At 43.3% G+C, this 61,875-nt stretch overlaps 4 protein-coding genes across 10 annotated transcripts in view; 1 reads left to right on the top strand and 3 right to left on the bottom strand.

The window, feature by feature from the left end:
* LOC110536036 (uncharacterized) overlaps positions 1 to 29 on the bottom strand; it is a 141,207-nt gene extending 141,178 nt beyond the window's left edge. For all 3 annotated transcript variants that reach the window (XM_021621582.3, XM_090182609.1, XM_090182581.1), the window contains exon 1: positions 1 to 29. This exon is cut by the window's left edge and continues 318 nt beyond it. The gene's annotated coding sequence lies outside the window, so the exon portion shown is untranslated.
* Positions 30 to 12,316: 12,287 nt separating this feature from the next.
* On the bottom strand, positions 12,317 to 37,843 carry LOC110536225 (single-stranded DNA-binding protein 3). 4 transcript variants are annotated; one of them, XM_021622000.3, is made up of 17 exons: positions 36,336 to 36,524; positions 35,333 to 35,405; positions 35,117 to 35,178; positions 34,774 to 34,858; positions 26,247 to 26,336; positions 23,083 to 23,157; positions 21,500 to 21,562; positions 21,220 to 21,357; positions 20,800 to 20,867; positions 20,662 to 20,710; positions 16,707 to 16,742; positions 16,491 to 16,545; positions 16,245 to 16,309; positions 15,505 to 15,583; positions 15,013 to 15,041; positions 14,206 to 14,307; positions 12,317 to 13,702 (listed from the first exon to the last, which is right to left on the bottom strand). In XM_021622000.3, exons 1-17 carry the CDS (start codon positions 36,389 to 36,391, stop codon positions 13,673 to 13,675), a joined length of 1,155 nt encoding a protein of 384 aa, XP_021477675.3. In that variant the 5' UTR covers positions 36,392 to 36,524; the 3' UTR covers positions 12,317 to 13,672. The 4 variants fall into 4 exon arrangements, with proteins under 4 accessions (XP_021477675.3, XP_021477591.3, XP_090038969.1 ...); XM_021621916.3 differs by having other exon boundaries at positions 12,317 to 13,705; XM_090182843.1 differs by lacking the exon at positions 23,083 to 23,157 and having other exon boundaries at positions 12,317 to 13,705; positions 36,336 to 37,843.
* Positions 37,844 to 41,730: 3,887 nt separating this feature from the next.
* acot11b (acyl-CoA thioesterase 11b) lies at positions 41,731 to 54,775 on the top strand. 2 transcript variants are annotated; one of them, XM_021622393.3, is made up of 16 exons: positions 41,731 to 41,908; positions 43,078 to 43,276; positions 43,519 to 43,588; positions 43,747 to 43,807; positions 44,141 to 44,242; positions 44,373 to 44,508; positions 47,712 to 47,865; positions 48,961 to 49,080; positions 49,365 to 49,503; positions 49,732 to 49,787; positions 50,055 to 50,121; positions 50,295 to 50,378; positions 50,747 to 50,880; positions 51,057 to 51,188; positions 51,446 to 51,572; positions 53,322 to 54,775. In XM_021622393.3, exons 2-16 carry the CDS (start codon positions 43,087 to 43,089, stop codon positions 53,478 to 53,480), a joined length of 1,731 nt encoding a protein of 576 aa, XP_021478068.2. In that variant the 5' UTR covers positions 41,731 to 41,908; positions 43,078 to 43,086; the 3' UTR covers positions 53,481 to 54,775. The 2 variants fall into 2 exon arrangements, with proteins under 2 accessions (XP_021478068.2, XP_021478057.2); XM_021622382.3 differs by having other exon boundaries at positions 41,748 to 41,908; positions 44,328 to 44,508.
* On the bottom strand, positions 54,526 to 60,630 carry lrriq3 (leucine-rich repeats and IQ motif containing 3). Its single transcript, XM_021622307.3, has 8 exons — positions 60,098 to 60,630; positions 59,390 to 59,713; positions 59,148 to 59,278; positions 58,500 to 58,638; positions 58,017 to 58,094; positions 57,767 to 57,902; positions 56,842 to 57,571; positions 54,526 to 55,110 (listed from the first exon to the last, which is right to left on the bottom strand). The coding sequence occupies exons 1-8, from the start codon at positions 60,374 to 60,376 to the stop codon at positions 54,939 to 54,941; spliced, it is 1,989 nt and encodes a 662-aa protein (XP_021477982.2). The 5' UTR covers positions 60,377 to 60,630; the 3' UTR covers positions 54,526 to 54,938.
* Between the last annotated feature and the right edge of the window lie 1,245 nt (positions 60,631 to 61,875).

Consider the following 61,875-nt stretch of genomic DNA (forward strand, 5'->3'; position numbering starts at 1 on the left):
AAACTGATGTGCTTAGAAGTTAACGTAACAGCAGATGATGGGCAGGACCCAAGGAAAAGGCCCATGCGTATTGTTCCTTCTATAGGCATAGGCCAACATTAAATGTCATTGAAATGTAGGCTACCTCGTGTCTACATTCTGATGTATGTATAATTACATTCTTTTTAAGCAAAGCATAAAAAGGAAATATAACAAGAGTTGATTATTTCATAAAGATGAATAAAAAAGACAGCCTGTGTGAGCAAAGCATTACAAGCCCTATTCACCTCCATTCAAATTGTCAATAATTACCTCAATAAAAGCATGCATGTGATTAGTAAAATGAATTAATGTAACTGTATAGGCCTATGCCTATTGGATTGGCCTAAGCATGATCGCACATGCTGCTTAAAATAAAATAATAATTGGATATATAATAATCTTGATGTGAATAGACCTTATTGGAGCATACAATATATATACAGAGAGAGATATATATACACAGAGAGATATATATATATATATATATATATATATATATATATATATATATCTCTCTGTGTTGATCAGATACTGAATCCTCCACTAGATGTCACATATATATATATATACAGTTTATAGAAATGGCGGTAGACCTAAATGACTAACATATATGGCTATTAGTTGACGACAATAAGAGAAACTGTATGAATAGCAGTACAGTGTGGCTAAGTAGTGACATCTAGTGGAGGATTCAGTATCTGATCAACACAGAGAGAGAGAGAGAGAGAGAGAGAGAGACAGAGAGAGAGAAAGACAGAGAGAGAGAGAGATGACATTTGAATTGTCTTTATTCTTTTGGAACTTCTGTGAGTGTGATGTTTACTGTTCATTTTTATAGTTTATTTAACTTTTGTTTATTATCTACTTCACTTTTTTATTTCACCTTTATTTAACCAGGTAGGCTAGTTGAGAACAAGTTCTCATTTACAACTGCGACCTGGCCAAGATAAAGCATAGCAGCATAACTTGCTTTGGCAATGTTAGCATATGTTTCCCATGCCAATAAAGCCCCTTACATTGAATTGAATTGAGATGCCCTGGAGCTGTTGTCAGAGGACAGACTAGGGTGCCCAAGCCTCATCATAATTCACTGGTGCACAAACGACTTGAGGGCTCAGCAGGAAAGGGTGGCCACAGCACTCAAGGAAGTGATTGAAATAGCTTCTTCCACTTTCCCCAATGCACAAGTGGTTACCCTGCTACCACGAAAATACATTCACCTTGCCACCATACAGCGGGTGAATGTAAGCATTTCCCGGGACTGGCCCACCAATCCACCCTGGACTTGAACAGCCTTTATAACCAGGTTCACCTCCACAATTCAGCAATCCCAACTTTTGCCAGGACCCTGAATGTCACCCTCAACCACAGGAGCAACAGAGTAACGGAACAACAGAGCAACGGAACAACAGAGCAACAGAGCAACAGAACAACAGAACAACAGAGCAATAGAGCAACAGAACAACGGAGCCACAGAGCAACAGAACAACAGAGCCACAGAGCCACAGAGCCACAGAACAACAGAACAACAGAATAACAGAACAACAGAGCAACAGAGCAACAGAGCAACAAAACAACACAGCAACACAGCAACAGAACAACAGAGCAACAGAACAACACAGTAACAGAGCAACAAAACAACACAGCAACACAGCAACAGAGTAACAGAGCAACAGAACAACAGAGCAACAGAGCAACAGACACCCCGTGAGCAGAACAACAAGACCTGCACTGAGAGAACCCACGCCAAGAGGATCTACACCCAGACCACAGCTTTACCAGCCACACCCCAACCTGCTGAGACTCCCCCAATCAAACCCTCGCCACACCCTATATAGGCCCCCCCAGATCAGACCTATGCCCACCCCCGCACCCCTATGCCGAGACCGTGATCAGAACAACAAGGCCCAAGCCCCACTAATACACCCACCCAAGCCTGCGACCTAAGAGTGGGGCAAAAAAGTATTTAGTCAGCCACCAATTGTGCAAGTTCTCCAACTTAAAAGATGAGACAGGCCTGTAATTTTCATCATAGGTACACTTCAACTATGACAGACAAAATGAGAAAAAAATCCAGAAAATCACATTGTAGGATTTTGAATGAATTTATTTGCAAATTATGGTGGAAAATAAGTATTTGGTCACCTACAAACAAGCAATAATTCTGGCTCTCACAGACCTGTAACTTCTTCTTTAAGAGGCTCCTCTGTCCTCCACTCGTTACCTGTATTAATGGCACCTGTTTGAACTTGTTATCAGTATAAAAGACACCTGTCCACAACCTCAAACAGTCACACTCCAAACTCCACTATGGCCAAGACCAAAGAGCTGTCAAAGGACACCAGAAACAAAATTGTAGACCTGCACCAGGCTGGGAAGACTGATTCTGCAATAGGTAAGCAGCTGGTTTGAAGAAATCAACTGTGGGAGCAATTATTAGGAAATGGAAGACATACAAGACCACTGATAATCTCCCTCGATCTGGGGCTCCACGCAAGATCTCACCCCGTGGGGTCAAAATGATCACAAGAACGGTGAGCAAAAATCCCAGAACCACACGGGGGGACCTAGTGAATGACCTGCAGAGAGCTGGGACCAAAGTTACAAAGTCTACCATCAGTAACACACTACGCCGCCAGGGACTCAAATCCTGCCGTGCCAGATGTGTCCTCCTGCTTAAGCCAGTACATGTCCAGGCCCGTCTGAAGTTTGCTAGAGAGCATTTGGATGATCTAGAAGAAGATTGGGAGAATGTCATATGGTCAGATGAAACCAAAATATAACTTTTTGGTAAAAACTCAACTCGTCGTGTTTGGAGGACAAAGAATGCTGAGTTGCATCCAAAGAACACCAAACCTACTGTGAAGCATGGGGGTGGAAACATCATGCTTTGGGGCTGTTTTTCTGCAAAGGGACCAGGACGACTGATCCGTGTAAAGGAAAGAATGAATGGGGCCATGTATCGTGAGATTTTGAGTGAAAACCTCCTTCTATCAGCAAGGGCATTGAAGATGAAACGTGGCTGGGTCTTTCAGCATGACAATGATCCCAAACACACGCAACGAAGGAGTGGCTTTGTAAGAAGCATTTCAAGGTCCTGGAGTGGCCTAGCCAGTCTCCAGATCTCAACCCCATAGAAAATCTTTGGAGGGAGTTGAAAGTCCGTGTTGCCCAGCAACAGCCCCAAAACATCACTGCTCTAGAGGAGATCAGCATGGAGAAATGGGCCAAAATACCAGCAACAGTGTGTGAAAACCTTGTGAAGACTTACAGAAAACGTTTGACCTCTGTCATTGCCAACAAAGGGTATATAACAAAGTATTGAGATAAACTTTTGTTATTGACCAAATACTTATTTTCCACCATAATTTGCAAATAAATTCATTAAATGTTTGGATAACGTTATTTACTATTATGTATAGAATCGTTTTTATGGGGGGGGGGGTTCACCCTTTATGCAAAGAGCACCGGGAGAATAATTCTCATTTAATTACCACAGTGAATTATTGTAATGTTTGTTCATGTGTCAATTTGGATTGCCAACTGGCGATTTGACACGAAAATATAATTTCATTCATTAATCTTCACTTATTCTTCCATTTAAGAATGATGGAGGCTACTGTGTTCTTGGGGACCTTCAATGCTGCAGACATTTGTTGGTACCCTTCCCCTGATCTGTGCCTCGACACAATGCTGTCTCTGAACTCTACGGACAATTCCTTCAACCTCATGGCTTGGTTTTTGCTCTGACATGCACTGTCAACTGTGGGACCTTATATAGACAGGTCAGTGCCTTTCCAAATAATATCCAATCAATTTAATTTACCACAGGTGGACTCTAATCAAGTTGTATGACATCTCAAGGATGATCAATGGAAACAGGATGCACCTGAACTCAATTTTGAGTCTCATAGCAAAGTGTCTGAATACTTATGTAAATAAGGTATTACAGTTTGTTTTATACATTTGAAAACAATTCTAAAAACCTGTTTTCACTTTGTCATTATTGGGTATTGTGTGTAGTTTGATGAGGAAAACAATTAATTTAATACATTTTAGAATAAGTCTGTAACGTAACAAAATGTGTAAAAAGTCAAGGGGTCTGAATACTTTCTTAATGCACTGTATATACACCAATCGGACCACTACAGTTAGCAATTTTGCTTCTCTGTTTTAGATGGTTGGGTCTTTGCCAACAATGTTGACATTAATAAACACCAAAACCTGGAGGAGCGCCTGGCTGCAGCACAGTTCCTAGTCAAAGAGGGCTGAAGACAGGAAAGGTCATTTATAAGGTAAGGAGAGGCATAAGAAATAAGGAGATAGTAAAGAACTAGACAATGCAAATGTAATGTTTGCTACACACTCAAAACTGGTGGCGTGCAGAGAGAAGATAAAGAAAAATCTAGTTGCACCTCTCTTTGGAATCCTGCCAAAGCATTCTTTGCTTTTACCCTCACACACACACACACACACATCTTGACTCAGTAGTTTTCCAGAATTAGGGGAAATTATATTTGGACCACAGCCAAGAGTGTTGACATGTTACACAGGTATAACCATAGAGAGACAGTCTTATGAGACTTGTGGTCTCTTTTGCCTTATTAGAGAGAGGAAAGTCTGCTGCTTTTGAGAGATACAGTTCAGAGTTCACCAGTAAATACACCTGTTACACCTGTCCAATCACCAGTCTTCTTCCTCTGTTGCCAGGGAAAGATGGGCTCTTGGGGCGACAGTCCTGAGGAGATGCGCTCCTTCCTTGAGAAGATGAAGCAGGAAGAGTTGAGATAAAACTCAGTGGCTGAACCTACTTTGTTTTATCTACACGTCTACAAAAGATTGTTCTGTGTCTTTTATTTTTGTTTCTAAACTTTTTTTTATCTAAACGTTTTTTTATTGCCCGCATTGTTTGTGTGATTCAGCTTTCTGGGATCCTAATTGTCCACCTTTTGAGTTTGGAAACTTTCTCTGCATCTATTAGTGACAGATATCTATGGCCTATGTAACCAGATGAAGATAAACATGGAGAGACCCTCCAATCAGGATGGGTGTGTTGGTCAAACCAGGAAGTGTTCATAGGAAGTATAGGAGGATGTTCATTCGTGTACCATTTTAACCAGGTTCAGGTAAGATTTTAATATCACAATATCACACCTTTTGAATGGCTGAATGTGAAACAAGCCCTGTGGTATATTATCTATATATATTTGTAATGGACTTGTATTTTGCATAACATGAAGTATTTCTCAAGTGTAGGCCTATTGAATGTGTGAAAGCCATACAGCGATTGCACTGGCATATCTATAACCATTCCCATGGTCTATTAGGCAATGTGAAAGGAAGGCCTGGAAAATCGTTAAAGACTCCAGCCACCCAAGCAATAAACTGTTCTCTCTGCTTCCACATGGCAAGCGGTACCGGTGCAAGTCTGACACCAACAGGTTCCTGAACACTTTCTATCCCCAAGCATTAAGACTCCTAAATAGCTAACAAAATGGCTAAATGGACTATCTTGATTTGGCCCTTGTATTTATTTTTATACTGTCTTTATGCACACTCACACTACACACTCGCTGACATTCCAACACACATAACATGCACACACATTTATACTGACTCTACACACACGAAAGCACACACACACAAAATCTTAATTTACACTGTTGCTACTCTGTTAATCATATATCCTGATGCCTAGTCACCTTACCCCTATACATATCTGCCTCTATCACTCCAGTATCCCTGCACATTGTTAATATGGTACTGGAACTGACCCTGTATATAATCACCTTACCCCTATACACATCTACAGTACCTCTACCACTCCAGTATCCCTTCACATTGTTAATATGGTACTGGACCTGACCCTGTATATAGTCACCTTACCCCTATATACATCTACCTCTATTACTCCAGTATCCCTGCACATTGTTAATATGGTACTGGACCTGACCCTGTATATAGTCACCTTACCCCTATATACATCTACCTCTATCACTCCAGTATCCCTGCACATTGTTAATATGGTACTGGAACTGACCCTGTATATCGTGCAGCTTCTTACATTCTGGTGTTCTTGGTTTTTGTTCAACCTTATGTTATATGTAATAATACATTAATATTGATTACTGCGTTGGGTTAAGCGCCTGCAAGAAATGCATTCCACTGTACTTGTGCAGGTGACATTGAAACTCGAATGTTCATATTTACTTTGGCAACTGCTTTTTATGAGGATAATTACAGACCACTGTAACTTGATGAATTGAAAGCAGGTTTTTTTTTGCTAAATAATTTAGGAGCATTAAGAGCATGTTCTGATGATATTCCTGTTTATTAACAACTCTTCATTAATAAATATTGCTCTTGGGATTGTTGTTAATCTATCTTAATTGTTTCTGTGCATGTTTTCATCATATGATTGATTGTTTAGAAGGCTCACCAGTAGCCCAAATAGAGATGATTTGACTTCCTGCTGTAGCAGAAGCTGAGATGTAAAATAGGGAAGTTGTTTTTCTTCTCAATCTATCTGCACATCATCACATGTCTTGTATTATTGTGTTTCACCTTGAACCTGTCCCATAAGGCACCCTATTCTCTATGTAGTGCACTACATGGGATGCACACGTGCCTCACCTTGTTGTTATTGAACAGGTCACCACCCCAGTAGTGAAAAAGAAGAGAACGGGGGCGTTTCTGGCCGACTACATTGCAGACGTCTGCAAGATCTATTTAAACCTGGATAGGTATTTAACCTATTAGTAACTGGCATTTGGGACGCACTTTAACAAGATGTGTGACAACAACAACTGGATTCACTGGAACAGTTCAGGCCTAGTTCCTATTGTCAGGTAGGAGCCAACATGCTAGATGTCTGTTAGACCTCTCCCCTATAAAACTGGGCGGGGGGGGGCTCCAATCGTGGGAAAAGCATTCCCTTCCGTCCACACTGTTTCCCCTTTAGCTAATCTGAAAGAATGTAATAGGAGAGAGTTATATAGAACTCTACATAGACCACCAGATGGCAATGTGAAGCTATTGACACATTATCCCCTAATCCCTACAGCTGATACATTATCCCCTAAACCCTACAGCTAATGACACATTATCCCCTAAACTCTACAGCTAATGACACATTATCCCCTAATCCCTACAGCTAATTATACATTATCCCCTAAACACTACAGCTAATGACACATTATCCCCTGAACCCTACAGCTATTGATACATGATCCCCTAAACCCTACAGCTAATGACACATTATCCCTAATCCCTACAGCTATTGACACATTATCCCTAATCCCTACAGCGAATGACACATTATCCCTAATCCCTACAGTGAATGACACATTATCCCCACTCCCTACAGCTAACGACACATTATCCCCTCATCCCTACACATTATCCCCTAATCCCTACAGCTAATGATACATTATCCCCTAAACCCTACAGTTAATGACATATTATCCCCTAATCCCTAAAGCTATTGACACATTATCCCTCAATCTGTACAGCTAATGACACATTAACCCCCAATCTCTACAGCTATCCAGTCATTTCACAATAGGAGAGAGGGAGAGAAGTGGATAAGTGGATGACATTGGATGACATTTTGAATTGAAAAGTGGATGACATTTTGAATTGAATTCCAGCCCTGAGCGTAGTAGAGCGATAGGTTTGCCCAGTGTGCAGAATGCATACAGATGCTTAGGTTGGTTTACCTGTAAATCCTGTGCAGGGACAGGGGCTTGGCAGTGCTACAAGGTAAGGTGGGCTGAGTAGCAAAGGCAATGCAAAGACAGCACATGAGAAGGAGGGAATGAATATGAGTGGAATGATTTCTCCTGTCCATACACCACCATCACAGCAGAGCCAATTTTACTCAGCTAAGAGCAAAACCTGTCACCAGAATCATCAATTCAACTGTAGTGAGTGGCTGAGCTCTCCATTGGGTAAGAACATTTTGGATGGAGCACTAGCTGGATGAGAGATATTTTGCATTGTAAATCAAGACATTTTGCATAGTGCCCCTACTGTTTAGCAATGGACAAATGAAGAGACGAAAAGCACACCAGAGGCAGCAAGGTTCCAGCCAGTGCCTCAGTGAGAGAGAGCCAAGAGAAGAGCAGCAAAGCAGTGGAGGTGGTACAGGGCCCCAAACAAACATATAAATATTGTGAAAGAGAACAGAAGTGTTAGACACCTTCTATGATATTGATACATTAGAATTGTTCTCTTTCGGCTTGAAAGAGAAAGTACATAATGAATGTCTAGTGTTTCTACTGGTATTCAAATAGTATTATTCAATATTCAAATGTGGTATTCAAATAGTTACCACCAAATGGTGTGTCCGCTGATCTTTTGTGTGATCTATGTGTTGATCACAGTCGGCACTGGGGGCCCCTGTGTTACTCCACAGACTGTCCTCCTGGCCAGGTCAGAGCCAGGCTACTGCCCACACTAATCCTCAGGCATTGGGGGTCAACAGTCTGAAGGGGAATTCGGAATGTATTCAGACCCCTTCACTTTTCCCACATGTTTTTACGTTACAGCCTTGTTTGATTTAATGAAATGTTTTCCTCATCAATCTACAGTACACACAATACCCCATAATGACAAAGCGAAAACAGATTTATTTTTATTAAAAATAAAAAACATACCTAATTTACATAAATATTCAGACCCTTTGCTATGAGACTTAAAATTGAGCTCAGGTCCACCCTGTTTCCATTGACCATCCTTGAGATGTTTCTACAACTTTATTGGAGTCCACCTGTAGTAAATTCAATTGATTGGACAGGATTTGGAAAGGCACACACCTGTCTATATAAGGTCCCACAGTTGACAGTGCATGTCAGAGCAAAAACCAATCCATGAGGTCGATGGAATTGTCCATAGAGCTCCGAGACAGAAATGTGTCGAGGCACAGATCTAGGGAAGGGTACCAAAAAAATGTCTTCAGAATTGAAGGTCCCCAAGAATATAGTGGCCTCCACCATTCTTAAATGAAAGAAATTTGGAACCACCAAGACTCTTCCTACAACTGGCTTCCCAGCCAAACTGAGCAATCTGGGGAGAAGGGCCTTGGTCAGGGAGGTGACCAGAACCCAATGGTCACTCTGACAGAGCTCCAGAGTTCCGTTGTAAAGATGGGAGAAACTTCCAGAAGGACAACCATCTCTGCAGCACTCCACCAATCAGACCTTTATGGTAGAGTGGCCAGACGGAAGCCACTCCTCAGTAAAAGGCACATGACAGCCCGCTTGGAGTTTGCCAAAAGGCACCTAAAGGACTCTCAGAGAAACAAGATTCTATAGTCTGATGAAACCAAGATTGAACTCTTTGGCCTGAATGCCAAGCGTCACGTCTGGAGGAAACCTGGCACCGCTCATCACCTGGCCAATACCATCACTAGGTGAAGCATGGTGGTGGCAGCATCATGCTGTGGGGATGTTTGTCAGCAGCAGGGACTGGGAGAATAGTCAGGATTGAGAGATGAGTGGCGCAAGTAGAGAGATCCTTGATGAAAACCTGCTCCAGAGCGCTCAGGACCTCAGACTGGAGCGAAAGATCACCTTCCAACAGGACAACGACCCTAAGCACACAGCCAAGACAACGCAGGAGTGTCTTTGGGACAAGTCTCCAATGTCCTTGAGTGGCCCAGCCAGAGCCCGGACTTGAACCCGATCGATCATCTCTGGAGAGACCTGAACATTTCTAAAAACCTGTTTTTGCTTTGTCATTATGGGGTATTACGTGTAGATTGAAGAGGGACATTTAAAAATAAAATGCTTTGGAATAAGGCTGTAACGTAACAAAATGTGGAAAAACATTCCGAATGCACTATAGCTTTACCTGAGCAATAAGGCCTGGGGGGGGTGTATGGCCATTATACCACGGCTGTCCTTATGCATGATGCAAAGTGCCTGGTTGCAGCACTTAGCTGTGCTATATTGGCCATATATCACAAACCCCAGAGGTGCCTTACTGCTATTATAAACTAGTTACCAACGTAATTAGAACAGTAAAAATATTTTGGGGGTCATACCTGTGGTATAACGTCTGATATACAACGGCTTTCAGCCAATCAGCATTTAGGGTTCAAACCACCCGGTTTATAAACAAAAGTAACTGTCACGGTTTAACAGCCCATATCTTTAACATTAGTCTAGCTGCTACGCCATTACCCCTCTCCCTGGGCACGTATTATAATTTTTTTTTTGTCTTTGTCTCATTTCATTCACTGATATGAACTGATGTAGAAGAAACTGGACAGGCAAAAGCAAATTCCTTGTGGACAACGGTGTTGTTGCATTTACCTACCCAGTGTTTTCATATCCCTGTGTATACGAACCAGACAAGAAAGATTAACCTATTTCACACTATTGAGACACCACCATGTCCTCCTCTGTAGGTCTCAGCGGGTTTGGCCCAGCCCGGCAGAGTGGTTCCCCTGCGGCCTGTTCCATCAGATGATGCAGGACTTCCTGTCGTCTCGGCTGGAAGCGATAGGCTATAGTGCCCTCTGCCGTGGTGGTCTGGTCAAGGCGCCGAGCGAGGAGGTGAGGATGGTGGGTCCTGCCTGCTTCAGGCTGGTGTGTACTGTGACCCTGGGGCAGCAGGGAGATGGAGGAGCGCTGGTACTGGATAGTCTTGGATCTCGAGACTTACACCTGTGTTTCCCCACACTTACCGGAGCAGAGAGATGTTCTGTACCACCAATCTGCTTGTTGTGTGCTGTAAAGTAGATGAAAGGCCCTAATCCAATGGATGAAAGTGGTCAGACAAAAAGCTATGGCATACAGGATCTGCTTTCCAGATGGCACCCTATTCCTTACATCAGGGGTGCTCAAACTACATAGGGCCCCATGGGTCCTTGTCGAAAGTAGTGCACTAAATAAGGATAAGGGTCCCATTTGGGATGCAACCCCTGGACCAGAGGTCATCAGCACTAGTCACTTTCTGTCTGTCCAGTTTGTATGCAAGACTCCTCTTCCCTTGTCATATTTGATGTGTACTTGAATTCAAAAATATATATTTTATATGCACACAAATTGTTAGTTTATATATTTGTTGTGTTACTGGTTCTTCTTTTGAACACTTCTCCACTTTGTGACAGTCAGGGGTGGTAGTAGATGAGAGTATTTGCGAGTTCAGCGAGTGCGAGATCTATGTGTGAGGAGTGTGAGAGATTGTCTAGGTGGCTGATGATCCTCAAAACTAGAGAATGACCCTGCTTTAGGTAGTATCCAAATGACCCTGCTTTAGGTAGTATCCAAATGACCCTGCTTTTGGTAGTATCCAAATGACCCTGCTTTTGGTAGTATCCAAATGACCCTGCTTTAGGTAGTATCCAAATGACCCTGCTTTAGGTAGTATCCAAATGACCCTGCTTTTGGTAGTATCCAAATGACCCTGCTTTTGGTAGTATCCAAATGACCCTGCTTTTGGTAGTATCCAAATGACCCTGCTTTAGGTAGTATCCAAATGACCCTGCTTTTGGTAGTATCCAAATGACCCTGCTTTTGGTAGTATCCAAATGACCCTGCTTTAGGTAGTATCCAAATGACCCTGCTTTAGGTAGTATCCAAATGACCCTGCTTTTGGTAGTATCCAAATGACCCTGCTTTTGGTAGTATCCAAATGACCCTGCTTTTGGTAGTATCCAAATGACCCTGCTTTTGGTAGTATCCAAATGACCCTGCTTTAGGTAGTATCCAAATGACCCTGCTTTAGGTAGTATCCAAATGACCCTGCTTTAGGTAGTATCCAAATGACCCTGCTTTAGGTAGTATCCAAATGACCCTGCTTTAGGTAGTATCCAAATGACCCTGCTTTAGGTAGTATCCAAATGACCCTGCTTTTGGTAGTATCCAAATGACCCTGCTTTTGGTAGTATCCAAATGACCCTGCTTTAGGTAGTATCCAAATGACCCTGCTTTAGGTAGTATCCAAATGACCCTGCTTTAGGTAGTATCCAAATGACCCTGCTTTTGGTAGTATCCAAATGACCCTGCTTTAGGTAGTATCCAAATGACCCTGCTTTTGGTAGTATCCAAATTACCCTGCTTTAGGTAGTATCCAAATGACCCTGCTTTAGGTAGTATCCAAATGACCCTGCTTTAGGTAGTATCCAAATGACCCTGCTTTTGGTAGTATCCAAATGACCCTGCTTGCGGTATATCCAAATGACCCTGCTTGCGGTATATCCAAATGACCCTGCTTGCGGTATATCCAAATGACCCTGCTTGCTTTGTAGAGTGGGAAAACAGGAAGAAATGAAAGAACAGACAAGAAGTTGAGTCATTGTAAAATGATATTAACAAGCATTCTTTCCTCAGTTTGAAATAAAGAAAACAGCAGTAAATCAAGGCAACCTGGGACAGAGGTGTATAACGCTTAATATTCACAGAAAATGAAATAAACCTTTTATCACATTTACAAGACTGCCTCTAAGTTTATGGTTTAGAAAGCGTTGGACTAATTTCAAAATAACTGGGTCAATATACAGTCAAATTGGTATCAAAATATTTTAAAAACGCAATAAGGAGACAAAAAATAAACAAAAAATACCCGGAGAAAAAGAAACTATCATCTACCAATATGCATCTCAAGTTACAATGGGTTTAACTCTTCCACCGTCACATCATCCAGATGGAACAGTAGGAAACCACGGCTACAACGATGTTGAGAAAAAGGACAGAGTGTTAAGCACAGGCAGGGAAGAGGTTAAACACACATCACATGTGGACTGGAGCAGCGCTAGGTAGTATGTTGTTCACAGATCTCAGCGTTCCTGCACCTCTGTTGTTTCCAAACCCACAGTTTAGCCCAAGTTTGCTTTCCCCCTTGACAGAGAACAAGAACATCAGTGAGACTGTTTAAATAAAAAGCTGAATAAACCAGTGCAGAATTAGATTGCTCTCCTCATCGACAAAACCATAACCCACAAAACATTCCTTATCGATGAGATTTTGTCGACACATTGAATGGGATCCAATTTCACTTTTTAAAAACCCACTGAGCACTTAAACTGTTAAAAAGGCCCAGTTCGATCACATCACTTCCCCTTAAAATATGGATAAATAGTACATAGGGACAAAGTCATTTAAAGGAGTTGTCACAGAGTTAAAGGCAGATTCAGACGCCTGTTTTCAGACTCATTTTGTGACACATACTGCGTGGCTGAATGCAGGACCTGAAATATGAAAAAAAAGAAAAAAAAATATTGAGAGTTTTTCCTAGTTTACAATGCTTAATGCACATCAGTGTTTTAGGTGGCTATAAGTTGAAACCTGGACAGAACATCTTGCATCACAAACCAATAATAAAATCATAAGAGGTCAACTTTGACCATTTTCTTTGCTGGGCAGGGGGGGAATAATCATTTCTGCAAATAATTTAAAAAAAATAGTCATGTATGCAGTAGTTTCAGTAGCTGGTTGTGTCACACTTGGGGTGGTGATGAATGAAGAACTGTCCTTCATTTGGAACGAAGAGGAGCAAGAAGTCGCCATTTTGAAAATTCGCATATCAGCATTCTGGAATTGCGTGGAACCAAAATGGCGCCTGTCCCTGGTTCTGTGCTGATACGTTTTGGCCATGTCCTGTTATGAGCTCAGATCCTCTGAGTGATGGCAGATTGAGGGGGAGTTCACACACTCATCGTCATGGTAGGGGAGTACTGCTGAGGGGCACAGACAAAGAGTTAAAATCAGGAGAGCTTACGCTAATGGCATGACACACACACACAACAAACAATAGAACACATACTGTAACTGTAGAAAGGAAATGCACTTCCTCACTCTAGCCCCCAAAAACCTTATTTGGCAACTGCCCAGTGCCCCCACAGTACACTGCCACTGTAGAGTCAATGTTGCTGTCACAATGATGCTGTCACTGTAGCTTCCTTTGGGTGTCAAAGTGCCATGACCGTAGCTTTACTGTGGAGTCAATACTGCCATATAGGCACTACTTATAGTTACTGGCAACACAGTGGCCTCAGCTGGGTTGTTTCTCACTAGGCACTAATTGGAAGAAAACTGACTGAAACATGGAGTGACTACCTGATCTTGTTCAACAGGAAACAATTTAAAAAAACATTTTCTTCAACACTTATAATTTTATCCTCTCCTACACTAAAACACATTAAAACGTTTTATATTGCATGGTGAGAAGGGGACTTACATTCTCACTCTGAAAGGAGTGCAGGAAGTTCCCACCCAACTCGTCACCGTCCCTCGGGGTTCCAGGAGGGTTACTAATGCCACTTAGATGGTTTGGAGAGTTCTGCGAGGAGGCAGGAAAGAGACTAAGTAAATAGGCAACAACAAGTAGTCTAAGTGTCGTCATTGTCCCTCTTGACATTGACAGCGCTGGAGTTGGCAAGAGCAGAAAAAGGTCTGGGCCCAGGCTATAGGAGGAGACAACAGATCTGGGCCCAGGCTATAGGAGGGGACAACAGATCTGGGCCCAGGCTATAGGAGGAGACAACAGATCTGGGCCCAGGCTATAGGAGGAGACAACAGGTCTGGGCCCAGGCTATAGGAGGAGACAACAGGTCTGGGCCCAGGCTATAGGAGGAGACAACAGGTCTGGGCCCAGGCTATAGGAGGAGACAACAGATCTGGGCCCAGGCTATAGGAGGAGACAGCAGATCTGGGCCCAGGCTATAGGAGGAGACAATAGATCTGGGCCCAGGCTATAGGAGGAGACAACAGATCTGGGCCCAGGCTATAGGAGGAGACAACAGATCTGGGCCCAGGCTATAGGAGGAGACAATAGATCTGGGCCCAGGCTATAGGAGGAGACAACAGATCTGGGCCCAGGCTATAGGAGGAGACAACAGATCTGGGCCCAGGCTATAGGAGGAGACAACAGATCTGGGCCCAGGCTAAACAAGAAGTTCAATAGAAACGTATTGCACAAATTAGTCCAAATGATTTGTCATGTTTTGCTAGTAATCTATATGTATAGCCATGTTATAGTATTCACCTTGTTGAGTCCGTCCAGATCACCAGAGCCTAAAAAAAATAAAAGTTTATAGTTCATGAACACTGAAATTAAAACGTTACGATCCTTTACTGAACTAATAATGCAACAGGTCATATGTATGCTGAAGATATATGTATGCTAAAGCCTGGCACTATTGCTGAGAATATATGTCTCCTTGCGTCACATTACTGGTTGGTCTACTACACTGTACCTTGAGTCCCAAATGGCACCCCATTCCCGATATGGTGCACTACTTTTCACCAGAACCCTATGGGCCCTGGTCAAAAGTAGTGCACTATATAGGGATTAGGGTGTCATTTGAGACACCACCATTGAGGGAGCCTACGTTCAGATTGTCTGAATGAACAACTACTCCCAACTAGTCATGCACTGGTTAGTCAATACTGTTCTAAACTGAACACAACCCCAATTGGCACTTGAGGACTATATGTTGTATGGTAACCACTGGCAGAATAGAGTGCAGTGCTTTACCTAGCGATCCATTCATGTGGTGTGGTTCCATGCCTGCCATGGCCCCCAGGGGTCCGTCAGAGCCAGGGCCCATAGGGAACTGTAGCGGGAGACAAGCACTGCCTTACTATACATGTCAACAGGACAGGCACCACTATCACAACAGACTAGGCCAGGAAGAAGCAGGGCATGTCCCAACAGGGTAGGCCAGGAAGAAACAGGGCATGTCCCAACAGAGTATGTCACAACAGACTAGGCCAGGAAGAAACAGGGTATGTCCCAACAGACTAGGCCAGGTAGAAACAGGGTATGTCCCAACAGAGTAACCCAGGTAGAAACAGGGTATGTCCCAACAGAGTAAGCCAGGTAGAAACAGGGTATGTCCCAACAGAGTAAGCCAGGTAGAAACAGGGTATGTCCCAATAGAGTAAGCCAGGTAGAAACAGGGTATGTCCCAATAGAGTAAGCCAGGTAGAAACAGGGTATGTCCCAATAGAGTAAGCCAGGTAGAAACAGGGTATGTCCCAATAGAGTTATATAGGGTCCCAAAAGGCACCCTTTATAACAACAGTTATTTTGTCCAGGGCCCATAGTGCACTATATAGGGAATAGGGTGCCATTTGGGATGAACAGTTTCATTATGTAGGACTAGTTAATGTTTCTTATAATCGTATCTTAAAAGTTATCTGGCGATGAAGAAACATGAAACAAAGTGACTACTACAACAGATTTGAGAGGGCTGGTATGAGAAGCAAACTCACATTTGATCGGTTGCCAGGTCCAGTGTTGATCATAGTGTAGAGGTTGTCCCCAGAGTTGTTAGAGTCTGAAAAGTGGTTGATAAGCAATCAATCTCAATTATTATTATTATGATAATCAATAGACAAGTGTACTTCGGGCAATGAGAACAGCCAAGGTGGCAAACACACTCATTGAAGATGACGGTTATTTGTCAAAACATTTTTACATTAATTCCTATTCCCCAAGGTGGACTATGGAGTACCTACCCGCAGGGCTGGGCATAACGGGTGTTCCAGTGGGTCCCCCTCCACCAGAACCCCCCTTTAGAGTGTCAGAAGAACACAACACATTTATAATTAAACAGTGAATCACAAAACCAGCAATGTATCTGTACCAGGGTCAAATCTACAAACACGAAAACAATAATATACTGGTATCTGACTGAAGTGTGTGTGTGAGAGAGGTCGTCAGAGAGCACTTACCCCATATGCTCCAGGAGAAGGTGATGAGTAAGGCATCTGAAACAACCACAACATTACAGGAACAGGGAATCTAAATCGGTGTTCACCTCTCGAAACGGTATCATTCATCATTTTAGCATCGCAGCCATATCATTATCTAGCTTACATGGAAGCTGGGGGTGTCCCGCACCCTATATAGTGCACTTCTTTGAACAGGGGCCTTGTGGGTTGTGTAAGGCGCTATAAAGGGAATAGGGTGCCATTTAGGATGTAGCCTATATAATACTACAATTACATCCAGGACTGGGGAACTTGGTAATGCATTAGATCTCCAGAGCTCTTACTGAGAGAGGTCAGACACAGACTGCTGCAATCTGAACAGGCAACATCATGGTGTGTATAATATATACATACAGTGCCTTGCGAAAGTATTCGGCCCCCTTGAACTTTGCGACCTTTTGCCACATTTCAGGCTTCAAACATAAAGATATAAAACTGTATTTTTTTGTGAAGAATCAACAACGAGTGGGACACAATCATGAAGTGGAACGACATTTGTTGGATATTTCAAACTTTAACAAATCAAAAACTGAAAAATTGGGCGTGCAAAATTATTCAGCCCCCTTAAGTTAATACTTTGTAGCGCCACCTTTTGCTGCGATTACAGCTGTAAGTTGCTTGGGGTATGTCTCTATCAGTTTTGCACATCGAGAGACTGACATTTTTTCCCATTCCTCCTTGCAAAACAGCTCGAGCTCAGTGAGGTTGGATGGAGAGCATTTGTGAACAGCAGTTTTCAGTTCTTTCCACAGATTCTCAATTGGATTCAGGTCTGGACTTTGACTTGGCCATTCTAACACCTGGATAGGTTTATTCTTGAACCATTCCATTGTAGATTTTGCTTTATGTTTTGGATCATTGTCTTGTTGGAAGACAAATCTCCATCCCAGTCGCAGGTCTTTTGCAGACTCCATCAGGTTTTCTTCCAGAATGGTCCTGTATTTTGCTCCATCCATCTTCCCATCAATTTTAACCATCTTCCCTGTCCCTGCTGAAGAAAAGCAGGCCCAAACCATGATGCTGCCACCACCATGTTTGACAGTGGGGATGGTGTGTTCAGCTGTGTTGCTTTTACGCCAAACATAACGTTGTTGCCAAAAAGTTCAATTTTGGTTTCATCTGACCAGAGCACCTTCTGCCACATGTTTGGTGTGTCTCCCAGGTGGCTTGTGGCATACTTTAAACAACACTTTTTATGGATATCTTTAAGAATTGGCTTTCTTCTTGCCACTCTTCCATAAAGGCCAGATTTGTGCAATATACGACTGATTGTTGTCCTATGGACAGAGTCTCCCACCTCAGCTGTAGATCTCTGCAGTTCATCCAGAGTGATCAGGGGCCTCTTGGCTGCATCTCTGATCAGTCTTCTCCTTGTATGAGCTGAAAGTTTAGAGGGATGGCCAGGTCTTGGTAGATTTGCAGTGGTCTGATACTCCTTCCATTTCAATATTATCGCTTGCACAGTGCTCCTTGGGATGTTTAAAGCTTGGGAAATCTTTTTGTATCCAAATCCGGCTTTACACTTCTTCACAACAGTATCTCGGACCTGCCTGGGTGTGTTCCTTGTTCTTCATGATGCTCTCTGCGCTTTTAACGGACCTCTGAGACTATCACAGTGCAGGTGCATTTATAAGGAGACTTGATTACACACAGGTGGATTGTATTTATCATCATTAGTCATTTAGGTCAACATTGGATCATTCGGAGATCCTCACTGAACTTCTGGAGAAAGTTTGCTGCACTGAAAGTAAAGGGGCTGAATAATTTTGCACGCCCAATTTTTCAGTTTTTGATTTGTTAAAAAAGTTAGAAATATCCAATAAATGTCGTTCCACTTCATGATTGTGTCCCACTTGTTGTTGATTCTTCACAAAAAAATACAGTTTTACATCTTTATGTTTGAAGCCTGAAATGTGGCAAAAGGTCGCAAAGTTCAAGGGGGCTGAATACTTTCGCAAGGCACTGTGTGTATGTATATGTATGTGTATATATATATATATATATGTGTGTATGTGTATGTGTATGTGTATGTGTATGTATATATATATATATATATATATATATATATATATATATATATATATATATATATATACACATACACATACACACATATATATATATATATATATATATCATGATCTCTTATTGCTGTCACTTGTTACATCCACTTCAAATCAGTGTACAGTTGTGGCCAAAAGTTGAGAACGACACAAACATTAATTTCCACAAAGTTTGCTGCTTCAGTGTCTTGAGATATTTTAGTCAGATGTTACTATGGAATACTGAAGTATAATTACAAGCATTTCATAAGTATCAAAGGCTTTTATTGACAATTACATAAAGTTGATGCAAAGAGTCAATATTTGCAGTGTTGACACTTCTTTTTCAAGACCTCTGCAATCTGCCCTGTCATGCTGTCAATTAACTTCTGGGCCACATCCTGACTGATGGCAGCCCATTCTTGCATAATCAATGCTTGGAGTTTGTCAGAATTTGTGTGGTTTTGTTTGTCCATCCGCCTCTTGAGGATTGACCACAAGTTCTCAATGGGATTAAGGTCTGGGGAGTTTCCTGGCCATGGAACCAAAATATCTATGTTTTTTCCCCCCCCGAGTCACTTAGTTATCACTTTTGCCTTACGGCAAGGTGCTCCATCATGCTGGAAAAGGCATTGTATGTCACCAAATTGTAGTCCAGTCTCTGCTCTAGATGGTTGGGAGAAGTTGCTCTCGGAGGATGTGTTGGTACCATTCTTTATTCATGGCTGTGTTCTTAGGCAAAATTGTGAGTGAGCCCACTCCCTTGGCTGAGAAGCAACCCCACACATGAATGGTCTCAGGATGCTTTACTGTTGGCATGACACAGGACTGATGATAGCGCTCACCTTGTCTTCCCCGGACAAGCTTTTTTCCAGATGCCCCAAACAATCGGAAAGGGGATTCATCAGAGAAAATGACTTTACCCCAGTCCTCAGCATTCCAATCCCTGTACCTTTTGCAGACTATCAGTCTGTCCCTGATGTTTTTCCTGGAGAGAAGTGACTTCTTTGCTGCCCTTCTTGACACCAGGTCATCCTCCAAAAGTATTTTCCTCACTGTGTGTGCAGATGAGGTGCACTCACACCTGCCTGCTGCCATTCCTGAGCAAGCTCTGTACGTACTGGTGGTGCCCCGATCCCGCTGTTTAATCAACTTTAGGAGACGGTCCTGGCGCTTGCCAGACTTTCTTGGGCGCCCTCCTTGAAGTTCTTGATGATCCGATAAATGGTTGATTTAGGTGCAATCCTACTGGCAGCAATATCCTTGCCTGTGAAGCCCTTTTTGTGCAAAGCAATGATGACGGCACGTGTTTCCTTGCAGGTAACCATGGTTGACAGATGAAGAACAATGATTCCAAGCACTACCCTCCTTTTGAAGCTTCCAGTCTGTTAATCAAACTCAATCAGCATAACAGAGTGATCTCCAGCCTTGTCCTCGTCAACACTCACACCTGTGTTAACGAGAGAATCACTGACATGAAGTCAGCTAGTCCTTTTGTGGCAGGGCTGAAATGCAGTGGAAATGTTTTTGGGGGATTCAGTTCAGTTGCATGGCAAATAGGGACTTTGCAATTCATCTGATCACTCTTCATAACATCCTGGAGTATATGCAAATTGCCATCATACAAACTAATGCAGCAAATTAAGTTAATATTTGTGTCATTCTCAAAACTTTTGGCCACGACTGTAGATGAAGGGGAGGAGACAGGTTAAAGAAGGATTTTTAACACGGGCCAGTATCCCCCGACACCTTGTAGAGTACATGCTCCAACAAATTGAGGCTGTTCTGAGGGCAAATGGGGGATGCAACTCAATATTAGAAAGGTGTTCCTAATGTATTGTGTACTCCGTGTCTAGAGGGGAAGTTGGACTCACTGAGTTGCCGTTGTTCGGATTGGGCCATGGTCGTCCAGCACCTGGGCCCCTGCATTGTGACGAGAGAAACCCCAGTTAGAAAACAACACACACTGGAGATGCATCATGTGAAAGGAGAGTAATAGAGACAAGGCTCACATCATGTTCACTCCTGGCATCCCAGGGCCCATGGCGTTATGTGGAGGCCGCATCCCACCACCAAAGTTCTGCAACGACAACTAAGAATCAGACTACCATAACCAGACCGAACCAAGGCCAAGAACCGAGACAGACTGGATGGGTGATGGTGACAGGCAGTTTCAATAATCAGGGGGCTAGTCTGTGAACGACTACAGACATTTTGTAAACTGCTTAGAGATAACGGCTGCCTACAGACGGGGGTGTAACATTACCAGTCTGATATAACGGCTGCCTACAGATGGGGGTGTAACATTACCAGTCTGATATAACGGCTGCCTACAGATGGGGGTATAACATTACCAGTCTGATATAACGGCTGCCTACAGACGGGGGTGTAACATTACTATATATAATAGGAGCAGAACAGTAGTGGCCTACCTGGGGTCCTGGCCCCATAGGGCCCATGCCTCGAGGCCCACTCATCCTCTGCATTGGTCCCAAGTTAGGATGGCCTTGTGGTCGTGTGTGATCCATGGTTTGGAGCATGAGATGGGGGCCAGGGCCACCGCCAGGAGGCTACAAGACAGACAGGGGAAAGAGGGAGGGATAACTCATACGGAGGTAAATCTCTTTGTTAAACAACAGTAGACTGGGTAGACTGATGACAGTATTGTATGGTGATGTTGGTGGAGAATGCTGGGTACTGTAGTTTGTTTACCTGGTTGCCCATTCTGATAGGAGGGCCTCGTGGGCCTGCGGTGAATCGTGGGTTCATGAAAGACTACAAACACAAATAACAATTAATTTACATTTTGTGTTCCATCACAACATAACATCAGCACAATTATACTGAAGAAACAACCATTGCAACCATTCATAAGGGAGGTAATTGCTTCACTTGTAATATCTATAACGTGTATGTCGACTCTGTACCGGTACCCCCTGTATATAGCCTCCACATTGACTCTGTACCGGTACCCCCTGTACATAGCCTCCACATTGACTCTGTACCGGTAACCCCTGTATATAGCCTTCACATTGACTCTGTACCGGTACCCCCTGTATATAGCCTCCACATTGACTCTGTACCGTAACACCCTGTATATAGCCTCCACATTGACTCTGTACCGGTACCCCCTGTATATAGCCTTCACATTGACTCTGTACTGGTACCCCCTGTACTGGTACCCCCTGTATATAGCCTTCACATTGACTCTGTACCGGTACCCCCTGTATATAGCCTCCACATTGACTCTGTACCGGTACCCCCTGTATATAGCCTTCACATTGACTCTGTACCGGTACCCCCTGTACATAGCCTCCACATTGACTCTGTACCGGTAACCCCTGTATATAGCCTTCACATTGACTCTGTACCGGTACCCCCTGTATATAGCCTCCACATTGACTCTGTACCGTAACACCCTGTATATAGCCTCCACATTGACTCTGTTCCGGTACCCCCTGTATATAGCCTTCACATTGACTCTGTACTGGTACCCCCTGTACTGGTACCCCCTGTATATAGCCTTCACATTGACTCTGTACCGGTACCCCCTGTATATAGCCTCCACATTGACTCTGTACCGTAACACCCTGTATATAGCCTCCACATTGACTCTGTACCGGTACCCCCTGTATATAGCCTCCACATTGACTCTGTACCGTAACACCCTGTATATAGCCTCCACATTGACTCTGTACCGGTACCCCCTGTATATAGCCTCCACATTGACTCTGTACCGTAACACCCTGTATATAGCCTCGCTACTGTTATTTTACTGCTGCTGTTTAATTATGTTACTTTTATTTTCTACTTATCTATTTTTTTTTTACTTGACACGTTTTTCTTCTTAACTTCTTAAAACATTGCTGGTTAAGGGCTTGTAAGTAAGCATTTCACTGTAAGGTCTACGCCTGCTGTATTCGGAGCATGTGACTAATAACATTTGATAGAACATCTACAATAACGGTTTCCTATATCACGCTTCGTTTTAACAATGTTTCTGCGCTGCCGCCAAAAGCGTCAAGCCGAATGACAGATGTGGAAGCATAGAGCGTACAGACAGAAATAGCATGGAGGCGCCACGGCGGTGAAACGACAGTCGTCTTCCCAATAGGAAAGCACAAAGAGAAACACAGAGCTCCAACAGAGAGACAGAGGCTGCGTCCCAATTTAAAATCACACCATATTCTAAATATAGTGCACTACTTTTCACCAGGGCCCCAGGTCAAATGTAGTCCACTATATACAGATGAGGGTGCGATTTGGGACACATCTAGCGGGGAGAGCAGCAGTACCTGGCTTTGTGGTCCCATCATACTGTTAGGGAGAGGAGGCTGGGGGTGAGGAGAGCCCTGGGGACCAGGAGCACCCTGTGGCGTCACAGAGACAGAGAGCGACAGAGAGAGGGGAAGACAGACACAGAGGGAGGGAGGTAGAGAAAGGAGGGTTACTGAGCTGAGCAGAGGAGAGAGTGAGAAGCTGGTGTGCAAATGCAAAAAGCTGCCCGGTATATCTGTTGATTATTCACTCCACAGTAGAAGAGAGTGCAAGAAGAGAGAGAGAGCGGAAAAGATAGAGGATGTGTGCTGTGATGCCTGCCAGTCAGAATAGCAGCCAGCCTCCAGCTTGTCATCACTGCCAATTTCCCCCTCTGCCAATTACCACAGCATTAATTAAGCCCTATGCAATTAGCTTTACATTGCTGCCCCCAAACACTGTCATTGTGGGCCAATGCTTCTGGTAATAGGGTGGCTTAATTAACAACATTTACATATTCAAATGACTCTGAAAAAGGGAGATCTCTGTGCGTGTGTATGTCTCTTTCGCTCACACACTGAGTTGGGCTACATATACTGTAATTACTTCTCTGGTTTTCAAAACACAAACATCTAGGACTAATCCTAGAGACAACATGCCTACTTGAAGAAACAGAAGTGTGTGGTTTGACTTTCACTAGAGGGAAAGCTGCCAAGAGTTTATCCTCATGAGGTATTGATTTACGGCAGGTGTTACAGCACCTTTCGATTTCTCGATTAAGGTTTAGGCCCAACTGCACCTCCCGGTTTCACTACAGTACACTGAGTGGGTAGACAGACAAATTATTTTCTGATGTCTACTAAAAACACAGGCTGCTTCCCAAACGGCACACTATTCCCTACTTTTGACCAGAGCAGTGTGCTATGTAGAGAATAGGGTACCATGTGGACGCAGCCATAGGCTCAGAGCAGAGACTAGATTACAGACCACAGGCTCAGAGCAGAAACTAGACTACAGACGAGAGGTCGACCGATTAATCGGAATGGCCGATTAATTAGGGCCGATTTCAAGTTTTCATAACAATCGGATATCAGTATTTTTGGGCGCCGATTTACCTTTATTTAACTAGGCAAGTCAGTTAAGAACACATTCTTATTTTCAATGACGGCCTAGGAACAGTGGGTTAACTGCCTTGTTCAGGGGCAGAACAGATTTTCACCTTGTCAGCTCGAGGGATCCAATCTTGCAACCTTACAGTTAGCTAGTCCAACGCAATAACGACCTGCCTCTCTCTCGTTGCACTCTACAAGGAGCCTGACTGCCTGTTACGCGAATGCAGTAAGCCAAGGTAAGTTGCTAGCTAGCATTAAACTTATCTTATAAAAAAAAATCAATCATAACTACACATGGTTGATGATATTACTAGATATTATCTAGCGTGTCCTGCATTGCATATAATCTGACTGAGCATACAAATAGTATCTAAGTATCTGACTGAGCGGTGGTAGGCAGAAGCAGGCGCGTAAACATTCATTCAAACAGCACTTTTGTGCGTTTTGCCAGCAGCTCTTTGTTGTGCGTCAAGCATTGCGCTGTTTATGACTTCAAGCCTATCAACTCCCGCCATGAGGCTGGTGAAACCGAAGTGAAATGGCTAGCTAGTTAGTGCGCGCTAATAGCGTTTCAAACGTCACTCGCTCTGAGCCTTCTAGTAGTTGTTCCCCTTGCTCTGCATGGGTAACGCTGCTTCGATGGTGGCTGTTGTCGTTGTGTTGCTGGTTCGAGCCCAGGGAGGAGCGAGGAGAGGGACGGAAGCTATACTGTTACACTGTCAATACTAAAGTGCCTATAAGAACATCCAATAGTCAAAGGTTAATGAAATACAAATGGTAGAGAGAGAAATAGTCCTATAATTCCTACAACCTAAAACTTCTTACCTGGGAATATTGAAGACTCATGTTAAAAGGAACCACCAGCTTTCATATGTTCTTATGTTCTGAGCAAGGAACTGAAACCGTAGCTTTCTTACATAGCACATATTGCACTTTTACTTTCTTCTCCAACACTTTGTTTTTGCATTATTTAAACAAAATTGAACATGTTTCATTATTTACTTGAAGCTAAATTGATTTTATTGATGTATTATATTAAGTTAAAATAAGTGTTCATTCAGTGTTGTTGTAATTGTCATTATAACAAATAAATGTACAAAAATATATATATATATAACATTTTAAAAAATTGTCTGATTAATCGGTATCGGCTGTTTTGGTCCTCAAATAATCAGTATCGGTATTGAAAAATCATAATCGGTCGACCTCTACTACAGACCACAGGCTCAGAGCAGAAACAAGGCTACAGACCACAGGCTCAGAGCAGAAACAAGGCTACAGACCACAGGCTCAGAGCAGAGACTTGGCTACAGACCACAGGCTCAGAGCAGAGACTTGGCTACAAACCACAGGCTCAGAGCAGAGACTTGGCTACAAACCACAGGCTCAGAGCAGAGACTTGGCTACAGACCACAGCAGAGCATCATTGAAACACCACACAACAGCTACAGATGTGGAAAGCACATCAGCAGGGTGGTAGAACAGAGAGACAGTCGAGCAGATGAGAGAGGGGAAAGTTGCACAATAGTGTGGCTCATGCATGCAGGCTAAAATCTTTACTTGAGAATCACACATACAGTAACTTAGCGATGCTTTATTGACATCAGTGGATGTGACATTGTGGATCTCAAATTAGGATTCAGCAACTAAAGCAGTAGTCTCCAACCTGTGGTCCTGGGACCACTTGTGGTCAGGGAGAGTACTTCAGGTGCTCCACACATTTCCCTCCATAAAATTCTAATAAAGAGATCTATCTGGTGGTCCTCAGAAAGGAAATAATTGGGAACCACTGCCATAGAGCAGGGGTCGGCAACAGCTGGCATGCGGGCCAAAAGAAAATAGTAATAAGAATGTTTATATTGGGTAAAAAAAAAGACAAAAATCACCAGGAAAAAATAAAATTCACCTCAAAAATGTATTGTTATTTTCAAATAAAATCTATATTTCTATAGTTGTAGTCAATTTGCAGTGTACAAATGATTATAATTATGTTCCATTCTCTCCAAAATAAATCATCCCGCAGCTGAATCTAGTGGCCTACCCCTGCCATAGAGTGTAAATTGAGTGTGTGAGTGGTAGAAATCAGTGACCTGGAAGAATCCAGGGGGCATGGGTCCACTGGCAATCCCCTCTCCAGGGGGAATCCCCCCCATCACAGGACTGGGGGCTGCAGCAGCACTCTGGAAACATAAAACAAACGCCAGTTAGAGGGGTTTCATCGGAAATACGGGTTGCAGATCTAACTGGTTTGCTTTGTATGAGTTTGTAGGGTTAAAAAAACCTTTCAACATGTGTTATTCAACATGTCTGGAATCATAGACAGCATAGCCATTAGATAGATGGATTGCTAAACAACAGATACACATAAAAGTTTCACAGAGTGGGAATCTAATTGCACAGCCAAATGTGCTGATCCAGCAGGGGCCCAGTAGATTTGATAAGAATCTGTGGGATTCACTCCTTCACTTCAAAGTGCTCAGGCACAGCAAGAGCTTACTGCTAGGCCATTTCCTGTCTCAACCACGGCCATAATTCACTAATGGACCATTTGCTTTGGTCACACACTTTCTCTCTCCTTTAGTAGGAGCCTTTGACCAGAGGCTAATGCCTACAGGACAGACTGACATTAGTATCTGGTATCCATGGCTATAGATTGGAGGTTGAGACCCTAGAGCTGTACTAAGTAGGGGAGTAAGGGTATACAGTACCCCTGCATGCGTACGCGCACTCACACACACCTTGAAAACAAAAAGCCACACACACACCCCTTACGCTATCCTTCACATACCTCCCTCTAGTCTCTAAAGCGCTAGACCTACTCAGACGTCGCGAGTCGATATAGCCAACACACTCAGGGTCCCTGGTATATCGACTCACTGCACCCCTTCCTAATTTTATCTGGGCTGGGCCCTGCAGGGCCCCTGAAATACCACCGCAGGGAGAGAAGTGAGGCCAGAGGGAGCCAGCAAGGACCAGACATCACTGAGGCCAAGCCAGCCTGTTACTGGAACACACAGACAATTAGCTATGTTCAGGGAGGATCCTTCAATACTACCACTCCTGCAGTGAGCCTACAGAGCTATACACAGCTTTAAGAGACTAGTATTGATGTCATAGAATAGTGTGATCAACCCACAATCCTCTCTGAGAATGATAACTTCTAAATCATTAACAGTCATAGTTACGTTCCATAACAATTCTGCTCAATATCTATTCCAGGGCTGGGGTCAATTCCATTTCAATTTAGTCAATTCAGGAAGTAAACTGCAATTCCAATTCTCCTCAATGCCTCTATGAGGACTTTCATAAACTTTCATAAAATCACAAGTGTAATAGATCAAAATAAAGCTTAACTTCTTGCTAATCCAGCCGCTGTGTCAGATTCCAAAAAGGCTTTACGGCGAAAGCACACCATGCGATTATCTGAGGACAGCACCCCGCATACAAAACCATGAAAAACATATTTCAACCAGGCAGGTGCGACACGAAAGTCAGAAATAGAGATATAATAAATGCCTTACCTTTGATGATCTTCTTCTGTTGGCACTCCAAAAGTTCCCAGTTCGATAATGTCCTTCTTTATATCCAAAAAAACTCAATTTAGCTGGCACGCTTCAGTCAATAATCCACCCAGTTTCCCTCCATACAAAATGAATCCCAAACAAAATGAATCCCAAACAAACAACGTTTATAATCAAACCTTAGGTACCCTAATATGTAAATAAATTATACAATTTAAGATGGAGTACCAATGAACACGCTCTCATTCACGCGCTTTGAAACACTACAAACTACAATTTCTGGCTCAAAAACCAGCCTGAAAGTTTTTTTTTTAACCAATTGTTTTTAGTAGCTACTATCTTGTCTCATCGCTACAACTGCCATACGGGCTCGGGAGAGACGAAGGTTGAAAGTCATGCGTCCTCCGATACACAACCCAACCAAGCCGCACTGCTTCTTAACACAGCGCGCATCCAACCCGGAAGGAGAGTCCGTGCACCTGGCAACCTTGGTTAGAGCGCACTACGCCCGGCACGTCCCTACCGGCCAAACCCTCCCTAACCCGGACGACTCTAGGCCAATTGTGCGTCGCACCACGGACCTCCCAGTCGCGGCCGGTTACGACAGAGCCTGGGCGCGAACCCAGAGTCTCTGGTGGCACAGCAGAACAGCGTCCTTAACCACTGCGCCTCTGAAACTATTTTTAAAAAGACTGTTGATATCTAGTGGAAGTCCTAGCAACTGCAATCTGGGAGGACTTTGCCTTATAAAAGTGACAGCCATTGAAAATAGTAGCAGGCTGAATTATTATTATTTTTGGATGGTTTGTCCTCGGGGTTTCGCCTGCCATATCAGTTCTGTTATATTCACAGACATTATTTTAACAGTTTACTTTGGGCACGCTTTTCATCCCGACGTGAAAATACTGCCCCCTACCCAAGAGAGGTTAATGGCCTTTTCCAACACACACCAGTGTTTATCTTCATGTAAGCTTGTGTTAACTTCTAGGCTTATGTCTTTTAAGTCATGTTTTTCATCTAAGAGATAGAGCTCCGTTTGAATTTTGACTCAGAAAGGGTTGCTGACCACTGCCCTATATAGTGCACTACTATATAGAGAACAGGGAGCCATTTGGGACGTAACCTCTGTTCTGCTGCCGGAGAGGAGGGCCAGGTCTACCAGATACTTTAGTACAGGAAGGGGCAGATGTCATTCTCTGTTGCCTGGGGGTCTGAGGAGTGGAGCAGCTGAGTGGGGGAGGGTTTCTTTATGACAGACTAGATCCATGCCTCTGGGTCGGTGTGTGTGTTTAAGAGTTAGGCCAAGCGATCCTTGTTTCATACAGAGTCATTAAAGAGGGGTTAGGAAAGGCTAGGCCCCAGCCGCTGTTGTTGTGCTCTCTGTACAAAAACAGACAAACGCCCCCATCCACATCAACGGGGCTGTAGTGGAACGGGTTGAAAGAAGTTCCTCTGTGTCCAATCACTAAGTACTTAAAATGGTGCACACACATGCAGTAGTGAAGAAGGCATGACAGTGTCCCTTCCCCCTCAGGAGGTTGAAAAAATTTGGCTTTTTTAACATTTAATTGAACCTTTATTTAACTAGGCAAGTCAGTTAAGAACAAATTCTTATTTACAATGACGGCCTACACCGGCCAAACCGGGACGAAGTTGGGCCAATTGTGCACCGGCCTACGGGACTCGCAATCACGGCCAGTTGTGATACAGCCTGGAACCGAATCAGGGTCTGTAGTGATGCTTCTAGCACTGAGATGCAGTGCCTTAGACTGCTGCGCCACTCGGAAGCCATGGGCCCACAAATCCTCAAAAAGCACCATTGAGAGCATCTTGACTGGCTGCATCACTGCTTGGTATGGCAACTGCAACCCCGTCGATTGCATGGCGCTACAGAGGATGGTCTGGACAGCCCAGTACATCACTGGGGTTGAGCTGCCTGCCATCCAGGACCTCTATATCAGGTGGTGTGTAAGGAAGGCCCAGAAAATTGTAAAAGACTCCAGCTACCCAAGCCATAGACTGTTCTCTCAGCTTCCGCACAGCAAGCTGTACCAGAGCAACAAGTCTGACACCAACAGGCTCCTGAACAGCTTCTATCCCCAAGCCATAAGACTGCTAAACAGCTATCTTCATTCATCCTTTTATTTTTGCACTGACTCTAGGTACACTCACACACACTGACTCTAGGTACACTCACACTGAGTCTTGGTACACTCACACTGACACACACTGACTCTAGGTACACTCACACTGACTCTAGGTACACTCACACTGACTCTAGGTACACTCACACTGACTCTAGGTACACTCACACTGACTCTAGGTACACTCACACTGACTCTAGGTACACTCACACTGACACACACTGAGTCTACACACACAATCATCATATACGCTGCTGCCACTGTTTATCATATAGTATATCCTGATGCCTAGTCACTAGTGATGGGGGGGATAGTTACATATCGGGAAATTATTTTTGACGATATATTGTATCATTTTGACAATATAGATACAATATCGCAATATAATTTTTGCACTAGTTGGCTGTACCTGCACCAAAACTCCAGTATTTTTCCTTCATAGTTCGTTCTCTATCTTTTTAATTAGGGAGCCAATTTGTTTTCAGCACTTTTATTTCCATGACTGATAGCCATGAGAATTCATTTCTCTCGTCTCTCTGCAGCAGACGCGTATGGTGAGCAATATGTTTGGAACATCAAATCACAATAAATTCACAATACATATAGAATCGTGAAATTCGTATCAGCCTTTAAGTATTGTGATAACAATGTATCATGAGGTCCCTGGCAATCCCCAGCCCTACTAGTCACCTTACCCCTATATATAGATCTACCACTCCAGTATCCCTGCACATTGGAAATATGGCATTGGCACTGACACTTTAACTGACCCTGTACATAGCTTACTTAATAGTAGTGTTCTTATTTCTATTTCTCGTACATTTTTGTTCTACTTTACTTTATAGTATAACATTTTTACTGCTGATATTGATTACTGCTTTGTTGCAAGAAAGGAATTTCACTGTACCTGTGCACATGACAATAAAACTTGAAACTGAAAGGCCTTGCAGTAGGACCCAGAGAAGAGAACTCTCAGGCTCTCTTCTACTACTCAACCATCCTCCCCTTGCCCTCCTCCTCTTACCCTCCTCCGCCTCCTCCCCTTGCCCTCCCCTCTCTCTCCCCTTGCCCTCCCTCCATCTCCCTCTCTCCCACCATCTCCCCTTGTCCTCTCTCTCCCCTTACCCCCCCTCTCTCTCCTTTCCCCCTCTCTCTCTCTCCCATTGCCCCCCTCCATCTCCCCTTGTTTTCTCTCTCTCTCTCTCTCTCTCTCTCTCTCTCTCTCTCTCCCCCCCCCCTCTCTCCCATTGCCCCCCTCTCCTCTCTCTCTCGCTCTCCCCTTTTCCGTATTCCCTCTGCTCCTCCCTTGGTCGTTGGGCATATGCTACAGTGGCCCCTCCCCCCTCCAATCTGTCCCTTAGCTCCTTGACAGCCATCAATCAGCGGCTGACACCATGGCGACGGAGTTCCCAGGGGACCATCTGTCAGACCCACCGTGAATATGCCAGGGAAGGAGGGAGGGTCTGCGCTTTACGAGCCATGATGCAGCGCTGCTTTCCTGCCTGTTAGCAGCCCAGCCAGTCAGCCACCTCCCCCATCTAGAGGCCCCCCACCCCAGCCAGCCACCTCCCCCATCTAGAGGCCCCCCACCCCAGCCAGCCACCTCCTCTCATCTATAGCCCAGCCAGCCATCTCCTCTCATCTATAGGCCAGCCAGCCAACCAGCCACCTCCCCTCATCTATAGCCCAGCCAGCCACCTCCCCTCATCTATAGCCCAGCCAGCCATCTCCTCTCATCTATAGGCCAGCCAGCCAGCCAGCCAGCCACCTCCCCTCATCTATAGCCCAGCCAGCCCACCAGCCACCACCTATAGCTCAGCCAGCCAGCCACCACCCCTCATCTATAGCCCAGCCAGGAAGCACCCCTCATCTATGGCCCAGCTCACCAGCCACCACCCCTCATCTATAGCCCAGCCAGCACCCCTCATCTATAGCCCAGCTCACCAGCCACCACCCAGCCAGGACCACAAATACAAACTCCACCTAGACACTGTTGCCCTAGAGCACACACAAAAAAAAAATTAGACCCAATCAAATGCGAAAACAAAAAGAGAATTACTTGACACATTGGAAAGAATTAACAAAAAAACAAAAAAAGATCAAACTAATGTTATTTGGTCCTAAACAGAGAGTACACAGTGGCAGAATACCTGACCACTGTGACTAACCCACAATTAAGAAAAGCTTTGACTATATACAGACTCAGTGAGCATGGCCTTGCATATTGAGAGGCTGCGATAGCCTGTCTTCTCTTGAGAGACAGGTCTTCCTATGTTCACACAAAATTAAGTGGAACCCGAGCTACACTTCCTAACCTCCTGTCAAATGTATGACCATATTATAGAAACATATTTCCCTCAGATTAAAACACAAAAAAAATTGAAAACAAATCCAATTTTGATAAAGTACCATCTCTATTAGGTGAAATACCAGTGTGCCACCACAGCAGCCAGATGTGTGACCTGTTACCACATGAAAAGGGCAACCAGTGGAGTCACACCATTGTAAGTAAATACAACCTATATTTATCAGTTTATTTATTTTCCCTGTTGTACTTTAACTATTTGCACTTTGTTACAACACTGTACATAGCCAATAATATAACATTTGAAATGTCTATATTATTTAAAAACTTGTGAGTAATGTTTACTGTCAATTTTTGATTATTTCCCTTGTTTAATGTCTATTTCACTTGCTTTGGAAATGTAAACATGTTTCCCATGCCAATAAAACCCTTTGAATTGAAAGGGGGGAGAGAGAGAGAGCAAGATATAAGATATAGAAGAGAGACAGGGGGTGGAGAAGGGAGGGATCGAGCGAGAGAGAACGCGCGAGAGAGAGCGAGAGAAAGATATAGAAGAGAGACAGGGGGTGGAGAAGGGAGGGATCGAGCGAGAGAGAACGCGCGAGAGAGAGCGAGAGAAAGATATAGAAGAGAGACAGGGGTGGAGAAGGGAGGGATCGAGCGAGAGAGAGAGAGAGCGAGAGAGAGAAGGAAGTCTGGGCCCACGCAAACAAAGTCAGAGCACTGTTCCCACTGTCCATGTACTAGCCTAAGGTGAACACAGGAAGAACCAACATCGATACACAGGGATCCCATCTCTCGATACTGCCACAGACATAACACAGTTGACTAGTTTCATTGACATGTCAACAAATGTATTCAAAAACCAAACAAGCCTATTAATTTGAGGACCCTACTGCTCTTCTTCACAATCACAGCATGTCTCTGTGTCAAAAAGCTGTCCATTTCTGTTGGCTAGCACTAGCCTAACGCTAAAGATGTATGGTTGTTAGCTAGCTAGCATAACAAAGACTAGGTCCAATGAAAGAAATGGCAGATGCGGCTCAGCTGTGTCCCCCCTCCTCCTACTGGCTCCCAGGTCACCTGCCAGATCAGGAGGGCTGTTGTTTCCTTGACAACCCTCTCTGGCAAGAACAAGGCCCAACATCCCTGCTTTAACCCCTTCCTGTGATGTCAACCCCACAATGGGTGGATCTCAAGTCTACAGTGGCCTCCTCTCCTACTTGTATCTTTTCCTTTGTCTGGGCTGGTCTTAGTGGCCTGCAGCACTGTACAGGTGAAGCACATCCCTTTGTGAGCTTCTGCTATGATACTGGCTCCTATCTTGTCTTCTTAGATCAGTGAAGGGTGTACTCATTAGTGCACACCATAGCAAATCATAGCTAAATGTTTTTGCAACAGAATAGGTTTTGCAATGAAAACAAGCATTTCTCATTGGACAACATGTTGATCCCCTTCCTGTTCGGCTGTTTTGGTTCCTAGTGAAAAGGGAAGGAAATAGAAAGAGGAAGACTTCTTGGATGCTCCCTAGTTTGACTACTTGTCCTGGAGAAGCCTGACCAGCAGTAGTATGAGATAGTCTCCCATCATCACTCCTAAAGCCATTTCCCAAGTGCATAGTGTTCTGAACATGCAAAAGACACAATATGCAAACAGGTCCATGTAATACCTCCCTGTTTCAGTTTTTTTTCCTTCCGCTTGGAGCCCTAATGAACAACACCCAGGTCTGAATTTTTCCTCTGGGGGATGAAATGAGGTGGGGAGAGAGCTGCAGCACGGTAGAGAAACAGGGAGGGGGGGGGAGTCCACATCAGATCAGACATGTCTGACTCAGGATATGCTGACATCAGCACCATTTTCCCAGAAGCCTTTAAGCTCCATACTGTCGGAGGGTCATCATCAGGGCCAATGACAGGGCAAGATGTCAGCTGGATGGACAGCTATAGGACGCTGCCGGGACAGCCTGGCAAACTAGAACCTTCACAGACCTGATCCATCACACAGACCTGATCCATCACACATACCTCATCCATCAGACAGACCTGAAGTCCACAAAGCCTGATAAATAGCTACACATACATGGCTCTGAAACATCCTGTCCTACTGCTATGACATACTCCGTACACTACCCAGAGAGGAGTGCAGCAGCAACACAACAGCTATATATGCAGGAGAGTACAACTGGATGCCAATTAAATTAAGATTAGAAGGTATGGCCCAAGAAACAAAGAGGCAGAGAAACGTCTCTCTATCGCCACTACCCAAGGCACCGAAACCGTACAAGGGGTAACAAGGACGATGGGTCTATATAGTAGGTCTAGATCTAACAGCAGAGGAAAGTACTCGTTGCATAAGTTTGCTTTCCAACTCCTGATTCTTTTTAATTACGCTCGTCTAGGTGCGCTCTCATTCTACATTAATGTAGGCTCAAAGGAAACCAGGGACTGTATTCATAAAGTATATCAGAGTAGAAGGGCTGATTTAGGATCAGATTTCCCTTTAAGATCATAATGAATACGATTATTTGGACAGGGAGACCTGATCCAACATCAGCACTCAGACACTTGATGAAAATGGGCCCAGGCTCTTCAGCAGAACCCCAGCAACATGTGCAGCAGCAAGTCTTATGAGGAGGAGCAGAACTCACGTAATCATGGAAGGCCTTGGCTTCACTGGAGTGGTCACACGTCTCTCTTCGTTCTGGTGCAGCACAATACAGGTCCCAGAATACACTGTGGACAAGAGATACCGGTTGTGAAGCAACGGAATAATGTACATGATACAATATGGTGTATTGACATCAGTGGAGGCTGCTCATGGGAGGACGGATCATAATAATTGCTGGAATGGAGTATAATGGAATGGCATCAACCACATGAAAACCACATTTGATGCCATTCCATTGACTCCATCCCAGCCATTGTTATGAGCCGTCCTCCCATGAGCAGCCTCCATTGATTGACACACTGATTGACATACGGAACACTTACCACCACCAAGAGTGTAGGAACCCAGGGGGTTCCCCGAGTGTGATGTTCTTTTCCCATCGGATCTGGAAAAGGGGAGAATAAAAAACATTTTGAATGAACAATAGGGCCTACTTTAACAAAAAAAATGACATTTATTGATTCAAAGTGGGAATTAGTTTGTTATTGAAGTGTGGTCACATGGATAGGACCGATATCCAGTTAATAGTAAATACTCACCTCTGATAAAAAGGTCTGTGCAGACTTCTGTGCTCCTATGTGTAACAAATATTCATACACGTATAAAGCTAACCTGCGAACAAAAACAAGTTTGAATAATAATATTATGGCATAAAAAGCAAATGTTTTAGAACTACATTTGAGTCTCCTCTAAATTAGCCTCATTTGACTCTATTATAAAGCAGACAAATTAGCCTAGACACAAACGGAAGTAAATTTAGTAGGCTTAATGTAGGGGTGAGTCCAGTCCTTGAGGGCCTGATTGATGGTGGGTGTTTGGTCTCTAATCAACTAAGATGCCTTGCACTTTGAGACACATGATCGACAGTTCAGTTGTGTAATAATTTGTCCAAACAGTTGCAGTTCCGTTTTGTAAGTAAAACGAGTTTCTATTGGACACATTTTTTGTAGGTCCCGCCCTATTTCGTTCGTTTCCGTTTCAGAAACGTTTTGCAACAGAATCGGCAGGATGAATACACCCCTAAATTTTAAGTCAGACGGTTTGCATGGACCACCGACTCCAAAGGGCCTTTTCGCACGATGGCTTTCCAAACATTTCAAATCGGAAACATTGTAACCAAGAAGAAAACGCGTAATTATAGGTCGATAAATGAGTGTTGGATACAACCCTCGTAGCGGCTAACTCAAACAAAGTAGTAACCAAAACACTGGGGGAAGCTACATTTTAACCAATTAATGTAACATACAATACGTAAAGCAAATTGGACGGTGCATTTGTTTAAGCTATTCATTTTTTCCATAAACAAATATATAGATATAGTTTACAGACCCTTAATTGAAAATAAAAGCACCCATTTACGTGCAGTAATGAGGCCAAGGAAGAGCATAAAGCCAAAGTCAGAAACGGGAACGAATGGCGAGCAGACAAGGCGGTTCATTCAATTCCATCCTCCTCCGTAAGAGGAAATTCGCTGTCCGGCAAACCACAAAGCCGAGGTGGGGTATAATATGCATTAGGTAAGAAATATGTTTGAAAACTTACTTTTCCCGTGCTTGTCCATCTGACGGCACAGCGGACCCTTTGCCTTTAGGGAACATGATTTTGTGAGGGTGAACGCCCGCCTTATCTTTCTCTATTTTCGCTATTTCATCTGTCAGACCATCAGTCTGCCACGGCCGCGACCCTCTCTCGCACTCCTTACTGCACTTCTCAACCGAGCCTGGTCAAGGAGAAGGGGATAGGGCTAAATTGACTGGCAACTATTTTCACCAATGAGCGTACAGGAATTCCATTTAGCCCTGCCTTAACGTTATGTCATGCTTTGCTGTTGCCAATTGGAGGTGGTTGTTACTGTAGGATATCTACTTTACATATCCCAACGTTCATTATCATGCAAAGTAAGAATAAAAGGCACACTTTATTCAACATTGAGAGGTATCATCTAGACAAGCACTCCAGTTTCAGCCCTGCTATGACGACAATTTATTAAATTGTAACTGATTATTGGAGCCTAAATTATACTTTTTCCATTGAACATGAGCAAAACAAAACATGTTTAGTGTATTTTAATTTTAGGCGAACGGGTTATGCTAATGTTAACCCATATTATATATAATTGCTGTGTTTGAAATGTCAGTCATAGACTATTGTGAAATGCAAAGTTTTTTTTCCCGCTAAGCAGGTTTTTTATTTTTTATCAATCAAATGTATTTATATAGCCCTTCTTATATCAGCTGATATCTCAAAGTGCTGTACAGAAACCCAGCCTAAAACCCCAAACAGCAAGCAATGCAGGTGTAGAAGCATGGTGGCTAGGAAAAACTCTAGAAAGGCCAGAACCTAGGAAGAAACCTAGAGAGGAACCAGGCTATGAGGGGTGGCCAGTCCTCTTCTGGCTGTGCCGGGTGGAGATTATAACAGAACATGGCCAAGATGTTCAAATGTTCATAGATGACCAGCAGGGTCAAATAATAATAGGTCTAGGCTACCACCTGTTTCCATCTAGTCTAATATTTTATAATTGACTATTCACGAGTATTAGATCTGAACTGAAGTAGCAGCATCTTCCTCTTTAAGAAAACGGCAAGTAAAAAGATACACCTTATTGGTTGTTGATGTGGAATAGGTTCACGTGTTCTTAAAAGCTTGACTGTAACGAAGCACCCGTAGGTAAACAAGATACATGCTCTCACGCGTCTGGCTGAAAAGTAGTATTGTATCCTAAAACGTGCAATTCGAATGTCCTGATATCACATTGCTACCATTTGTATTGTCATTAGCCTTCTATTTTTGGAACTTTGCAAATTAAAGGCTAGCCTACTGTAGCCTCACACACACACCATCGTTTAAAAATGGTCTTCTCATTTTATTTAAATCCGATTAGACTCAAACTAGTTACCTGAAAGTATTTTTCTGGAGTTGTTTAACCTAGTTTTGTTCTCATTGACAACACACATCTTATTCCTGATCGACTGGTGAATTTCTGTAAACCAAATAGGCCTCCAGATATGACAATGCATTTCAACTCCGCGATAGTCGAGGTGCCAGTCACAGTTAGTTGATGGGGGGGAGGGGGTCTTGAAACCGTCAGCAGACGAGGCTATAATGCTGCGTTCATAACCAACTGGGAATGTGGTATTTACTACATGCATGGGGAAAATCCATTTGAATGCCCCTCCAACTGGAAATTACAAGTGGGAAACTCGTCATTCATCCCTGAACTCTGTCATCACCTACTAAGGAAATTACCTTGATAACATTTTCAGCAGTTAAATGCAACAGCAAACCTTCTTTATAAAAATAACTAAATTAATGTTTTTTTGAACACTATCATTTGTTTAAAAGCATGATAGCTGTACTTTTATCTTATGGTTGTTGCAGCACGTGAATGCATCCAACTGGTAATTACAACTAATTACAACTTCACAACTGGTGATTACCACCTTCCAACTTGGTTATGAACTAATCTTAACTTATTGGGGTAAATTGTGAGAGCTGGCTGGCACTCGTTCTGTAAATATTATGTAAAAAAAACTATCTTGGCTCTCAACCTGTAACCTTAAATTCACTATAGGCAAACTTTGGTACGGGGTTACGCCAAATTAAAATGTGATTCACGTTTTTTTTATTTTTATAACAAAATCATTCTTCACATTTTCAAACAGTACATTTATATTTTCCAACGGGACTATACATTTGGGTGTTTTTTGTCGCCCAAGATAACATTAAACTGTAATATTCATATGTGCAAAACAAGACATAAACCATCTAGTGTTAAGCGAAATAACAACACAATGTCAAATACAGGTGGCCTAGTCAAATAATTAACATCCAATCACAAACCGTTTCTCTGTCGTGGGAAACCTTCACTCTTGCACAGACATTTAGAAACGAAACATGACCACTTGGAAAATAAGCCACGGGAGCATTTTCAGCGAAAATAAAGATGACTTTTGAGTAGTAAGACAGTATAAAAGCAAGAGATACCATTAATAAGAAGGGTCTAGAAGTGTCTTATATGGTGAGCTACTGAGTGGCTAGGACAGGCAAGCCTCATTCTCACTCTATTGTGGAGGACTTATTTCTTCCTGCTGCCGCAGATATGGCTGGGACAATGCTGGGGGAAAAGGACAAAAACTATACAGACAAAGCATTCCTCAATCAACACTGTTTCACGACGCATCAGTGACATGGCAGGAGATGTTTTGAAACAATTACTGCTTCGCATACAAACTAGTGAATTATATGCGTTACAGCTGGATGAGTCAACAGACGTGGCGGGCCCGGCACAGATCCTGGTATAGGTCTGTTACGTTTATGGGCGGTCAATTAAGGAAGACATCCTCTTTTGCAAACCAGGACAACATGAGATTGTATTTTTAAAGTACTGGACAACTTTGTGACATCAAATGGACTTTGCTGGTCAAGATGTGTTGGTATCTGTACTGATGGCGCTAAAGCCATGACAGGGAGACATAGTGGAGTGGTAACGTGCGTGCAAGCAGTTGCTCCCGATGACATTTGGGTAAACTGCAGCATCCACCGAGAGGCTCTTGCTGCCAAGAGAATGCCGGACAGCTTGAAAGATGTTTTGGAAACTACAGTGAAAATTGTTAACTTTGTTAAAGCAAGGCCCCTGAAGACTCAAGTATTTTCTGCATTATGTAATGATAAGGGCAGCGACCATGTAACGCTTTTACAACATGCAGAAGTGCGCTGGTCATCAAGGGGCAAAGTATTGACACATTTTTTTAAATTGAGAGACAAGCTTAAAGTTTTCTTTACTGACCATAATTTTCACTTATCTGACCGCTTGCATGATGATGAGTTTCTCACAAGACTGGCCTGTCTGGGTGATGTTTTTTCTCACCTGCATGATCTGAATCTAGGATTACAGGGACTCTCCGCAACTATATTCAATGTGAGGGACAAAATTGAGGCTATGATTAAGAAGTTGGAGCTCTTCTCTGTCTGCATTAACAAGGGCAACACACAGGTCTTTCCATCATTGTATGTTTTTTTGTGCACATTGCAGAGGTATGAGCATCCTTTCAAGCATACCCTTCTCATTAACCTGTTTTGAGTTATTCACCATTTTTGATGAACAAATAAGGTATTATATGTAAGATGGCTAAATAAAGAGCAAAATTATTGGTTTGCAAAAGAGGATGTCTTCCTTATTGATTATTATTTGTGCCCTGATCCTATAAGAGCTCTTTGTCACTTCCCACGAGCCGGGTTGTGACAAACTCACACTCATTCTTATGTTTAATAAATGTATCGTATAGTGTGTGTGTGTGGCAGGCTTACATTGATGGCAAAAAAACAACAGTGCGCTGACCTTGGTGCTAGAGGGGGTGCCCAGCTGTAGGTTGAATGTTTGAATGGGTACAGGACTATAAAAAGTTTGGGAACCACTGCAGTTATCTTTCAGGGGACCTTGTGGTATAGGCTATACAGGGACGTAACTTTAGTTTTAGAAGTGGGGGGGGGACATAATTATTATTATTTTTATCCAGTCGGATAAACACTCCAAACAGCCTACCTGACCGCTCAGAAATGTACGCATGGTTCTAAAGCACACTGTTGCCTTGTTTTGTATCATATTCCAATGATAAAACTTGGGGGGACAGAAATTCAATTTCAGAATGGGGGGGGGGGGGGGGGCATAGTAATATATGCCATCTCAGTCAATAGATCTGAACCTTTATGGCACAGCTTATGCCGACATGGTCATTGGATAATCGCTAAGACTTCCCTGTTCACATTAGGTTGTGTATGTGGAACACTTTATGAGAGGAATAGTGTTACCTCCCTTGGACAGAGGTCTGCACCTATGTCATCGGCAGGGGCACTGGGTCGTGTACTGTACTTTATTTCCCCAATGAATTTTTGGTTTATTTCTCATTAGATGAATGTAAATATTCACATTAGAAATGTGAATCATTTTTTTCTAACAAAAAGTTTTATTTAACCAGGCAAGTCGGTTAAGAACAAATTCTTATTTACAGTGACGCCTACCCTGGCTACAGGTTTGGACCAATTGTGCACTGCCCTATGGGACTCCCAATCACAGCCAGATGGGATGCAGCCTGGATTCAAACCAGGTACCGCAGTGACACCTCGTGTACTGAGTTGCAGTGTCCTAGACCACTGCACCACTTGGGAGCGCATTACCATGTTTGTTGTTATATCTCAAATGGATCTCTGAAAATGATTCATAATTCAAAAGTGAATATTTACATTAATCTAATGGGAAATTAACCAATTATTGGGCTTGCACATCATTGCAAGCCCAATAGAACAGCAGAGTATTTATCCTACTATGAACGTTTTTACAATACTGCATGATGCTCCTCTGCCCAGTTTTAAAACGATAACAAATACCCCAGTGGCGCTCATTCATGCAGATCTCAGCTTTAAATATTTAAAACTGTTAATGGACCATTTCCACATTAAAGTTCCACCTTAAAAAGTGTCATTTAAATTGGTACCCCACCTCCAGCAACAGGAGGTGTGTCTGCTCTGTTTAGTGGCGTCATGCCACCAGTGATGTATATAAACCCTTGATTGCTGGCGCTATGTATTGGCCGTTGAGAGTCTATGAAGCCGCCAGGCGGCCATATTGGCACTCTCTATTAGGAGTGCTCATCGGAATTCATGGAATTCTACAGTATTTCAATTAAATGTTTCAAGGACAAAATCACATGTATTTATTGGTTGTTTTTTTTGTGGTGGGGACAGTAACAGTACTCTGAATTTTTTTATTTATTTGTATGTTTAGCTCACATAATATATTTAAAAGTATGCATTAAGGTGAATGTAATATAATAAACGTGTCAAAAACGAAACTAGACGTTAATAAATGCATTTCTATAGCTTCCAAAATCGTTTTGAGAACCCAGGAGGAGTACCAAGATGTCTGCGCGGTGGAATCAGTCTTCCAGGGTTTATATACATCATTGCATGCATGCCACACAGTTGTGTCCGAAGAATGAAGGAATTGGCAGAGAGTGGGTGGTGTGCAGATTTATTTACACGAGACTGAAAAGTTTTGTTTTGCTTATTCATTCATGCAAATGTGACCTGACCGTCTGCTGAAAAGTTCCCTTTGGGTAAGTCTATTTTATTGTCTTGGGAAATTATGTAAAACGTTTAAAGAGCGATTGCCTAGTCATTGTTTTTACTCTGTCACGTTTTACTCTGTCAATATATTCCATCAGTGAGTGACTCATTCCACCACGCGTATAGCCTAGTAGTCTCATGAGTGTGAGATAATAACCGAATAACTGGACGAATCCCGTTTGTACAGTAAACCAGTCTATTGGACGTCACTGCTACTGCTCCACTAAGTCGCATGTCCGGTGAGCACGAGACAGGTGACCATTTCATTTGAACAGTGAGCTGGAACAGACAGTTGATAATACAAATAGACTAACTGCAACGTTCTATTTTAGCCGTAATAGAAGAATACACTGTAGTCTATTCTTTGAAGTTGATTTATTTTCAACCAGATGCGTGGTCTACAGTCAGCGAGTCTTTCGAGTTTCCTATCCAATTCACTAAGGGTATTATTATACAGCATTACATAGTGTTCTTCGAGGGAAAAACATGTTTTTAAGCAATCTGTCAGATGACAAACTGAGCTACAGATTTTTTCCCAAGTAAAGCACCTTCTTATGCGAAGCACAAAAACTATTTTGTTGGGGCAGTGGCTCTGGTCCAAAATGAGTGTGCTTGTTGAGCGAAGTATTATTTGAAGGCACAAACAGGAGAAAATTGCAAAAAAAGAGGAACAACATGTTTAGTTTAATTGAGACGTGATTACTCCGTTGTATAAGTTATTTTGGTATTTCCATGAGACCCATTGTATAAACAAAGCAGTTAGGGTGGGAATTGCCTCTTGTTCACCTATAGTCCTTCTGGAGCCAAGTAGGCTTAGCTCAGACTGTGGAATAATCTGTTTTGTTCTGAATAATTTTTCCTTGTAACTAGATTAAGATTTCCTCGAATGTTATAAATAGGGTGCCACTAAGACCTTGGTATAATGAGCTAATATAATAATTTATTCAAAGAGCTTGAATAACTACAATATTCTTTATTGTTTGTATTCTAAAACCAACATAGCAGCACCTTTTTTAACGAGGTGAAACAGTGTACAATAAATGGTTATAACACTATAAATTGTTATAACACCATGCATGACACACTAGAATGAGACTATCCCTTTCAAGTACTGTAATAAACTTTAACTTCTACTTTTCCCCTGTGTCCCGCTGTACAGTCCAGAGTCATGTCGTGTGAGAAGGGCGACAGAGACCCCATGGAGGATCCCCTCTTCATCTTGGAGAGTGGCGAGGTGTACAGGAACCCCACAGAGGTCAAGATGAGCCAGATCGTGATGCCCTGCCACGCCAACCACTGTGGAGAGCTCAGCGTAGGACAGCTGCTCAAGTGGATGGACTCCACAGCCTGCCTGTCTGGTGAGCTATGACCTTAACCTCATAGTATGACCTCTAAAGAAAAAGTGGTCCCTCTCAAGTCCCAACCTGGGGCTCTGGCACAAAATAGTACACTTTTTGGAAATAAGGTGTAATTTGGGACGCAGACTCTGACTGCAGCCCTCCGAGACGTAGCTTGAGATCAACAGCTATGGAGTCCTGTCAGCCAAGAAGGCACGTATGTACTGTACATATGATGTTTGTGGACCTCTATGTTGTCACAGCTGAAAGACATGCTGGGTCTCCCTGTATTACTGCCTCTGTTGACGACATCCACTTTGAGCACACTATAGGGTAAGTATTTCACTTCCTGAAACATACCTTTTAAGTATATTTACAGTGAATTATAGACTTTAGCTTAGCCACATAAAGGAGGGGCTGGTGTTCTTCTGTTCACACTGTAACCACTGTCCAATGTTGATCATAGAAATGTTTGTTTATTTTTTACGCAGAGTCGGACAGGTTGTTAACATCAAGGCAAAAGTGAACAGAGCCTTCACATCCAGCATGGAGGTTTGTGGGGACACCATCTTTGATCTTTGTGTAGTAAATATTGAATCTATTGAACTTTTGTTTTGAAATCATTAATAATGTATGTTGGGGAGAGAAATTATACACAATGCTGTTCCATAATAGAGGATCCCTGTTTCCAACCGGTGTTCTTTACTGTAGAATCTAGTCCCGTTTTAATTCACCAAATGGTAACCTATGTTCAATGATAAAAATGTACACTTAGGGAATAGAGGGCACCATTTGTGACGAGACCTTACTAATATATGTATGTAACAATATGTCTGGCACTCTGCCTGGTGTCATAATATGATGCCATGTGGGCCCTATCCGCAGGTGGGCATCACGGTAAGCTGTGAGGACCTGTTCAGTAGCTGCCAGTGGAACGTGTGCAATGCCTTTGCCACCTTTGTGGCTCGACGTACCGAGGAGGGGAAGGTGAGGGCTGAAGAGTGAGGGGGCACCTATCTTGGTTTGACAGTGTTGGACGTATCAACCACATCAATATGTCATGCTTCAATAGGTGGACACACACACAGTGTTGGGGTGTGTGTGTGTGCACGTGCAGGTGCAGCTGAAGCAGGTGATTCCGCGGACGCAGACAGAGCAGATGGAGTACAGCATCGCGGCAGAGAGGAGGAGGATGAGACTGACTCATGCTGAGATCATCACAGACCTACTGAGCAGCAACACAGCTCAACTAGGTATTATACTGTCAACACACAGCTCAACTAGGTAGTACACTGTCAACACACAACTCAAGATAGGTAGTACACTGTCAACACACAACTCAGATAGGTATTATACTGTCAACACACAACTCAGATAGGTATAATACTGTCAACACAGCTCTGCTAGGTATTATACTGTCAACACAGCTCTGCTAGGTATTATACTGTCAACACACAGCTCTGCTAGGTATTATACTGTCAACACACAGCTCTGCTAGGTATTATACTGTCAACACACAGCTCTGCTAGGTATTATACTGTCAACACACAGCTCAACTAGGTATTACACTGTCAACACACAGCTCAGCTAGGTACTATACTGTCAACACACAGCTCAACTAGGTTGTATACTGTCAACACACAGCTCAACACACAGCTCAGCTAGGTAGTATACTGTCAACACACAGCTCAACTAGGTTGTATACTTTCAACACAGGTCAACTAGGTTGTATACTGTCAACACACAGCTCAACTAGGTATTATTCTGTCAGCACACAACTCAGCTCAGCAAGGTAGTATACTGTCAACACACAGCTCAACTAGGTATTATACTGTCAACACAGCTCAACTAGGTAGTATACTGTCAACACACAGCTCAACACACAGCTCAACACACAGCTCAACTCAACTAGCATTTCGCTACACTCGCATTAACATCTGCTAACCATGTGTATGTGACAAATAAAATTTGATTTGATTTGGTATTATACTGTCAAGACTTTGGTACTATGGCACCGAGTCTTTCCTGACCATGTGACCTGACCAGGGAATCCTCTAGTTACAGCTTATGAGGCTTCTTTAAGGCCCTAATTATAGCTTATATGGCAGGGGTTGCAGAAACTTTCCATAGAGGGCAGAGTGTCTGCAGGTTTTTGTTTTTTCCTTTAAACTAAGACCTAGAGAACCTGGTGTGGGGAGTTCCTTACTAATTAGTGACCTTAATTTATCAATCGAGTACAAGGGTGAAGTGAAAACCAGCAGACACTCCGCCCTCCGTGGAATGAGTTGAACACGTGGTATAAGGACCCTACAAGGCCCTAGTTACAGTTTATAAGGACCATAGAAATGGAATGAATAGAACGGCCTTTGAAGCTCTAACCCTGACTATTGACTGGTAAACTCATCGCAATGGTTGCCTGGTATTGTGATGCAATAATTTCCATGGTATTTTGGAATATTCTATCAACTGATGGTGGATTGCCATAGTAATGTAGAATGTTCATTAAAATGATGCTAACTGATGTGGCTCATGCAATGGAATGTATTTTTTTGTAATGTCAGTTGAGTTGACTCAACAAATCAAAGCACAGATTGGAGGGTACACTTCCCTACTTTTACTTCCTGGCATGGGTACACTCCAAGTGGATGCCAGTCCACCTATTATGCCATCATTGACTTGAATGGAGACACCCTTTTTATTCATTCTGTTTCTTATGATAAGGCTTCCTTTAAGGCTCTAGTTAGAGCTTATAAGGCCCACATACAGTGGATTCGGGAAGTATTCAGACCCCTTCCCTTTTTTCACATTTTGTTACGTTACAGCCTTATTCTAAAATGGATGACATTAATTTTGTTCCCCTTTGCTATGACAATCAAAATTGAGTTCACGTGCATCCTGTTTCCATTGATCATCCTTGATGTTTCTACAACTTGATTGGAGTCCACCTGTGGTAAATTCATTTGATTAGACATGATTTAGAAAAGCACACACCAGTCTATATAAGGTCCCACAGTTGACAGTGCATGTCGGAGTAAAAAGAAAGCCATGAGGTTGAAGGAATTGTCCGTAGAGCACAGAGACAGGATTGTTTCGAGGCACAGATCTGGGGAAGGGTACCAATATATTTCTGCGGCATTGAAGGACCCCAAGAACACAGTAGCTTCCATCGTTCTTAAATGGAAGAAGTTTGGAACCACTAAGACTCTTCCCAGAGCTGGCTGCCCTGCCAAACTGAGCAATCGGGGGAGAATTGGCCTTGGTCAGGGAGGTGACCAAGAACCCAATGGTCACTTTGACAGAGTTACTATGTGGCGATGGGAGAACCTTCCAGAAGGACAACTATATCTGCATGACTCCACCAATCAGGCCTTTATGGTAGAGTTGCCAGACGGAAGCCACTCTTCAGTAAAAGGCACATGACAGCTCGCTTGGAGTTTGCCAAAAGGCACCTAAAGATTGAGCTCTTTGGCCTGAATGCCAAGCATCACGCCTGGAATAAGCCTGGCACCATCCCTATGGTGAAGCATGGTGGTGGCAGCATCATGCTGTGGGGATGTTTTTCAGCGGCAGAGACTGGGAGACTAGTCATGATCGAGGGAAAAATGAACAGAGAAAAGTACAGAGATCCTTGATGAAAACCTGCTCCAGAGCACTCAGGACCTCAGACTGGGGCGAAGGTTCACCTTCCATCAGGACAACGACCCTAAGCACACAGCCAAGACAACACAGGAGTGGCTTCAAGACAAGTCTCTGAATGACCTTGAGTGGCCCAGCCAGAGCCCTGCCTTGAACCTGATCGAACATCTCTGGAGAGACCTGAAAATAGCTGTGCAGCGACGCTCCCCATCCAACCTGAGAGCTTGAGAGGATCTGCAGAGAAGAATGGGAGAAACTCCCCAAATACAGGTGTGCCACACTTGCAGCGTCATACCCAAGAAGACTAGAAGCTGTAATTGCTGCCAAATGTGCTTCAACAAAGTACTGAGTAAAGGGTCTGAATACTTATGTAAATGTGGTATTTCAGTTTTTATTTTATTTTTTGCAACATTTTCTAAATGTTTTTGCTTTTGCGTCGTCATTATGGGGTATTGTGTGTAGATTGATGAGGGGTAAAAATAATTCATCTATATTAGAATAAGGCTGTAACGTAACAAAATATGGAAAAAGTCGAGGGGTCTAAATATTTTCCGACTGCACCGTAAGGCCTCAGGGCGGCAGGGGGTTAAGCGTGTTGGGCCAGTAACCGAAAAGTTGACGTAAATGTAGTTATAGCTGATAAGGTCCTAGTTATAGCTGATAAGGCCCTATTTATAACCTTTACATGTCACAGGATACCACAGATGTCCAAGTCCCACTTATCTCTAATATGAAATGATATCAGTGGCAGTCACACCCGTGCCCAGCCTGGTGTAGAGCAGCATTACAGTCCAGTATGTGTCTGTGTGCGTGTCAACAGGAGAGTGTCAGGAATACCAGGGTGCGGTGTCAGCAGAGCGAACCCGGGTGGAGAGCGTGGAGCTGGTGCTGCCTCCCCATGCCAACCACCAGGTCAGCACCTTCGGGGGTCAGATCATGGCCTGGATGGAGAACGTGGCCACCATCGCAGCATGGTGAGTGTCTGGTCTGTAGCCTGTCCTTCTCATAGAGATAATGAGGTTTCTTACTGTGACAGAATATGGAGATAGTTAGTATATATTAAAGGCCCCATGCAGACGTCATTTCTGGGTAACAATTAAGTACCTTACTGTGATTGTTTTTCAATTCAAATTGTCAAAAAGAAACAAAAATATCAATTTCTCAAGCAAGAATTTTGCTTGGACTATGAGTGGGGAGGGGAAAACTAAAAACTAGCTGTTATGGGTAGAGAGGGTTGGACCTCTCTTTCTTATTTGTCTATTAACTAGTTAACCGCCTGCTGATGTCACTAGGCAGACTAAAAGCTCTTACTCTAAAAGGGCATTATCATAATTTGAACGGTATTATTCCAACCTCATAGTGTGGAAATCTATATAACACAGAAAAATCACATTTTGACTGCTCTGGGTCTTTTAATATACACTGAACAAAAATATATACACAACATGTAAAGTGTTGGTCACATGTTTCATGAGCTGAAATGAAAGATCCCAGAAATGTTCCTTAAGCACAAAAAGCTTATTTCTTTTACATTTTGTCCACAAATATTTGTTTACATCCCAGTTAATGAGCATTACTCCTTTGCCAAAATAATCCATCCACCTGCCAGGTGTGGCATATCAAGAAGCTGATTAAACAGCTTGATCATTACACAGGTGCACCTTGTGCTTGGGACAATAAAACACTTTAAAATGTGCAGTTTTGTCGCACAACACAATGCCACTGATGTATCAAGTTTTGGGAGAGCGTTGCTGAGGAATATTTCTGTCTGTAATAAAGCTCTTTTTGGGGAAACTCATTCTGATTGGCTGGGCCTGGCTCCCACCCATGGGTGCACCCCTGCCCAGTCATGTGAAATCCATAGGTTTCAATTGAATGATTTCCTTATGTCAAATCTTTGAAATTGTTCCATGATGCATTTTATATTTTTATTCAGTGTATTTAGTAGAATGAGTAGATCTAAACCAGGTTGACTTTTTCTTCTGGCGAAGAAATTTGATAATACTATTAGTCTAATATGCTCTCTTTCCTTCATTCTCTCTCTCGCTCATCTCACTCTTACTTTGTAGTCGTCTGTGTAACGCTCACCCCACTCTGAGGACCATAGACATGTTCCACTTCCGGGGCCCGTCTCACATCGGTGACCGGCTGGTGCTAAAGGCCATTGTTAACAATGCCTTCAAACACAGGTGAAACACAAGTCTTATTCATTAGGCACCAAACTGAAGAAAATTAGAACCGCTTGTTCTCAACCACTGTCCAATAACAACCGCCTGTTTTCGTTTCTGTTGAAAAACGTAAGATTTTTTGTTGTTGCTACGGTGAGCCCCAATGAACTGAATGAACTCAATTTCAGCTTTGAGGGATATTTACTGGCAACAAACCAATGAATGGGAAACGGGTATGGCAACCTTTTATGTTTGTAGGATATTAGTCTATACAACCTATTTGTGCTTGTGTGTGGGTGTTCCAGTATGGAGGTGGGTGTATGTGCAGAGGCCTACCAGGGTGCGGGTGCGTTGCGGCACATCAACAGCGCCTTCATGACCTTTGAGGTGCTGGACAAGGACAGGAAGCCACGTACATTACCCCGAATACGACCCGAACCTGTGGTGAGTTCTGCAGATGACCTCAGAAGAACAGGCTGTTGGACCTGTGGAGTGTGTGTGAGAGAGAGACTGCATGCAAGAGAGTGTGTGTGTGTGTGTGTTTATGGAGGTCTATATTGAGAAATGCCATATGGTTGTTGAATTTGTAATGTTAAGAGATACATGCGTCTGCTCATCCAATGTTGTTGCAGAACTGTGAAAGCCCATTTCACTTGTTTATTTAATTGTCAGGATGGGAAGAGACGCTATCAGGAGGCTATTGCTAGGAAGAAGATCCGTCTGGATAGGTGAGGAGATGAAAATCATCACAGTCCCATTTCTATCAGTTAGTGCAGGGGGTGTCAAACTCATTTTGCCCCTCCAGTAGATGAGCCCCCTGCCTTAAAAATCAATTATATACAGTATATAATTTTTTTGCTAAGACATCATGCCAGGCCACATTAAATCGGGCTGATTGAGTGATACCCCTGAATTAGTGTGTAAACAGTAAACCAAACCATTGAGTCAACACATTTTCATCTGTTTTGACATTACTATACACTGTCTGTTTACAGAAAGTACATAATCTCCTGCAAGCAAACGGAGGTTCCTCTGTCTGTGCCCTGGGACATCAGCAACCAGGTAACACACAAACACAAACGGACCACAACTTACTACTACTACTCCTAGATTAAATGTGTTTTGGGGTTTGATAACAGATTTAACACTCTACTGCCTTCCTGTGTACTGGCCTGTGCTTGTTTTGAAACAACAATCATTCTACCGATTCTGAATCCAAACCTTATTTTCCCCAGATGTATCTCAGCTACAACAATGTGTCTGCACTGAAAATGATGGCTGCTCGAAGCAACTGGATGTTAAGCTCTGAGAAAAATAAGGTTAGTATTGTAAGTAGAAAAGGGTAAGAATATGATTCAACACCATTGATATTATTAATTAGAATGATGTTCAAGGATTGCATGTGTCCCCTCTCCTCCTCCCACTGTCTAATCAAATCATTACTTTCTAATGCACAGTCATAGTTGCACCCCCCCGAATTCGGCCCACATGTTGATTTGATTAAGTTGGGACTGGGAGGAAGGAATGTGCAACAAGTCAACCGTCTTAAAGGAGCTCGCCACATATAACATTCCACTAGATGTCAATAATATGTCATGCCTGTGTTAGTAAAGGAATAGGCTCTGCTTTAACATGTAAAGATCCTATATTCATGGATTAACCCCCCTCTTTCCTGATCTGTTCCCAGGTCCGTCTGTACACGCTGGAGGAGAACCAGATACTGTGTTTTAAAGTGGAGACTCATGTCACTGTCCCTGCTGAACAAGCGTTTCATCTGCTCTCAGACCTGCGCAGGAGACATGAGTGGGACAGGCATTACCAGTGGGTAACACATTCACAACTGACGTAGTCACAACAGTCACAGCTAGTCGGAACACAGCCACAAGTGGTCACAACCATTCACAAAGTAGTTACTATAATCCTTTTGATATCCGATATCCAATCTACATTTGGATCCTCAATTTCACTGTGTGCCTTTTCCCTTTCGTCCTATGTAGAAAATGTGATGTGATCATCCAGGCAGATGAGGATGACACTATCTACCGCGTGGCCACTCCGTGTGTCAGTAAGGGGGGGAAGGGCCAGGACTTCATCCTTCTGGCCTCTAGGAGGAAGCCCTGTGACTCCAGGTAACGCGGCCTGTCTGTCATCCATCAGCATCTTGACTTCACCAATATGCTTTATGTTTTGCTTGGTCATTGTTCCCCAATGACTCAACAATCCTTCCTACTTTCCAATGGCACTGCATTCTTTTTATGTTCTCACTTCACCATAACTTACCCGGCCGGGTCTGGTTGTGTCCCACAGTACTGTATCTATCAACCTGCCCAATTCCACATCTTTATCACGCTCTAACGGTGCGATCCACCTCTTCTGTCCACCTCAGGGACCCGTACCTGATTGCCCTGCGCTCTGTCACCCTGCCGACCCATCCTGCCACTGAGGACTACACCCGGGGGGAGGTGCTCTGTGCCGGCTTCAGTATCTGGGAGGAGTCCAATGCTGTCACCAAGGTGGGGCAATGGGGCTCTTCGCTAGCTAAGCGAAAAGCTTGCCTGGTCCAAAATCTGTTTGTGCTATAAAGGCGACTTCTATGGTCATTGTCATGTCAAACATGACAGCAACCGTAGTTGGTAAGACAGTAGAAACAGATCTGGGACCAGCTAGCTCAGTGATTTTCTTCATCCCACGGTGTATACACCTTATCCTGTAAGCTGAGTGTAGAAAGAAGTGCAAGCTTTCCACCCACCCTCTTCGGAGGACAAAAATAAATGTTGTTTTTACATCTTTCTTTTGTTACATATACATTTTACATACATGGTACTTTTTATATTTTTCTACAGTAGTTACATAGCAAGAATAAAGAAATTTGATATTTTGATATACATTACATCTAGATAGATGATAAACTCAGCAAAAAAAGAAACATCCCTTTTTCAGGACCCTGTCTTTCAAAGATAATTAGTAAAAATCCAAGTAACACATATCTTCATTGTAAAGGGTTTAAACACTGTTTCCCATGCTTGTTCAATGAACCATAAACAAATAATAAACATGCACCTGTGGAACGGTCGTTAAGACACTAACAGCTTACAGACGGTAGGCAATTAAGGTCACTGTTAATAAAACTTAGGACACTCAAGAGGCCTTTCTACTGACTCTGAAAAACACCAAAAGAAAGATGCCCAGGGTCCCTGCTCATCTGCGTGAACGTGCCTTAGGCATGCTGCAAGGAGGCATGAGGACTGCAGATGTGGCCAGGGCAATACATTTCCATGTCCGTACTGTGAGATGCCTAAGACAGCGCTACAGGGAGACAGGATGGACAGCTGATCGTCCTCGCAGTGGCAGACCACGTGTAACAACACCTGCACAGTATCGGTACATCCGGACATCACACCTCCGGAACAGGTACAGGATGGCAACAACAACTGCCAAAGTTACACCAGGAACGCACAATCCCTCCATCAGTGCTCAGAAAATCCGCAATCGGCTGAGAGAGGCTTGATTGAGGGGTTGTAGGCCTATTGTAAGGCAGGTCCTCACTAGACATCACCGGAAACAACGTTGCCTATAGGCACCAACCCACCGTCACTGGACCAGACAGGACTGGCAAAAAGTGGTCTTCTCTGACGAGTCACGATTTTGTCTCACCAGGGTTGATGGTCGGATTAGTGTTTATCGTCGAAGGAATGAGCGTTACACCGAGGCCTGTACTCTGGAGCGGGATTGATTTGGAGGTGGATGGTCCATCATGATCTGGGGGCGATGTGTCACAGCGTCGTCGGACAGAGCTCGTTGTCATTGCAGGCAATCTCAATGCTGTGCGTTACAGGGAAGACATCCTCCTCCCTCATGTTACCCTTCCTGCAGGCTTATCCTGACATGACCGTCCGGCATTACATGCCACCAGCCATACTGCTCGTTCTGTGCATGATTTCCTGCAAGACAGGACTGTCAGTGATACTTTTGCTTTTGATCTCCCCCCCCCCCCCCCTTTGTTCACGGACACATTATTCAATTTCTGTTAGTCATGTCTGTGGAACTTGTTCAGTTTATGCCTGTTGTTGAATCTTGTTATGTTCATACAAATATTTCCACATGTTACGTTTGCTGAAAATAAACGCAGTTGACAGACAGGACGTTTCTTTTTTTGCTGAGTTTAGTACTTCTACATTATACATGTTTTCAGTCATAAATATTATAGAATATGTGCTTTTTGTTTTCTTTTTGGACCACATTGTCCCTGTGTTTTACCTCAGATCTCCTACTACAACCAAGCCACACCAGGAGTCCTCCCTTACATCTCCAACGACATTGCAGGCCTTTCCTCCAGCTTCTACGGCACCTTCTACTCCTGCAACAAGTACCTGGAGGAGAACAGAGACAGCCTGGCCATCCTGCCCCCCTCTGACCTGTGACCGAATGGTTTCATCATGCTGGCCCAGCACCTCCTACCCCATGGGGCGGCAGGGTAGCCTAGTGGTTAGACCAGCAACCGAAAGGTTGCAAGTTCAAATCCCCGAGCTGACAAGGTACAAATCTGTCGTTCTGCTCCTGAACAGGCAGTTAACCCACTGTTCCTAGGTCGTCATTGAAAATAAGAATTTGTTCTTAACTGACTTGCTTAGTTAAATAAAGGTAAAATTTAAAAAATCCACCCCTCTCCTCCTTAGGAGATACAGTTCTGGGATACCCCCTCTCGACCTCAACTGCCAAGGAAATCAGAAGTTATGCATTTCTTAAATGTGGGATTAGTCAAAGGACTTTTTGTTGTTACTGGTGTTACTGTCTTTGATGTGATATTCCAGTGTACATTTTATACACTACAGGTTACTTACTTATTGCAGTTGGGCTCTGTATTAAATGTTAGGTCTTATCTGGGCAGTTAGTAGCCCTATGCACATGAGAAGTATGCAAGTTGGTTTGTTATGCTGCAGTTAGGCTTCCGAGTGGCGCAGCAGTCTAAGACACTGCATCTCAGTGCAAGAGGCATCACTACAGTCCCTGGTTCGTATCCAGGATGTTTCACATCCAGCCGTGATTGGGAGTCCCATAGGGCGGCGCATGATTGGCCCAGCATCGTCCGGGTTTGGCTAGAGTAGGTCAACATTGTAAATAATATTTTTTTTCCTAACTGACTTGCCTAGTTAAATACTCTTAGACTGCCAGAACTTTTAGACTGCCTGGTCCCAGTTTGGCATGACAATGACCATGGCAATGACTTGGCTATACAGCACAAACATATCTGGGACCAGGCTATTTAGACCTAATATTTTTAAAATGTGCAATACTACGCTCTGTAATAAATGTTAGAGGCATTTAAACAGTTAGTAGCCCTATGAATGTGAGACATGCAAATTGGTTTGTTATGCTTCAGTTGAGTCTGACATGCTTGTACATGTTCTGCCTTGTCTCTAGCTACTGAACTGTGGGTAAAAAAGCAGACTAGTTCATGCCTGAGCATTTACATGCAGCTTGTTTTAAAATACTGGTAGGATATGTCCTACCTCATTGAATCATGTTCGTAATCAACCTTTCAAATCTGTAGTCAAGATGTACATTAACTGTAATTTTGATTTGAGAGACTAATGGTTAGCTTTAAAAAAAAAAAGAAACAGATGTGGACAATGGCCAAGTATTTCAACATGAGTAGACATCATGAGGTGAATGAATTTCTGTGATTTCACTCAAACAATAAACACTATAGACCTTGGTTTGACCTCTCTTGTTCATCTTCCCAGAATCCTCACATTCCTTACTCCTTGTGGTTTCATAAACAGAATTAAAGATAAACAAATAGCCCCCCCAAAAACAGTTTATAGCATTAAACATTTGTGAAGCATGGTGGAGGGATACAGGGGGACCAGAGGTGGTGATCAGGCAGTCTGGTTGACCGGTACAGGATGCAGGACCTCCATCTTGGCATGGCTGGCCTTCACACTGGCCACTCTCTCCTGGGCTCGGAGGAGTTGGTTGGTGTGCTTTGTGGCCAGATAAGTGTCTCTGTTCACTCTGGATGTAATGGCCTCCTCCTTTAGAGACTGTTGCCTGTAATACGTAACAGAAAACACGAGAATGGTCCCACTTTAAAATAACTTCCAAGGCTTTATGAAGCCTTCATAAACCATTTATAACACATTCATAGATGCCTCAATTATCAATAATCATGCCATGCTAAATACAATGCCTTCGGGAAAGTATTCAGACCCCTTGACTTTTTCCACATTTTGTTACTTTACAGCCCTATTCTAAAATGTATTAAATATTTTTTTCCCTCAGCAATCTACACACAATACCAATATTGACAAAGCTAAAACAGGTTTTTAGGCAAAAAAACAAAAAACAAAAAAACTTATTTACATAAGTATTCAGACCCTTTGCTATGAGACTGGAAATTGAGCTCAGGTACATCCTGATCATCCTTGAGATGTTTCTACAACTTGATTGGAGTCCACCTGTGGTAAATTCAATTGATTGGACATGATTTGGAAAGGCACACACCTGTCTATATAAGATCCCACAGTTGACAGTGCATGTCAGAGCAAAAACCAAGCCATGAGGTCGCATGAATTATCCGTAGAGCTCCGAGTGGCCTCCATCATTCTTAAATGGAAGAAGTTTGGAACCACCAAGACTCTTCCTAGAGCTGGCCGCCCAGCCATACTGAGCAATCGGGGGAGGAGGGCCTTGGTCAGGGAGGTGACCCAGAACCCAATGGTCACTCTGACAGAGTTCTAGAGTTCCTTTGTGGAGATGAGAGAACCTTCCAGAAGGACAACCATCTCTGCAGCACTCCACCAATCAGGCCTTTATGGTAGAGTGGCCAAATAGAAGCCACTCCACAGTAAAAGGCACATGACAACCTGGTCTGATGAAACCAAGATTGAGCTCTTTGGCCTGAATGCCAAGCGTCACATCTGGAGGAAACCTGGCACCATCCCTATGGTGAAACATGTTAGTGGCAGCATCATGCTGTGGGGATGTTTTTCAGTGGCAGGGACTGAGACTAGTCAGGATAGAGGCAAAGATGAACAGAGCAAAGTACATAGAGAGCCTTGATGAAAACCTGCTCCCGAGCACTCAGGACCTCAGACTGGGGCGAAGGCTCACCTTCCAACGACCCTAAGCACACAGCCAAGACAACGCAGTAGTGGCTTCGGGACAAGTCTCAATGTCCTTGAGTGGCCAGGACTTGAACCCGATCTAACATCTCTGGAGAGACCTGAAAATAGCTGTGCAGCAATGCTTCCCATCCAACCTGACAGAGCTTGAGAGGATCTGCAGAGAAAAATGGGAGAAACTCCCCAAATACAGGTGTGCCAAGCTTGTAGCGTCATATTCAAGAAGACTCAAGGCTGTAATCACTGCCAAAGGTGCTTCAACAAAGTACTGAGTAAAGAGTCTGAATACTACTCATGTAAATGTGATATTTCAGTTGTATTTTTTTCAGAAATTAGCAAACATTTCTAAACCTGTTTTTGCTTGGTCATTATGGGGTAGTGTGTGTAGATTGATGAGGGTAAAAATGATTTAATACATTTTGGAATAAGGCAGTAACGTAACAAAATGTGTAAAAAGTAAAGGGGTCTGAATACTTTCCGAATGCACTGTAGGTGGTATAAAAAAGGGTCTGTTATAACATGTATATATTATTATTATACATTTCCCATGAAGCAGCTACAGTATTTAGGCTTTATAAAGGGTTTTAAAATCATACTGAATGACAATGATAAGATTGAGGTAAGTTTAGAGGTGATCCTCTTGCTGACCCTACAGTACCTGTCCTCTATGCATCCCATTATGAGTTCCCTCTGAATCCGGGACTGCTGCCTGCTGCTGGCAACCATGACACTCCTCTCCTGCTGGGTGTGACTCTGCCTCTGCCGCACAGCATGCCTGTTGACCGTCTTGGACAGGAAGGCATGCTGCCTGCTGAAGGCGACAACCATGGCCCGTTCCGATGCACGCCTCTTCTTCTCCTCCAGGAACACAGCGTGTCTCTGCCTGACCTCCTGCACCTCCCTGTCCCGGCTAGCTCTCAGCAGGGCCAGGGCCCCCTCCACCTCCTCCTGCTCCTTCTCTCTCACCTGGAGCACTACCTCCCTACGGGCCTCCAGGAGGCCGTGGCGCTGGCCCTGGGCGCCCTCCCTCCGAGCCTGGGAATGGGCCACCTGCTTGGCCCTTCTCTGCAGGGCCTCGGCCTGCTCCCTCATCCGATAGGCCCGCTGGATCACCTGGAAGGGGGCTAGGCTGATGGAGCCAAGGCAGCGACCCATCAGACGCTTCTCTGCGTTGATCAGGGGTGGTCGAGGTTGGGGCCGCTTGGGTGGCTCGGGACGCTGTGTGTGGAACAGGCGGATGGCGCTGCGGATGTCCCGTCCCCCCTGTTGCCGGGAGATGAGCATGTTGCTGACAGGCTCGACCTGGTGGACCAGAGCCTTGAAGCCGATGAGGCGGAAACACATTTTCCCAAGCTTCTCTTCATAGAACTCCTCTGCAGCAGTGAAGTCTGATCAGAGACAGACAAGATCATCATAAATGTACTCCAATAACAACACTATTGTGATGATTAGAAAGGTCATGCTGGAGTCTAATGTTACTCTTACATCTGCATACCAAATGACACCCTATCCCCTATATAAGTCCTTGGTCAAAAGTAGTGCACTATATAGGGAATAGTGTGCCATTTGAGATGCAATCCTACCTCTTTTCGCCTCACTGTGCTTGGCTCTGTTGGACCTCATGGTCTTACTGTTCTGAAGGGTGTTATGCGGAGGACTGATGTCTTTCTGTTTCTTGGCCTCTAAAGACGCCTGGCTTGTCACCACCTCTTGTATAACCTGTCAAACAGGGAAAAAAACCACTTCTATAGTTCACATGTAATTACATATATTGCATGGGAAAACGCATGGGGAAACGAAAATAGCTGTCAGAAAAACATGTTAACTTTTTACCTCTGGGCTACCAGCCTGCACCAATTTCTTCAGATTGACATACAATCTCTTGATTTTCGCATCTTGTTCCTCGTGCCTCTGGAAAACATTCTCAGATCATGACAAATGTTGTTTACTAAAACAGAAACTCTACAAATATTATCAGATGTTTGCCTAGTTGTTTATTTTTTAAATGGTTTCACAATGACAGTATTCATATAACTTATACATGACTTATACATATACATATACCTTTTCATCCATGTCTGTAAATTAAAGTGGAATAATGGAGGCCATATAAACTGGATTGAGTGGGTGTTTCATTCTAGGAGTATCAAGTGTCTTAAAGTAGGAGTACTGATCTACGATCAGGTCCCCCCGTCCATGTAATCTTATTTATTATGATCTAAAAGGCAAAACGGATCCTAGATCAGCATTCCCACTCGGAGCCGGTTGACACTGAGCTACATTGCAGGGTGTAAGGAAATTATTGGGGGTCCAAACCTGCAGGTGCTGTTTAGCTGTGCACTCTTTGACCCATGTCTCTCCCTGCGTCTGTTGACTGTCTGTCTCCACAGAGGGAATGGGGGACAGATGGACTCTGATGCTGAACCTCTCCCGGCTCGGCACAGCAGGGACAAGTCTGACAGAATAAAAACAGATAACATTTCAGTGAAACACCATGACACAGAATACACAAGGAAAGAGAGGTGATTGTGTGCGATCAATGAAAATTATCTCCTATACGAGGCTTTGGTTTCCTATATAAATCAATTCTTTAAAGGGATAATCAGAAGTTGAAACAATAAGTGTTCTCCGCGCCACTGTTTTGGTAAAAAGCTGAGGGATGGGACTGGAGAAATGTAATTACGCTCAAAGGACTGACCATCAATGATCTAAAAATTATAGAACTAACCATGTTCTGAGGCTATACAGTGTTTGTTTACATTTACTTTGTTTAAAAACATTGGAGTATAACAAGCTCATATTTGGGGTTCTGCTGGGGTGCGACAGTTATATTCTTCAAGAATCAATGGGTACATATCATTAATTTATAAGTCAAAATATTGATGTAGCAACTGCTGATTGCCCCTTTTATGGAATACTTGTGTCAATTTTCATTGAACAGTATGGCAACAGTAAATGATTTACCCAAGCCTTTTTCTGGTCAGATGTCCCCTGATCCATCGTTGGATGATCAAGGTTGGAGAATAAACGGACTGGATCCTATTGACCTCTGATATAATCTTATGGATTGCTCTCATTTCACTCTGATAAGGCCCCTGGATGAGACAATATAAATGTTTATGGAAAAATTATGGAGGATACACCATGGATATAACATGGGAAACACATTTAAAATGACATCAAGGAGCACAAGAAGGCCTACAAACCATCTTAGCTGCTGGATAGAGGTTCAAGTAAAAATGATGACAGAGGGTTTTGAAATGCAGAGGGAGGATCCAGTTTTCAATGATCTCCTCGTCAGAGACCACAAAGTTATCCAGAGCCTTCAGTGACCAGATGCTGTTGATGATGCAGTGTCTGTAGTTTCCCTTTAGGCTGAGCGGTGTGTCGTAGAGGGTCAATGCTGTGAGGTTAGGACAGCCTGACAACCCCTCAATGTTCTTTCTAGTCCCAATGTTGTTGTCATGGAGATGGAGCAGCTGGAGTCGTCTCAGGCTGTCCCAGAACACTACGCCGGGGAGTTGGGTTATCTGAAAGACAGATGGAATACATTTATCTAGCTCTGGTCCAGGGCTTTACTGCCCATTCCTCTATTAATGAGTAGCAGTAACACCCCAGACCAGAGCTAGACTACATCATGCTCACATTTCATATTCTGAATGCAAGGCATCTGCAAAATTCCAAAAAAAGAGAGCAAGATACAGTATTAACCATGTTTAGTATGATACAGAATATAAATGGTTGTACTACAATCAGATACTGACAGTATCAATCAGGTATAGCAAAGGAACAAGATATACCACTCAAATCAAGTGAATTGAGTCATATCTAGGTCTCCCTCAGAAAGAGATCTTTTGATATCATTGGGATTTCCTGGTTATGTAAAGGTAAGGCCTTAATTAAGTAAAAGGTACCTGATTTCCTTTAAGATCCAACTTCACTATATGCACACATGTGATGAGAGCATCTATCGTGGATATAAAATTGTCTGCCAAGATGCATACTCTTAGTGACCTGCAGCTTCCCACATTATCCAGGTTTTTCAGCAGTAAGCAGCTCAGATTGACCATAACAACCTGTTGAGGGTCAGTCTCTTTCTCCACTAGGTCCAAACCTGGTCCCTGCCCATGGCTCAATATAAGGGACTCCGAGCAGGTCACTAGGTATTTCCTTTGGGCTTCAAGTGAATCCATTTCTTCAGTGGTCTTCACATTTTCCCTCTGATTTGAAGAGGCATATTACACAGGCTAGTGGTCATAATACAATAGTAGCCTAGCCACATTTGTTTTAAAAAACGGAACAAAATTAATAAAACTAAAAGTTAGCACGTAGAACATAGGACATCAAATATTTTGCTATTTCATATGAGAATTTTGCTCAGTCTTGCTCACTGTTGCAGTGCTGCCGTCTCTGTGAACTGCAAGGTTTTCATGTTGTCATGGATACAGTTAATATGTACATTTGCGCTGTGCGGAAGCGTCAGACAGAAAGCATGGTGTGTTGACCGTGCGTTTCTCGCTTTGCTGTCATCCGAATAAAATAGGTGTTAACATAAACTTTTGGCCAATGTCGATATCGACAACTAACTGTATATAAGACGGGGTTGTTGGCTGTTTAAACGTCTGAAAGAAAAACACTTGGAGAAGATGCTCAAGTATAGGAAGAGACTCATGGAGAACGTGGAGAAAAAGAAAGGGAGCTGACTCTGAACTATAGTGATAACTATGCTAATATTGCTTGTAATACCGTTGTTCCTTTGTAATCATGATAGGAATGATTCTGTGTTAAATTGAACTGAAATAGGGATACAATGTGGTGGGTTCATGTTAATGATTAACAGGTGCATAGGTTGGATCAGCTGTTTTGATATTTAAGATTTAGATTTTTGGGCATATTTAGAAATGTGTCTATGGGGAAATTATATGGTATTGACAATCAATTTTGTAATAATGACTGAAAATAATTGACAAAAAGCTTTCAGAGTTGTGTGCCTCTTCATTGTTCTAAGCTAGTATGAGGCATCATAGCCATCAGTTCTGATTCTATTTCTATGTGCATTCCACTGGTGCTCTGCTCTATTTTTGAACACAAGTGTAAGGGAACGGCTCTTGACATCCTATGCAGAGTTCTACAACTGCACCATCGAGAGCATCCTGACTGGTTGCCTCACCGCCTGGTATGGCAACTGCTCGGCATCTTGGCGCTACAGAGGGTAGTGCATCTCTGGGGCCAAGCTTCCTGCCATCCAGGACCTATATACTTGGCGGTGTCAGAGAAAAGACCAAAAAATTGTCCAAGACTCCAGTCACCCAAGTCAAATCAAATGTATTTATATAGCCCTTCTTACATCAGCTGATATATCAAAGTGCTGTACAGAAACCCAGCCTAAAACCCCAAACAGCAAGCAACGCTGGTGTAAGCATTTCACGGTAAGGTTGTATTCGGCGCATGTGACAAATAAAGTTTGATTTGAGTTATGTATAGGTAGTGGCCTATCGGCAAGCAAGTAGTCAATGATGTCATACTGGCATCCCTATAGGTTTCACCAGAGATAATGTGGGGAATGAGAATATCCACCACACAAATTGGACTGGGACATGGTCTGTGGCAACTTTGTGATGTATAGATGAAGTGGAAGGCTAAGCAACATGGATGCCATTCCATAGGTCCTCATTCTTCAAATAGTTTTATT

Source organism: Oncorhynchus mykiss, chromosome 1, assembly GCF_057628025.1.
Source record: "Oncorhynchus mykiss isolate SJ-2025 chromosome 1, ASM5762802v1, whole genome shotgun sequence".
Lineage (NCBI taxonomy): Eukaryota > Metazoa > Chordata > Actinopteri > Salmoniformes > Salmonidae > Oncorhynchus > Oncorhynchus mykiss.

Bases quoted from the DNA above. Each gene is read 5' to 3' on its own strand.
- LOC110536225 (XM_021621916.3), bottom strand. From the start codon at position 36,391: ATGTTCCCTAAAGGCAAAGGGTCCGCTGTGCCGTCAGATGGACAAGCA. The intron at 23,158-26,246 runs GTCACTGATTTC...GTGACGCCACAG, and splicing joins TGCCCCCTGGATTCTTCCAG to GGTGCTCCTGGTCCCCAGGG. The intron at 15,042-15,504 runs GTAAAGCACTGC...TATTTTTTTTAG, and splicing joins CCACATGAATGGATCGCTAG to GCTCTGGTGATCTGGACGGA.
- acot11b (XM_021622382.3), top strand. From the start codon at position 43,087: ATGTCGTGTGAGAAGGGCGACAGAGACCCCATGGAGGATCCCCTCTTC. The intron at 50,881-51,056 runs GTGGGTAACACA...CGTCCTATGTAG, and splicing joins GAGTGGGACAGGCATTACCA to AAAATGTGATGTGATCATCC. The intron at 51,189-51,445 runs GTAACGCGGCCT...TGTCCACCTCAG, and splicing joins AGGAAGCCCTGTGACTCCAG to GGACCCGTACCTGATTGCCC.
- lrriq3 (XM_021622307.3), bottom strand. From the start codon at position 60,376: ATGGATTCACTTGAAGCCCAAAGGAAATACCTAGTGACCTGCTCGGAG. The intron at 59,279-59,389 runs GTTTGTAGGCCT...TGTCTCATCCAG, and splicing joins TCTATCCAGCAGCTAAGATG to GGGCCTTATCAGAGTGAAAT. The intron at 58,095-58,499 runs GTTTGGACCCCC...AATGTTTTCCAG, and splicing joins CAGCTAAACAGCACCTGCAG to AGGCACGAGGAACAAGATGC.